At 36.2% G+C, this 62,001-nt stretch overlaps 8 protein-coding genes across 29 annotated transcripts; 3 read left to right on the top strand and 5 right to left on the bottom strand.

Moving 5' to 3' along the window:
* Positions 1-2,841: 2,841 nt before the first annotated feature.
* Positions 2,842-6,374, bottom strand: LOC112273154 (uncharacterized). 3 transcript variants are annotated; one of them, XM_073529289.2, is made up of 3 exons: positions 5,346-6,374; positions 3,916-4,851; positions 2,842-3,792 (listed from the first exon to the last, which is right to left on the bottom strand). In XM_073529289.2, exons 1-2 carry the CDS (start codon positions 6,184-6,186, stop codon positions 4,301-4,303), a joined length of 1,392 nt encoding a protein of 463 aa, XP_073385390.1. In that variant the 5' UTR covers positions 6,187-6,374; the 3' UTR covers positions 2,842-3,792; positions 3,916-4,300. The 3 variants fall into 3 exon arrangements, with proteins under 3 accessions (XP_073385390.1, XP_024357392.1, XP_073385389.1); XM_024501624.3 differs by having other exon boundaries at positions 3,916-4,947; positions 5,346-6,373; XM_073529288.2 differs by having other exon boundaries at positions 2,842-3,785; positions 3,916-4,947; positions 5,346-6,373.
* A 2,823-nt stretch (positions 6,375-9,197) lies between these two features.
* Positions 9,198-13,688, bottom strand: LOC112273064 (glyceraldehyde-3-phosphate dehydrogenase, cytosolic). Its single transcript, XM_024501409.3, has 7 exons — positions 13,548-13,688; positions 13,349-13,443; positions 11,851-12,329; positions 10,871-11,025; positions 10,624-10,742; positions 9,769-10,491; positions 9,198-9,645 (listed from the first exon to the last, which is right to left on the bottom strand). The coding sequence occupies exons 1-7, from the start codon at positions 13,686-13,688 to the stop codon at positions 9,582-9,584; spliced, it is 1,776 nt and encodes a 591-aa protein (XP_024357177.2). The 3' UTR covers positions 9,198-9,581.
* Positions 13,689-20,231: 6,543 nt separating this feature from the next.
* LOC112273655 (uncharacterized) lies at positions 20,232-22,251 on the bottom strand. The gene is made up of 2 exons (XM_024502673.3): positions 21,939-22,251; positions 20,232-21,383 (listed from the first exon to the last, which is right to left on the bottom strand). Exons 1-2 carry the CDS (start codon positions 22,011-22,013, stop codon positions 20,685-20,687), a joined length of 774 nt encoding a protein of 257 aa, XP_024358441.1. The 5' UTR covers positions 22,014-22,251; the 3' UTR covers positions 20,232-20,684.
* A 603-nt stretch (positions 22,252-22,854) lies between these two features.
* On the bottom strand, positions 22,855-29,159 carry LOC112273651 (aspartate--tRNA ligase, chloroplastic/mitochondrial). 3 transcript variants are annotated; one of them, XM_024502663.3, is made up of 16 exons: positions 28,947-29,159; positions 27,754-28,265; positions 27,480-27,623; positions 27,182-27,291; positions 26,892-27,003; positions 26,692-26,763; positions 26,166-26,257; positions 25,825-25,945; positions 25,507-25,629; positions 25,155-25,350; positions 24,595-24,782; positions 24,336-24,407; positions 23,961-24,059; positions 23,734-23,814; positions 23,474-23,531; positions 22,855-23,246 (listed from the first exon to the last, which is right to left on the bottom strand). In XM_024502663.3, exons 2-16 carry the CDS (start codon positions 28,186-28,188, stop codon positions 23,065-23,067), a joined length of 2,085 nt encoding a protein of 694 aa, XP_024358431.1. In that variant the 5' UTR covers positions 28,189-28,265; positions 28,947-29,159; the 3' UTR covers positions 22,855-23,064. The 3 variants fall into 3 exon arrangements, with proteins under 3 accessions (XP_024358431.1, XP_024358432.1, XP_024358433.1); XM_024502664.3 differs by having other exon boundaries at positions 28,795-29,087; XM_024502665.3 differs by having other exon boundaries at positions 28,837-29,082.
* A 775-nt stretch (positions 29,160-29,934) lies between these two features.
* On the top strand, positions 29,935-31,799 carry LOC112273657 (protein CURVATURE THYLAKOID 1A, chloroplastic). The gene is made up of 3 exons (XM_024502676.3): positions 29,935-30,200; positions 30,937-31,031; positions 31,187-31,799. The coding sequence occupies exons 1-3, from the start codon at positions 30,035-30,037 to the stop codon at positions 31,451-31,453; spliced, it is 528 nt and encodes a 175-aa protein (XP_024358444.1). The 5' UTR covers positions 29,935-30,034; the 3' UTR covers positions 31,454-31,799.
* Positions 31,800-32,299: 500 nt separating this feature from the next.
* LOC112273652 (uncharacterized) lies at positions 32,300-35,372 on the bottom strand. 17 transcript variants are annotated; one of them, XR_012216216.2, is made up of 7 exons: positions 35,157-35,372; positions 34,735-34,790; positions 34,270-34,525; positions 33,800-34,055; positions 33,440-33,551; positions 32,835-33,212; positions 32,300-32,602 (listed from the first exon to the last, which is right to left on the bottom strand). XR_012216216.2 is itself a non-coding variant. In XM_073529502.2 (6 exons), exons 2-6 carry the CDS (start codon positions 34,760-34,762, stop codon positions 32,932-32,934), a joined length of 933 nt encoding a protein of 310 aa, XP_073385603.1. In that variant the 5' UTR covers positions 34,763-34,804; positions 35,157-35,364; the 3' UTR covers positions 32,300-32,931. The 17 variants fall into 17 exon arrangements, 8 of the variants coding, with proteins under 8 accessions (XP_073385603.1, XP_024358434.1, XP_090101441.1 ...); XR_012216215.2 differs by having other exon boundaries at positions 34,735-34,804; positions 35,157-35,360; XR_016499016.1 differs by having other exon boundaries at positions 32,300-32,597; positions 34,735-34,804; positions 35,157-35,359.
* Positions 35,373-36,161: 789 nt separating this feature from the next.
* On the top strand, positions 36,162-39,476 carry LOC112273654 (uncharacterized). The gene is made up of 8 exons (XM_024502672.3): positions 36,162-36,422; positions 36,925-37,077; positions 37,324-37,506; positions 37,600-37,688; positions 37,825-37,889; positions 38,267-38,369; positions 38,659-38,766; positions 39,162-39,476. The coding sequence occupies exons 1-8, from the start codon at positions 36,335-36,337 to the stop codon at positions 39,288-39,290; spliced, it is 918 nt and encodes a 305-aa protein (XP_024358440.1). The 5' UTR covers positions 36,162-36,334; the 3' UTR covers positions 39,291-39,476.
* A 471-nt stretch (positions 39,477-39,947) lies between these two features.
* On the top strand, positions 39,948-41,621 carry LOC112273656 (uncharacterized). Of its 2 annotated transcripts, none has more exons than XM_090245322.1 (2): positions 39,948-40,075; positions 40,426-41,621. In XM_090245322.1, the coding sequence occupies exon 2, from the start codon at positions 40,570-40,572 to the stop codon at positions 41,215-41,217; it is 648 nt and encodes a 215-aa protein (XP_090101448.1). In that variant the 5' UTR covers positions 39,948-40,075; positions 40,426-40,569; the 3' UTR covers positions 41,218-41,621. The 2 variants fall into 2 exon arrangements, with proteins under 2 accessions (XP_090101448.1, XP_024358443.1); XM_024502675.3 differs by lacking the exon at positions 39,948-40,075 and adding an exon at positions 40,082-40,252.
* Positions 41,622-62,001: the final 20,380 nt, after the last annotated feature.

The raw sequence follows: 62,001 nt of genomic DNA, 5'->3' as shown, positions 1-62,001 counted from the left end.
ATTAAAATCATCAATAGATACAGTGATGATCTCAAAACCAATTTTATCTTATTTGATAAACAAACAAGGAATTAATAGATCACTTACAAACTTATTTGTAATTAAATAATCTTAAAGATGTTGATATTACATGTATCCAAATTGTTTTAGACTACACAGGGTTTTATGTAATTTAATACTATAATATCGACATAAAGTAATTACATTTAGAATTTTTGTTTTTAAACTAGATGAAACTTTCATATAAATTTTTGTATCAAGAGAACTATATAAATATGTAATTACCACATCTATGAGATGCATCTCAAGCCTCGTATGGACTGCCATTCCAATAATATATTGAAATATAATTGAATCCATGACTAAAAAATATGTAGATTAATAATCAATGCCAAATTGTTGGATAAATCCTTAAGCAATAAGACAAGTTTTATAGTGGATTATTTTACCCTTAGCATCTTACTTGCATACTAATATCATTTGATATCCCATAGGACAAGATGTAAGAGTGTCCACAATTGGACCAAAGACTTTTCTCTTATATAAAGAAGTATATTCTTCTTTAATGGTATTTTTCTATTTTAACTAATTAAGGAGACAAATCTCTGCTTTGATAGTTTGAGATTTAGGATCCTCTTCCTCATAAGAAAGAGCTTCTATAATCATGCATGCAAATGACTCATCTATTGTAATAGATGGTCTATCTCAAATGTTGTTTATAGCACAATATAGAATAGATAATTTTGTATTCAGTTTGATTTTATTCTTCTTAATATCAAGATTTTCTATTGCATGAGGTGAAGATATAATTTGCATGGACATATCATCATTAATTGATAGTTCTATAGATTTAGTAGGAATTTCTACAAAAACAATACGAGAATCAGTACATGTTATAGCCTTCTTCTTATATGGTTGTTTATCTTTTTAGTTTTTGATGTTATAACCTGAGGTATATTAGTTAATGGTATTGCAATCTGAACAAGTGCATTTTGAGCCTCATTAATAGAAACTCTTGTAATCCAAGAAACATCATTGAAGCCATCAAGTATTTCATATACAATCCGTTTTAGATACAAAATATTAGCAACTTCAATTTTAGCCAAAGTTGTTTTAGGATCAAGATTCATTATAAATTTTTCTAATGCTCCAAATATAAGTATTATATTTCTTTATTGATTAAATACTACTTTTCAAAGAGATGAAAATATGTTTTCTTCAAAATAATAATTTTAAAAATATGCACGTAATAACGTGCTAGTTGATGGATAAAGAATACAAATAATACTTGATGAATCAAAACCAACTTATATGCCTTCTTATTAATGAACTCCAATGATATGCCATTGAGGTTTTGGTATTGGAACCCAAGCATGGCAACCAAATACTCATAAATAAGATACATTAAGAACACAACCTGAAATAAGCTCTTGTAGTATAATAATTTCAAGAGAAGAAGGATGAATGCATATTAATGCTACAGCATGCAAAATTGCATGACTTCACATAGATACAAGTAAATTTTCTTGAAGAAGGAGTGGTCGGATAATGAGTTGTGTATGCTTTATAAATGACTCTACAAATCTATTTTAAATATATTCATATAGAATACAATATGTCAATTCAATCCCTATTATAATATAATAGTCTTTAAAAGACTTTGATGCAAATTCTTTTACATTATCTATATGAAATATTTTGATAGGACAATTAGGAAAATATACCTAGAAAAAAATAAGCATAGATATAAGATTGGAAAACACCATGTTTTAGATTGATAATAATAAAATATGAGTTTATTTGCTTAATGTATCAACAAAGAGAAAAAAATAGTAAAATGGTCCAAATATTGGATTAATAGGACCACAAATATTATCATGCAACCTTTCAAGTATTAATAATAACTCTTCTAAAAGTTTCAAAATTGAAAGCCAAGCAATCATTTTGCTTGCACACATCCATGACATAATTCTATAGAATTTATATCTACATGTTTTAAATTATGTCTAGTTATACATAAAATTATCTTCCAAAATAATGTGAAGCTTGAATATCCTAATCATCCATCTCAGAGAAAAGCATGATTCTTTGTAATAGATGATGTAAAATTAAATATAATAGGAGGTCCAATTGCAATCCAATATAAATCATTTGTTGTAGCAAAGGTTTTTTCAACAACTTTATGATTTTGTACAAGAATCAAAACCTCCTGCCTATCTAAAATGGCAATTGAGGGGTGATAACTATTGGCATGCACATCTTGGTAGCCGACCAAACTTTGAGATGTTGAGGGTGCAAACATTACATATTTACATTTTATGATGGAGCTCCCAAGCAATTTTTCTATTGTTGTTCCTTCTTAGAAATAAAATTCATTTTTTCCAACCATAATCATCAAATATCTAATTTATTAAGTTAAGGATTTTTTAATATAAAATCGTCTATCTTGCAAGATAGTATATGTTGTTGCAAAATCAATGAATATATTATTTGACTCATCATTAGAAATTTTGTCATTCATATAAGCCTCTAAATCATCAATACTAATTGAATCTATAAACAAATCTATGGTATGAACTTCACATACTTGCCAATTGCTGCTACTCCTTCTTATTTTCTCAATTCTACTACCAAACTGCTACTGATTATCTTGCCCTGCTATTTGTAATTATTATCTACCATTATTGTTGCTATTGCTATCTATAATCATCATCATGTTGCTATTGCTATCTATAATCATCATCACCTCTGCCATTTGTGGTTTATCATTTTTTGTTGTTGTCACATTCTACTACAAACCCTTGTTTTTGTAAAAAAAAAAACTCATCAAAATTTTTAACATTTTTGATTTTAAGTTCAATTTTATTATTTTATTTGACTTTACATTTCAAGGTGTATTTTACTCAACCTTTTCTACTTGATCTTGTATTTTCTTTACAAGTTTATTTATAATGAGTGCTTCAACATCCTCAACTATTTTTACTATGTTTTCAACTATCACCACTACATCCCAACATTTTCAACATCCTCAACTATTTTTACTATGTTTTCAACTATCACCACTACATCCCAACATTTTCAAGCTCTTTTATTTCTACCATTGGGAAATAATGGGCAGAACTTGAAGGCTTGGATGCTTTCCCATGTTGTATAGTTTGTTTTCTGATCACAATGACTTGGATGCTTTCCCATGTTGTATAGTTTGTTTTCTGATCACAATGACTAAGAAGGAATTATGTTGTATAGTTTGTTTTCTGATCACAATGACGAAGAAGGAATTATGTGTTTATTCTTGGTGCAATTAGTCAAAATCGTAAAAAGAAGAATAATTCTTGCGAGCTCTACTTATCATTAACCTTTGAGGAAGTTTGTACGAGCACGAAGCAGTGGAGTCTTATCCAAGGAGATCATTCAATTTTGTTGTCTCTGAGGGAATGTGGCTTGTCCTTCGTCCTCCTATCCCATGTTTTGTTTCTACTGATCTGCAATTGACCCCACTTTTTCTCACCTTCTTGCAAAGCATTTCTGCTTCGAGAGTCTCAAGATTGTTATTGCGCTGTCTGCTGAGCCATGTATCTCAGCGAGGATGGCAGAGACAAATTAGCAAATCCTCGTGCTCTGAAACTGAAGCTCTCTGGGATGATCAGTGCTAGGAAACCTTGAGAGGTGCTTGTTTAGACAATATCAATATTTCTTTTGACTTCTGCTCGAACGTGGACCTAGTATAATATCGACGCTTCTGGGAGAAGATGCCCAATGCAGAACTGAGATAGCCAGTTGTCCACCTGTCCCCTGTACAACAATTTATCATGCTGCAATACATTTACGAACACGAATATCATCTAAATTATACTTACGATTTGCCATTATTTTGTGAATAATGCTACTGATTATTAATGCCGTTTCTCGTATTACCTTGCAGGCGGATGTAGTTGTCTCTCTATCTTAGCACACTTCTCTGTAGTATGGATCGTCGTTGTTCAAGCCAGATCGCTCTGTCCACTTTGTTTTGCCGTCAGGATAGTGACATTAAATTGGAGGAACAATGGCTACCTGGTTCTTCCTCAATGATAGAATGCTCACAAAAAAAATTGAACGTTGCGTTATACGCAGATAGCCAATCACCACGAGAAATTATTTTATTTAAACCACTGAAGAATCGCTGCTTTTTAAGAGACCTGCTTGTGATGTAAACAGAAGTAGAATACTGTGCATGTAGATAATAGAAATACACAAGAGACCAGATGATTGATGGCTTTCCCAATATAACTCAACGAACCCAAGGGTAGCTCTTTGCAACTTATCGCATGGAGACCACCACCAGGAACAGCACCTTTGTCATTACGAGGACAGCTAGCTTTTCCGCAACAATAACTGGTGGCCTTTCTTTGTCTGAGCCACTCGTATTTGTATTTGCTTCTGCGTTTATAGCTGCCGTGCACTCCTTCCTCCACTGGTCCTTATCCTTCACCTCATATATTACAACGTTATCTAATAAAGGGCCGTAGCTACCTTTCGTCAAGCTTGAAAATGTGATCTTGGCGGACTTGTCTGCTGGCATCTTGAATGTGTAGTTCCTCGTCAACCATCCCAAGTTGGATTTCTCGAACCCAGAGGTATTCATGTTTTCATATTCATTTTCTAACAGGACTTTGCCACTCTCTGAACCCATGATGTTAATCTTCATCTTTCCAAACCGGAACACCGGAGACTCTTCTCCGGGCAGTAATTGCGCGTATTCCAGTATCGGGTTTGCTGCTGTGTCGAACAGCAATACGTACTCGTGGTCCTTGTCGCTGGATGAATTGGAGGGCACCCAGAACATGGTGCTGATCACGCCTTGGAGGAGACCTGCATTCAACTCGACAGTATATCGCCCTCCGTCAGTGGCAGATTGGAAAGCATATTCGTTGTCCATGAAGAACCCGTAACGTCTCCTCCCCGGCTCTGTTTTCCACAATCAGAGAAGATTTCAGATGCTTTGAAAGTCGTTTACAGCATCCAAATTTCTTCGAAATTTAACTTGAACTACAGTTTAGCAAAGTAGACAGTGATGAGAACAACAAAGTTCTAATCTGTTTACATTCATGCCATAACAGTTCTGTTTTTTTCGTAGTTTGCGGTGGGAGAACACTAAAACAGTCTTAACGTAAAACTTTCCATGTACGGTGGAAAAAATGAACTGAGTCTACATTGCAGTCTACTTAAAAACTTTGAGGTGTGATGCGAGACTTAAGCATGTGTATCTTAGTTGTGGACTTGTCTGAACTATAGGTGGTTGGAAAAACAGTGGTCCACAGCATATAGGACCAGCATTCCAGTTGGCTAGTTGGTAAAACAGTTACCCGTAACTCGAATTGTCGACCCCGTCATTGCTACCCGCACTTTCCCGGATTCCACATTCCAATGGGGACAGTAGAATTTGTCAGGAGCAGTCACCACTAAATCGTGCCCGCTTGCGAAGCCAGTGCCGGCAGGCAAGATCAGTTTTTCAAAGCTCCCGTTCTCGACTAAATTCACTATGTTAACTTGGATGTTCGCCACTAGCAAGCCGTAATAGCCTCTCACCAGGGACATCAGGTACAGGTACAAGCATTTCCCCGTCCCCAGTGTCTTGAAGGAGACCCTCATCCAGTCAAGATTGTCCATGGAGCTGTTAGGGTTTGACATGAGCACAAAGGGGCTGGGTTTGGGCACAATCTCCTTGCCCTGGTCGTCGAAGACAATTGCCTGCAGAGACTGTCTGCGGGGTCCACCGTGAGGGTTGCAGGCCAAGCTCATGGACACCACATACTCCGCATTCTCCCGCGACGTGTACATAGGCATGGAGACGATGTGCCCGCCGCCCACGCGCGAGTTCATGTGCACGATGTAAGTGGCGTTCGCAACCGCGATCGGGGGGTTGTAGATCTGCGTGTCCCAGAGCTGCACGCCCCCGTGCACGCACGTCCAGTAAGGCAATCCCGACTTCACCCCATGCGCCAACACATCCTGCATTGGGTACGACTGGAACTGGATTTTGATGTCGATGAAGTCTCCGTTCCGCAGAAGATTCGCGGCGTCGCACTCCACCCCATCGATAAGTAACAAGAGCACCACCATGACGGTCATGCAGAGCGGTGAGCACGCGCAGGGATCAACGTGGCGCTCAATACGATGAGGCAGCCGTTGTTTGCATCTCTCCATGCATCTCTCGACTACTTCATCGTCATGGCCCCATATTAATTCTTCAATCTGCTCTCAACTCTCCACTCTCACCTCCATCTCCATCGCCTCCGATGCTTGCTCGCTTGCTTGCTGAGCTCCAAATATCATCGTCTCGTCCGCGTCCTTAACTGTCAACGCTGCCTGCCCACCCTTAATGCCCTCCCTTAACTTATCGGGATTCTCACCCAGAGATTGGGTATGATACCCGGCCAAGACCTTGTTTATATCGTTTCTAGATAACCTGTAGAGACCCTGTTCTTATCAATTTCAGATAACCGGTCGAGACCATGTTTCTAGATACCCTGCCTGGGTCTCGTTCACGGTTACCTTGAACGTTTGGCTGTGAATGTTCGTTTACTTATTGCATCATACGTCTTATTATAAAACAATTTAAAACATCATAGTACATTTTCAAAACTTTTTGATGAATATGTGCTGAACATAACCACCCAATAAATATTTGGAGCACAGCAAGACACTCACCCAATAAATATATACATATGTATATATATATATATATATATATTAACAAGACATTAAGATTTGGATGATATTTGGAGCACATTTGGAACATTAAGATTTTATTTTTTATTTTCTAACAAGTTTTGATATACATATTTATATGCATATTCTAATTTTAGAAATTTCAAATCAATGTGTAAATTGATATATATATATATATATATATATATATACACATTTACAATTCACTATCAAAATATATAATAATGTATCCTAGTAAAGGCTGCAAATTTATCTATATTAAGTGTGAATTTCAAATAAAAAATATTTTTATTGATTTAAACAAAGCACCACTTCATATGTTTGAATTTTAAGCTCAGTAAAATAATTTCTTATTAACATGTAAAAACTAATGCATTTGCAAATTTTTGGATACATTTATATAGCTACTACAATAATAAATTTATTCAAAGGACTGAAATACTAATACATGAAAAAGAAAAAAAGATAGAAAGGTTTTTTAAATCCTAAAAAACCTACAACAACAACAACAACAACAAAAACAAAACAAACAAAAAAAAAACAAAAACAAAACAAAACAAACAAAATGATTTTGACACTATAGTGTGTATATATATATATATATATATATATATATGTTGTACATTTAATAGGAAACACATAGACCACAAAATTCTTGTATGTTTTATATATGGTGTTTCTAAATAAAGTCATAATATAAAATGATAAATGTATTTTTATAGACAATCATATTTGGCAGAAAAAGACATAAAATAACATGTAGTCATTAATAATAATAAGAATAAGAATAATATATTCAAAACTAAAATTTTATTTATGTGCAAAAATTATGTTTTCTAATAGATTTAACATTACTTATTAAAATTTATATATCATGGATAACACATTTTTTATGCTATGCAAACCGTGATTATTTTTTTAGCAATTAGGAATATCTTAGGTTAAAAAAAGAAGGTGAGAGGTCACAATTTTCAAAGTTTGTGATTGGTTAAAATTGAGAAGCCTTCCTTAGCTTGCTTTATATTTAGGAAAAGCAACCAAGAAGCCATGAAAGAAAAAAAAAAATGAGATGGAATGCATCTTTTTATTATATTTTATGAAGAGTGTTGCCTCCCAAAATTTATGTTAGGTCCACATGAAGAGGTGGTTTTTACAAAACTTTAAGAAGCCATGTAAGAAATTGTTTCAAGTGTTAATTAAAAAAATTAAAAACCATTTTTTTATGAATGACATAATCAATAAAAAAAAAGAAACATATAAGCCACCACATTTAGACTTCTTGTAAAAGAATAATTTAACCCATGCCGTGACCTCCGCTTCTTTTAAACCACCTCCCGAAACCAAGACAAAAGGACTACTTTTCTTTACAAAACAAGGACTTCCATGAGACTTTTAAACCATATCCTTTCAAAGCAGTCTTCTAGGTCTAAAGACTACATAAACAACCTTTAATTCAATAAAAATTGCAGATCACAACTTCTTTCTTGAAATTTTTAATGGTTCCAAAATAGAACATGATACAAAAAGAAATCTAAATCATATATATATATATATATATATATATAAAGGGGGTGTTGTTAGGTATGCTGTAGAGGAAATACAAAACTTGACAGCTTCAGCAATGGTATGGAGAACCCACAAATCCTTGAACTCACAAGCTTCGAGTTAGCAGCTTCCTATCATCAAGTTCGATGTTTATGAAACCTCCAAAGAATGTGTCAACCACCATGCTTGACGGTGACACTGAAGCTACAAAGCCTGATGTTGATACAGACTTGTTTTCCCTAAAACTTACAACTTATCAACCACTAAACAGATTTCGGGAGGATGCTATATTTTTGCTAGGTTATAGGTGACACAAGTTTCATAATTTAGCGTTCTTCTGCATCGGGCTGTGAACTTGAGATGCAAACAAGCAGATGGTCGTCGAAAACTGTGGAATAAGTTCAAATCTAGACTGATTGAAGAAGCAAGAACATTGCAGAACCCCGCTCATCACAGTTGCAGAGTTCGACATCGATAGTAGTTCCTTGGAGGTAATTGGCATGTCATCTGGATCCATTGTGGTCTGGCTCAGAGGTTCAATCACCTGGCAATCAGCGTCGCCACTGTGTTAAACATGGACCTCTTGATTAAGAATACACGGCTGATACAGGTTGAGAGAAACTCTCAGGATAAACCATGTGTAGATCAATGTCGATTTCAATTCGCTTTCTCCGAGCAGCAGCTGGGTGTATACATCGCCACCTTTGGGCTGAATCGACCTTAGATGGTGTCAAAACCTTATTTTAGTAAGATTCTAACACTCTCCACACCGATCCACTATGCAAGGGTTCGAAACTTCATGAAGATCATCTCAGGTGATGTGCATGATCCAGCTACTTCTAGAAGCAAACGCTTCTAACTCTCGTTCAGTTAAATTGTCGGCAACCACATAGCATCATTATTTAGTTCAACCTTCAATTATTAGCGTAATGCAAAAGCAATTCAGAAACCACGTTTATGATTACGAACAGTCTCAAAGTTCTGGTATCAGAAAAGAACTCTGTCATTCCACCGAGTAAGATTTCGGTGACGAGTTTGAAAGTCATCGCGTCTCAACTCTTTATGCTTCTCACGCATTCTAGGAAAGTTTGTTTCTACAAAACTAAGCTCAACATGCTCACTGAAAATCTAAGAATTGCGACATCTCTGCCCTCCATCACGGAGGTGGACACCTTCGTCTTCTCTAGCTATCTAATGATGTACAATCTAAGCAGCTTTGCTGCACTAATCTCTAGCTCCCGAAAGTCCTACCTGTCTTGGTGATATTGTGAATATATGTTTTACAAAAGAAAGGATGATCGCTGCAGGATTCCTTAGAGCGCCTGTCAAAAATGATACCGAGAATGTTGCACTGATGACATGTGCATGATGAGATCCAGCACCCGGTGGCTGCAAAACCACGGGAAAACTCTCATGGTGAGAAAGATGCGCAAAACAATATACGCAAAATCCCCAAAATAAATTTTCTAAACATCTCTTGTAAAAGAAGACTTTAGTGGAAAAAGTGATCACCTGTAACCCCACTCGTTGTCGTACCACGCAACGAGCTTCACAAAATTTTCGGCCAAAGCGAATCCTGCTTTGGAATCGAAAATGCTGGACCGGCTATCGCCGATAAACTCACACGAGGCGGGATCATTGTCATTGTAGCCCAAGATGCCCTTCATTTTCCCGTCGGCCTCTTCTCTGATTGCGGCACATATTTCTTCGTATGGGACTCGTCTATTGAGTTTAACGGTCAAATCGACAAGTGAAGCATCTGGGGTGGGAACTCGGAAGGCAATGCTGCGGACCTTCCCGTTCAAGGTCGGGATGAGGCGCCCGATTGCCTTGGACGCAGTCGTGGAGCTAGGGATGAGGTTGAACCCCGCCGCGGCACCACTTCGCCATTCCTTCAACGAAGGACCGTCCAAGGATTTCTTGGTGGCTGTGAGAGAGTGCACAGTGGTCATCAAAGCTTCTGCCACGCCGAATCTCTCGTGGAGCACCTTCATGAGGGGAGTCATGCAGTTGGTGGTGCAACCGCCCATGGACACCACATTGTGCTCGGGTCTGTATTCACGCTCGTTCACTCCCACGACAAACGTCGGCGCATCCTTGCTGAACCCTGTGATGATCACCTTCTTCGCTCCGCCTTTCAGATGAGCTGATGCTCTGTCTTTGTCAGTGTAATTCCCCGTGCACTCAACCACGTAGTCTGCTCGATGCTTACTCCACGGAATCTTAGCAAGGTCCCTGCAAATCAGTCAAATCTCATGTTATCAGCAACTTCCAGTTAACGGCGTTTCTTGATCAGCCACTGGAAGTCAAGACGAAGCAAAAGAGCTTCGCGGAAACCCTACATATGGAGCGTGATCAGGTACTTACTTCTGTCCGTAGACGGCGACCTTCTTGCCGGCAAAAGAAAGCGTGTGCGAATCCTGTGCATAGATATCAGACTTGGCGAGCTTCTGGCCATGGACCGTATCGAATGTGAACATGTAAGCCTGCAATTGCATCGCAACCATCTAATCAGAAGAGACAGATTTTCGACCGGCTTTAAGTCCAGAGCAATGCGGACTCAATTTTGGGTGCAAGCAACCGAGCATGGCATTAAAGTTCGAGGATCACGAACCATGTAATCTGTGCTAATGAAAGGGTCATTGACAGCGACCAATTCGACGTCGTCACTCTCTAGAGCGACTCTAGCAACCAAACGACCGAAGCGGCCGAAGCCGTTGATACCGATTCGAAGCTTCTCCTTTGGAGAGGCTGGTGGAGTCTTTGTTCCTGCTCACGAAGAAGGCACAAGACTCAGTTTTCAATCAACGATCACTATTACAATTCCTCGCAGCTATGTGATAGTTATAAGGAAAATGGTAAAGGTGCAATCCAATGGGCTTCTAAAACTGCCAGGGATCAGAATCAATTCCACGAGGAACCCTGAGTCTGGTATGTACAACTTCTCCTTCAGACCCATCAACAACAATAAACCCGAAGTAAACCTGCGTCCACAACACATAGATTCTGTGGAGCAATACCTCTTCCCATCTTTCGTGACTTGATTGATCCACCTTGTCGCCAAAAACGAACACACAACTGCTCACTACCCTCAATTCACAGCACTCCTTTGCGTGCCTGAATTCAAGGATCACAAGCTACAAATCGGTTTTGCTTCCGTTCGCTCAGATGGAATTGTTAAACAACTACGTATATTCTGTATTCACCGGCTATTATGGCCGGCCAAATCTACAATGGATGCGCTCAGATTCTGCACGACTCGACCTGAAGATTAAGCACACAAACGAATCAGGAAACACGTCAACCAGCTGGTCTAGCTCTACAAATCAACCAGATTTTTTTTTTTTTTTTTTTTTTTTCATTTCTTATTACTCTAGCCTGCAGTGAACTCCACGGATTCATGTGAGAATCGGAAATTAAAAAGGATCAATTCCGAGCTACTGCCTGTGATTCTCACCTCCAGAACCCCTCCTGTCTCTCCACTCAAACTACTCCCTCTTTCGATCACACAAACCAAACACGACAACTCCCAAGCTGCCACCTCATCGAAACCTCATTAAAAGCCTTTGGCGCACAGCGACATGCAACACTCACCTCGAAGAATCGACCCCGCGAAAGTTGCTTGGAAGACACAAAGGTTCACTATCGATCCACATCGATCAATCGACTGATTATAAGAAAATGATGGCAGTGAGCACGCGGTCTTATATTGCAGCCGGCTTGTGGGTGACGGGCTCGGGACCGGCCTGGCGGTGGCAATTACCGAGTCCAGCAGCCGATCAATGAACACTCGCAGCCTGCGACGGACCAGAATCATCGGAACTATCTGCCAATCATCATCTACGACAAAATTAGGAAGGTCCACGACCTTCCAGCTGCGAATAGAGCCGCAACAACTCAGCCCTTCTGTGGTGAAAACTTCGGTCCCCTTTGTCGATATGGTTCGTTGACTGAGGTCAGTCCCGACGAACGACGACGACGACAAACAGGTGGAAGGAGGGACGAATCGAAGGACGGATTCACGGAACGAGGGACGAACGACACTTCGGGTCCCTCTCGGGCGCCTTTCCGTCCTTTCCGAGCCATTTCAGTTGAGTCGCCTATTACCGTAATGGATGAACAGAATTTGGATCGTTAACAAGTCTTCTGGTCAATTTCTGTTCGCGAAGCCTGCGGTAATGTTTCTTTATATCCTTGTTGGACTACTAAGCTATTTCACTTTTCTTTTTCGTTGCTTTTGGATGCAAAGCGTTCATCCATTCTGTTTGTCGGGAAGCTCTTGTGAGCACGGTGCAGACTTCTCTGTAGGTCTCACTCCTTGTGGCTCCAATTCATTATTTTCCAGAATAATTAAGGTTAAGTCGAGTTTTTAAGTGGGACGCTAATGAGTTGAATTTAGCTCCATCTAAGTCAAATGTTCGTCAATAACTTTGGATGTGTATAACTTGGTTTACTTTCAATGCTACCAAGTTACAAATGACATGGTGACTTTTATGATAATTAGGTGATGTTCTAGATTTATTAATGTGAATGTATGATATTTAAATGTGTAAAAGTGTGTGTGTTTGTGTGTGTGTGTTTATACACATATTTACTTTCTTTTCTATCTCATTTTGAATCTAAAATTTATTTATTTTAAACTGTTGCATTCAGCTGTTATATTAAAATCAACCCAAATTGGTTAGATGTATCACAAATATCATAAAAATAGTAATATTTACAGATTCTTCTTGGTTTCTGTCTCTTTCCTTCTTTGTTTGCTTTTTCTTTTTCCTTTGTTTTTTTCTTGAAATGGTAGAGTTTTAAAAATAAAATATTAAAAAACTTTCATATTACATCAATTTCAATGTAACAGTATTTTTAATAGATTCAAGTTATTGCAATTTATAAACTAGCAAAGATTTGTGATTAAGTAATTTATGGAGGCAGTTGTCAATGTTCAGTTTAAAATACATGACTTTCCTTCTTGTGAAAAGTGAAAAATATCAAAACCACACAGAAAAAACAAAAGAACAATGAAAGAACCAATTGGCAAAGCCAAGTAACCCTAAAATCAAAACAAACCAAGGTTATTCAAATGCTTGTTCTCAACCAGTCATGACCTGCAACGAACAGCAGGGGTTCAGTCCAACAAATCAAGTTTCGAGAACCTCCATGAATGTAAACCTCCCACGTAGCTGTAAAGCACTGAAAAGAAACATGAAGTAGACAGTAAACCTCTAATCCTAACCCTAATCCCAGCCCTATTAATAGCCCTAATTGTAAATTTTGGGACCCAGAAGTTGCTGTACGTTGGTTTCTATGGAGATGGGTGTGATGGGTATTGGGCTCTGTGCCAGAGAGCACACATGATAACCTTGAGTGCTGTCTGCAAACTGTGGGCGCATGGGGTAGGTGATATGCTTCTGAGGTTTTATTGAGATAAACACCATGGCTCTCCCTCACTCTCTCATTCTCACACGGCACTGATAAGCTGGTTATCCTTCTGCAGTGCAAATATAGCTTTACTTACTTTTTCAACTGTACCTGGGTTCAATCAGTTTTTATTCGTTAGATGTATCAGTTGTGGAAAGGACTTTAAAGAGGCATGTTATATATTCCCACTGATGGGAATGTAGAGCCAGGGCTGGGAAACTTCCCTGCTTGGAGGTGAACTGTTTTTGGTCTCCCTGTAACCAACTACAAATATTATCCGATTAAATTTATTCTTCCAAAACAAATCTTACAGAATCTGGATGCATCCCTGTTTTTTATATTGTTCTATGTTTCGTTATTTCAATTGAAAGATCAATGAATATATTAATTCATTCATTGATACAAAGTTCAAGGTTTTCTTCATACAATAAATATATCATGATATTGGGTTGAACTTCCAAACTAATAATGACCATGATTTTATACTTACCATTTCATTCTATCTAAAAATATATCTTATATTTATTTTAATTTTTAAACAACTACATTAACTCATATGTATATATATATATATATATATATATATACACACACACACACAAAAAAAAAAAAAAAAAAAAAAAACATTATCAATTTCTTCTCAAACAAGACTTTATATATACAGGCCATGAACTTAATCATTCAAAGTTGTTAATTCATAAGAAAATTGTTGAACTTTGTTGCAATTGACAAACAACAAAACCATTGAACTTTCAATTTGTCTGAGTTCACATAACTTACAAATTTGTTTCATGGTAACCCTGATACCACAATGAATACAGAAGTTGATACTCACCAATTGGCTATTATAATGACCCATTTCATTTTTTTCTTAAAACACCATTGGATTATACAAAGCACCAAAATATCTACAATGTACAATCCCAAACAAGTGTCATAAAGATGCGCGTGTTCCTATTCCAATGACAAAATGGACTTTTTCCAGATCCAAACCCTAATTTGGCCCCACACTGTCTACACCAGCGATGCTGGTCATAGTGAGCCCACCCTCATCATCAGAGCCAGGAAACCCTAATCCGACTTCGAAACCCTAATTCTTCGACTGAACTTGCTCTCACCCGTCGGAGAAGAGCCACGGGCAGGCGGTCACTACGAACCTGAGACGAGTCAAAAAAATTGATCTGGATGCAATTGCGTGCGACTTTCACGCGCCTGACAGAACGTCATTTGGAAGCTTCACTGCCTTCCCTAATGAAGCCTCGGTGAACTTCTATCGAAATGTGGTCCACTTTGAGGGGATTGAGGCAATTCGGGGGTACGGATAACTTTGACAGTCTGCCAGCGACATCTCTTTCCCCTTCAGCCCGCCCTTCCCACTAGTAGCTGGAATATTCATGTATTGCCAGGAGCCGAGGAAGTTGATTCTCTACAAGCCAAAGACTTTATCTCGCTCTCTCTGTCTCTCTCTCGCCCTCTGTTTTGTGGGGGACCTGCGCACATACTTATCGGGAAAGAATCCGAAGGGTGTTGCGTCAATGGGACACCGAGATTCCTCGGATTCACGCCTTCGGAGCATCTGTCTCCAAGTTCTGTGCTCGCCAGGGCAGTCCATGTCCCTTGGAGTGGTGATCCACAAAGCGTGAGCTTCATTAACTCCAACGCCTATTTCCAGACCACGATACAATCACTGTGCGTGAGATCCGCGCTCAGGCGTCTAGTTTTATTTCTGAGATTGCGACACGAGATAGTCAGCCACGGGAACCCTTTTCGCTTCTCGTCTTCCACCCTCCACAGCTTCGGCACATTTGCATTGAGCATCACCCAGCTCAGAAAAAAAATACAATAGAATAAAAAATAAAAATAAAAAACAGGAACCGTTCGTTCCCAGCAGACAATCCCGGTGCCCATTTGCTCAGTCCCAGCAGCTTATCCACAAGCAGAGCAGAGCTGAGCTGAGCAAGCGGGGACGGAAACACACACAGATTCCCGAACAACATCAACATCATCGTCATCATCGTCATCATCGTCATCGTGGTGAAGCTCGAAATTGGCAGCAGCATCGCGTGGTTTCCTGCGAGGATTTCCAGGCCCACTCGCTTTGTCACCTCAAGCAACTCTCCGTCTTGGGTGCCGAGAAGCATATCCCATAAAGAATCCCTCTGGTGGGCCGGGGCTGGCCTTGGTTGCCAAAAACTCACACTAGTTGCTACATACATACATACATAGATTGTTGTAGTAACAAGGAATAAGGCATCTATTACCATGTGAGTGTCCAAGTATTTTGCTAGTGTTCCAAATCATGCAATTGTGGCCTCATGAATAGAAACAAGGAGTACCTTAATTATGCCAATCTCTGTTGGCAAACATAATAGGAGGAGGAGTTCATTTCAAGGTACATCCTTCTTCATACATATTTTTTTGTCATTATTTTGCTTGTTTTATGGCCAATAGATTGTGGGGTAACAATATCAAGAACATTAGAAATTACTTGTTGGAGCAAGGATGTTTGAGGAGAAATTTGTTGAATGAGAAGCACTTACAAAATGAAAATAATAATAATAATGTATTGTGTGTTTGTTATGGTATTTTACAAATTTCTTATTTGGAAAGTAACAAAAGATGTATTATACAAAGAAAACTAGGTTTTCTTACTCTTGTCAATTTCTTGGCATTTAATGAAAGTGTATAATAATAATGATAATAATAGATATATTTGATGTTTTGCATGTGGGATGTATCTTTATTTCACCTACTGATTGATTATAAAATTATAAAATTATTTTTAAATATATATTAATTAAACAAATCTTCTTATATAAAATTTAACAAAAATCAAATTATGTGTATAATTATTTGTCAAAAAAACAGGAAAGAAAAGAAAAGAAGTTATTTTGGCATTAATATAACTGAACTTAATACATAAGTAAATATATTAATCTAAAAATTGAATTGAATAATAAAAAAAATGTTATATGAACAAATAATATACTGATTCTTGAAGAGGATAAAACTGTAGTGTTTTAGAATTTTTTTTTCCTTCTTCTATTTAAAAACAAATTTCAAAATAAATAAATAAATGATTTAGAGAATAGATAAGCTTATATATAATAATAATATTATTAATAAATTAAAATAAATCGCTATTATGTATATTATTTTACAACTATTAAATCTTAAAGTTAAAATTTCCAGAGATATATTTCGATGAGTTTTTAATTGATTTCATTCATATTATTTTATTAATATGTTATGGAACTTAGTATTTTAGTAAAAAAAATCATTAAAAAAATCTATTATATGTGAAATTTAATGAAGTTAATAAAACTTAATAGACATTCTAATTTTATTTCTTAAAACAATAATTGCAATATTTTAGAATATTTTGGCATTCAAAAACATCTTATCTAAAATCCTTCCCATTGTAATATGAACATTATTTTTCAACTAGTTCGAATGATTTTTGTAATTTTAATATGATACTTGACCCTCTATTAATAATTCTTTTAATTTCACAATGTTTTCAATATTGATGATAGTAGCTAGTTGTAAAGTATAACTAATTAAAAAATAAATAAATACATAACTATGTTTATTTAATAGTTTTAAGAAATATATTTTAAAACTGTGTAAATACTAATAATTATAAAGAGAGATATTTATAAATAAATAATAAGCAATAATCTTTTTAAGAATCTATGTACAAAATAAATATTTAAAATTAAATAAAATACAAAGAGAGTGCACAATCTTCATAATGTATCTAAGGTATAAACAAAACCATAGGCTTGAGATCACCAAAAAATGTCTTAATCTTAATTTTTCTTTTAAAAGAATTATAAACACCTGTAAGTCTTGATTCTTTCAAATACAAGGTGTCTAGTATTTTTTGGACCTGGTACTAATCATATTTGAGAATATTTAATAAAGATACATAGGGTACAAAGAATAATTAGGTGCTTAAATATTTACAAAAAAAAACGTTTCTTAAAACATTAGATTTATGTTACTTTGATAATAACTTCAACTTTACAAGAAATTAATATTTCTAAAAATAAAAAATATTTTCTTATATATTACTAATTCCAATAGTGAGGGTTTTAAAATAGTTTTAAAAATACAGTACTTAAATAAAGAATGGCAATTATGTCACACAAAATCTTTAGTCTTGTCTCAATGTGAAAACTAAAAATAATTACAACAAATTTCGTGGTCGAACCAAATATGTTGTCGACCAAGGACATCAAAACACTTGTTCAATCACTGATTTCTTATTCACTTCCCTTTTTTTTTTTTTTCTGGTTTATAGAAGTTTACTAAATCACATCGTCCTTGGCTGAAGCACAAAAGTGAAGCAACAATGTAGGGAAACCTAAAGGAGGTCATTCTTCAAGGCAGCGATGCTTGCCTGTGCGCAGTTTCTTTTCAGTTGTGAATATTTCACATAAAGGAATATATATATATATATATATATTTATATGCTGAACAACATGATGAACAACATGATGAACTGACAGTGTAATAAACCTGAGGTCCCAAACATGGCATCGCACTTGCTGTGGGGACGATGAGCTCACAGTGAGTGAATGTGTGTGTGTATGAGCCATGCACCGAGGATGTTGTTTGTTGCGGCTCGGTGGAGCATCCATCCGATGAGCGTCCAGACAAGCGGGCCAGTTTGCAACAATCGGTGAAAAACCAACATGGAATCTGATTCCAGTCTTGCCAGCAAACTCCTCTGGGCCGTCCACGGAGAGGTGCTGGTTTCTAGAAACGGGACTAATGCAGCCTTTGGAAAGTAGTGATGGGGTTGTGAAGCTCAGATCACTAGCACATGAGTGGTTTCGGTAAAAGTTTTTGTCGATCCCGAGGCACAGAGAAGTTTTTTGTTAAAATTTTAAAATTTTGATTCTTTTTTTGTTTTTACTTGTTCCAGCAACCTGACTCTTATTCACTCTGCAGTGAGGAGGAAGGAGACGTTCGATATGGTCTACTTGTCCAAATTCGCCGCTGACCAGCACCTTTCGTTGCTCTCCACAGGAAGAGATTGTTTCACTGAGTTCGATGCGTCGTGATGCCATGTGGTTGACAGAATAAACGTCCCTTGGTAACTTGAGTGTGGCGCCAGACACCTGAGGTGCAAGAGGAGATATGGTGATAAGTGACTGTTGAGCACAATCGTTGGGTGGGGATGGAGAGGAGGGAGTGAGCTCAGAGGCAGCTTTCGTGGAGCTCCACAGGAAAAAGATATTCTTACCGCGAGTGAAATGCTGCCATGGTGGCCAAGGCCACTGTTATCATACCAAATCGCAAGAGGGGAATCTGTTTTTTTAAAGATATTTTATCTTGGCACTTCTATTGGATGTTGTGGATCTTGCTCTGCACCGCCTACTTGAAGCTTTTCAGCTACTAGAATTCGGCAAATTGAATTCATTTTCACTTTTGCAATGAATCATTCACTCAAAGGCTTTTGGTGCAATCGTAGGGAACCGTGTCGAAAAAGATTCTGGAAATGTAGCAGTCAGCTTCGGAATGGTGATGGATGGAAATTGCCAGCGCTGCGATGCGGTTTGGAATTCCTAGAGTCAAGCGAGGGAAAGCACCCACCATCTTCGCAGGAATTCACGGGGCGGCTAAAGATTCCATTCATGAGAGGGATCGGAAGTAACCGCAGGTAAAATAATGCAAGGTTGAAAAGGAAATCCTGAACAGCTTCCAAGATGAATGCTCCGAAAGGGGTGCAAAATCCAGACATCAGTTGATCAAGAATGACCCACGGCTTCTATTCTGAATTCATCATCCAGGCTGAAAATGATAATTAGTTCTCACTCTGACGAGATTCACCTCATGAGCACAACACCCAGGATTGCTGCACAGTGCACACAAGTCGGCTGGACCCAAGCCATGTGGGGAACAAGCAAAAAGCACTTGTGCGGGGAGCGGGGACTTATTCTCAGTTGAGTGAACTGAATCTCACAAGTCCTTCATCTAGAATAAACTTTTCCTCTTTCTGCAGGACCAGTTCAAGCCTTTAGTTTGATTGTACGCTTTGCTGCGACCGTGTCCAGAGATCAAACTCTCCATCTCGTTCCGCTTGACATCCACCCCCATGAGGTAACGATTTGGAGCAGAAGTTTTTCATCATGACATGGAGCTGAGTCTCAACAGTTGTTATGCATGTATACTAAGTCTTCTGGGCATGGAGACTGCCATGTGGAGAATGAAGTACGGCGTCCGCCTTAGCCGCTCCTCGAGGAGGGATCGTTTACTGCAAATTTCGATGCATAGGCTCTGTAAGACGGGTGCGCAGCGTCATTCGTCTTCCAAGCGCTAGCTTAGCAGCAACGCAATGCGTTCAACCCCTTTCATGAGACCACTGTGGTCTGTGATGTGACATAAGGCAATCGTGGTAAACTACAAGATTCTACATGGGTAGCATTACTTTGTACACCCTGAAGTCGACACAAAGAAAGAAGGTAGATTCGCTACACTGTAGGTTGGAGAAGCATCGCGGTACAGCGCATCTGAGTTCCATATCAAATTCAACTATTCAAAGCTCAATGTAACAAAACTGTGGACGTCTGGTACTACGGTCCAGGTCACACTGTTGAATTAGTACTTAGGAAGCACTGAAAGCTTCCAGCAGCGAAAGACGTCAGTCTCTACATGAAATTGTTCAATTGGGTGTCCGTAGGAAAGTAAAAAACAGAGAAGATTACCATCCACAGCTAAGCTCTTACGACGAGTAGATGTACAACCTCTGCATGATCTCATGGTCTAAACCAAAGGGCTCTGTGCTACACTTGGTCTCCCGGCAGTCCACATAGTGAGATGTTCTGAGACTGCTTCAAATCTCGCAACTTGTTACATATCTGCAATCATATCTTCCTGGAAGCAAACCCAAATCTAAAAGCTGTTGCTCATGTGTCGATGTAATTAGACGCTCTGTGTGTTTACAACACAATATGCCACCAGATGTATAATGTACGCACTATCCAAAGAGACATAGCTAGGAATCAGACATTCGGCGCTGAACCATCTTCACTTTCCTGTACATCCGAATTATCCTGGAAGCCATCAGGAACCACATCCTGATGAAAAACATCTGGGTGTTCAAAACGAATGTCTACCATGCGAAAATTGCCTTCCACTTCCTCATAGTCGAACGTCCTGAGTTCGGTATTTACAAGCTCATGACTGAACTCCTGATATTGAGGTCTCACCCTCCTTACAGGCACTGTCACAGAGTAAACTGTGCCCAAATCAGGATCCGAGGAGACATTTAGCTGCACTTTGTCCTCAGATTCGATCTCCACAAAATCAGAAAGAGCCCCAACAATGTTCGTCACAATCCTCCTCTTGGCGTCGTCATTCACAGAGCATCTATCTGAGATGAGAATCATTTTAAGTCTCTGTTTAGCAATAGACGCATTTGAGGAAGGATTTGACTTGGCTGGGAAAAGAATAGCCCATGCACGCGCCAACCGCTCGAGGAAACTCTCCTTCTCCTCACCCGGAAAACCCTCTGCATTGTTTGGGTAATTGGATCTCGATAGCTGCTCCTCATCAAAATGTGCCCGGCATGGTGGTAGCCTTCTGTTGTGCGGACTATCCCACCTGTCTAAATTTGCATTAGGTACTTGACTGATTTTCAACCTGCTTCCTACACGATGCTTGTCTGGAGATGGAAGAAAATGGCAGAGATTCTTGTTCACCTGTACATACAAACCCTAAAATTGTTTACAACGAAATTCCAGTACAACGTCGAGACAGCAACAAAATGCATTAATACTCTACATTAATTTGTCCGATCAAATTACTAGAGAGTGTTTTAAAAGGTACTGCTACTTGTAACTTGGTAACTCTCATAAACAAAATGACTCAGAATTCGGAGGTGAAGAGCTTAGTACTGCGATGCTACTGGCAGATAGTTGGCGTCGTTACAATTCGAGCTAGATTCACTTAAGGGCAAAATTAAGCTGTAACTGTAAGGAGAATATCATTGCAAAATCAATGAAGGGAATAACAACATAAATTGCAACATCCAACATCAGGTATTGTTCCACAGCTAAATGTCACCGTAATCCATGGAACCAATTCCCAAATTCTAATTCATCAATCAAATAAAAAACCTAATCACAAACGATACATCAGTAACAAACGAATTCTATCAAATTCAGAAATATCATCACCATTAACAACCGCAGACACCGAGACTCCATATACCACATCCAAAACCGCGACCACAAAGAATCAATAACACAACACACCTTCCAGGATTCCAGAGGCAGAGAAACCACAGCCGGACAGTGCACGCGCAACGATCTCACTGCAACAACGCACATCCTGTCACCGATGGCGCACTTACGCTGCGGCGTAGAGGTAGAGTTTCAACAAAACCACCAAACCCAATGAAGCCAACGAATCCCAAGAAACTCAGCTTGCCTCTCTGCCTAAACTCGGCACCGCACGGCCACCTAAACAATCGAAAAAAAAGAACCCTCGGAGCTTCCTCGATAACAACGGATAGAAACAATTACAACGGCAGTTGCGCACAAAGTCCTATCCCCATCATCTGCTTCTGAAAAATTTCTCGGGGGCAAGGGGAGGCTTGGAGGCCGAGTATAGGGCTCAGAATGTCGGAAGCCTCAACTGTTTTCGTGCGACTCTGTTCTGTTCGTCTCCTTCGGCGTCTCCATCCGTGCCTGGCACTCTCGGGTTGATTCTGGTTTGTGAAACATGATATTTCTCCTACACGCATTAATGGCTGAAATTCACGAATGCCGAGTTTGCATTGGAGCAGTGTGATTTTTCTTATTAAAAATCTAGCGTTAAATAACCAGTAAAACATAACGTAGTTGAAAGCCTGTACAGCTATCCTTTGAGAATCCTAAATTAAAAAGTCACATATTCATGCCTTCAGCACTGGGCTGTCTCAAATTAACGAGTTGTAAAGTTGAAGAAACTCAGGAATTGTCGTTTTGTAGAGCACCACGTTGACATGCAACGTCGAGTCGAGCAAAATCACTGACATCAGATTCTATTACTTTGATAAATGCACCATTCATTTCGATGTAGCCAGTCAATATACACACAGACGTACTGACACACACGCTAACCCACAATATTTCATAACCGTCGCTAAATAGAATGTAGTTTACCCTTCAGAGGTTGAATAAGACTCGCTTTTCGGCAAACGGAGCACTTTCAAAAAAGCATTTGTTACAAGGCCGTCTAAGTGGAAGTCTACACATGCGACTTGAAAAGGACATGGATCACTCCTATTACAATGTAAGCACCATCAAATTGCTTAAGAAAAATAATTGGAGGTTGTCTGGCGGTATTGAAATGATTGGTGAGCATGATATTGAAGAGAGTGGATAGATGTGATACATATCACGTATTGATTACAGTAGACCTAAGAGAAAGTTGGCTTAATTGTGAAGAATCGACAGATGATGGGGCGTTTGTTAGCAAACACCGAGCTGTAGTAGATTTGGGAAATGCAATGACGTCCCTAATTGAGGTCTCGCCAGCCAGTAACATGACCAGCCGGTCCAATCCATAGGCGATGCCTCCTGCACGTTGACATCACACGAGACGAAAAGTTTAACTACAAAATTGAGAGAGAGAGCAAATCAAGGCACTTGCAAACACGGTTTTGTTCGTTCAGACTAAAATTTTCTCCACACTTTTCATTCGAAATGATAGTTCATTGTTCCTGTCGAATGCTTCAGGCAAGTAAGGTTTACAATAAAAATTCAAAATTAGAAGACCACAATAGAGTGCAAGTATTAGGCAATACCGTGAGGTGGAGCACCGAGATCTAGCGCTTCTAAAAGAAACCCAAATTTTTCTTCTGCCTGTTCACACATAGATCAGATTGCAAAGCTTGGGGTAATGTGAACGATCGATTAGTGGAGCAATTACAAAGAGAAACCTGTGAATATTGCTTCCGACAGAACAAGCGAGCCCCAGATGCGACATTAAACCCATTTTCATATTTCTATCCAATGATTTGCAAAGAAGAATTTCCAAGAGATAAGTTAGGATTCAGGAGTGTACTTCTTCAGGAGTCAGGCCAATGGCACTTAGCACTTTTTCTTGAACAGATCTTTTATATATTCTCAGACTTCCACCTCCAATCTGACACAAGAAAGAAGTAAATAAGTGAACATTAAATACAGGATTCAATGCCAACCGTTGAGATACGCTTCAGACTTTTTAGTACCAAAAGAGCAAACCTATTTAAACAGGATTTAATGCAAACTTTCAAGGTAAATAGAATTCACCTCAACACCATTGTAAACGAGATCATAAGCCAAAGCTCTAGCATTTTTAAGATCTCCCATATCATCTGGATGAGGAGCGGTAAAGGGATGGTGGAGCGCCTGCGACATAAAAATCAGCATTGTGACATTAGATCTGGATAAAAGATGTTACTGTTCAGGCACATGCTCACACAAGGAATTGAGTAATGATATGCATACAATTTCTTTCTGGTCTGATAATCGACTGGGAATGATCCAGATGCTTGGTAAATCAGATAAAAAGCTTCAGGACATGTAGCTCACAAAGACAAAAGGTAGAGCATTATCGTCCGAAAATCAACGTTCTACGAAGAAACTTTGTGAATCTATTTGGTCCACAGTGCAAGTAAAGCTCACCTCAAGCCTTTGTTCATCTTCATTCCATTCAAACATGGGAAAATCCGTAACCCAGAGTATAGCATGCGCACTCTGATACATCAACCACAGATCGCACAATTGTAAGTGAGTACTGAAACTGAAACATATAGCTCTGCATGATGCAAGCCTGCAGATGTCCCGAATTAAAAGAAGAATATGCAGAACTCAAAAATGGATAAAAATGTCCCAAATCTACAGGTAGAAACACGGTGAGTCCCGATAATAGGAAGTAAAGCACCTTGTCAACGATGTCCAAGTTGTCAGCAAGATAAGTACGAAGGGCATCAAGAGTTCTATGCACAGATGAATCTGGGCCAGCTGCGAATACGATGAGATCTCCTGCATTAGAAGCACAAAGCGATACTAGTTCCTGCTTCTTCTCCGGGCTTAAGCTTCCAACAAGAGCAGGAGGCCCCTCAAGTTCACCTGCATGGCAACTTGTACGTCAATACGTCTACTACCGATATGATTCTGACCTCAAAATTCACAGAGAAAAGTACCTGGACACTGTCGAATTCTTAATTCCGTAATGTTCATCAGCTAGCATCGTTAAAAATCATAAATAGAGACATGTATGAAACAGATGTTCACAGGGAAAGAAGCAGATGTTCATAGAGGTTAATGGGCAAAGAGGGAGATACACATTTACGACATAATGAAGTGTAACCAAACGGATCGAGAAGACTATAATTACTCAGTATGACGTAAGTGATTCTTCTGTGGTGTTGGTAGGACTGATGACCCTGCTGCAGGTTTAATAGGAAAAATAAGGCATAAAGGAATTGTGATAAACTCTACCGCCTGCCAAGACCTTCACATAAGGTAAGCCTTTAGCTCCCGACTTAATAGCTTGTTGATATACATCTCCTTTCTTTAACCTTGTAGCTGATATTTTTGAAGAACCCCCTGGAATACTGATTGCCTTAACTAAGCCACCCTCTTCCACAGCGCTTGAAAATGGTGCAAAACTCGATCCCGCAAACAGTTCCGAAACCTTTCAAAATAAAACAACGAGAATAAATACATAGGTACAGTTATGGCATGTGAAGTTACAACTATCTCTAGGAATCATCATAGACTCGTGATAACAAGATCAACCACTGACATTACTCTTGTAGAAAGAAATCAGAAGGTGATATTAAAATTATACCTTAACAAGCTCTAGTCCATAACGAAGATCAGGCTTATCACTGCCATAACGTGACATTGCCTCAGCATAAGTAACCCTTCGGAAAGGATTAGGAAGATCGACCCCTATTATTTGCTTGAACACCTGTAAGACACCGAAACAAAAAAACGAGTTCAACTCAATAATTATTACCATAAGTATAAAATAAGGGATCGGGTATTGCTCAAGGTAAAAAGAAAGCCCACAAAGAATCTCTTGTAGAATTGAGAAATATTTTAGAGTAGATGAACAGAAACTAAAATGTAGGAAGAGCAGCATAAGATATGTTTGAAAGCACACATGTCTCATGAGCCCCTCATTGAGCTCCAGCATATCCTCAAGAGGTGTAAAAGAAAGCTCCAAATCTAGCTGTGTAAACTCTGGTTGCCTATCCGCCCTTAAGTCTTCATCTCGAAAGCACCTGGATGGTTCCAAAACAAGTCATGGTGCTTTCTCACAATCTCGCCTGTTCAGTAGGCTATTTAGTTGGTAGCGGATAATGTTAGATATTCTCTACCGAGGAAATACCTACATCGTGTGAAAATTTGCTAAAACTCAGCAAGCAGCTCTTAAAACTATAAAATGCTCTTACGTAAATAAGCCATACGCATCCAGAAAATGTATACCAGAGAAAAAGTTACCTGGCTAGTTGATAGTATCTGTTGAACCCTGAAACCATGAGCATCTGCTTGAAGAGCTGTGGACTTTGAGGCAAAGCATAAAAATCTCCTGGCTGCCACAACCACCAACACAACTCAACTTTCTTTTGAAACAAGTATCATTCAACCACAAATCTAGCTGTATACACGCAAAAAAGCAAAGATATAAACAATCAAGTACGGCTCATTAATTACTATGCAGATTTATACCAGGGACGACATCCAATTTATTCAATCACGTAGAAGGACCAAAAAATTTAGTATGTGATTAAATTATATAAGCAGAACCACATTAAATATCCTCAAGGTATTATCAAAGTCAACCTCAATCCACCATAGCTCACATTAGTGGAGAAAACTTGGATACAAGCATTCACAAAGGTCTACAACGTGATGTAAGACGAACTTCATAATATTTTGAGTGAGGATAGGTGAACCGTGTTCATTCACATTATTCTAAAGTATCATTAAGAATGCAAGGACAAAAACAAAAGAAGTATCTAATTACCTGTACACGAGATGGAACAAGGTAATCGCGTGCACCTTCTGGAGTTGACTTTGTCAATATTGGAGTCTCTATCTGAAGACAGAAAATTCGCAGACAAGATGAGAGTCTGGATTCTTACAAGCCACTCCTACTATAGTATTCGATATCTGTTTGCAAAATCCTCATGTCACTGGTTATCGGTTTTGATTATGGTAAATAACCTCAATAAAGTCGTGAACATCTTCCAAGTGCCTGCGCATGAGCTTGATAATGTTGTGACGTATTCGCAAATTAGTGTTCATTTGAGCCCTCCTTAAATCAAGGTGTCGATACCTGCGATTATATCATCCATCAGGTTCGTGTACAAGAGCCTAATATAGCTCAAAACGATTCCGTACAAGATCTATGCAGTCAGATCAAAACTCCCAAAATTAATGCAGTCTCTGCATTACCACTGTAACAATGTAGACCTGAAAAATTCGGAGAAAGACTTAACACAACCTAATCATACCTAAGACGAACTTCTTCAGAAGGCATTTCTTTATTGTCGTCAGCAAGTGTCACCAAAAATGGCAAAGCCAATCCCACTTTGTTCAGAACCTGTAGACTCTCCGCAATGATCTGAATACATGTCAAACAATAATTCTGCATAAGCTTAAGCAATATGCGAAATAACTCAATCACGCATTCCGGACACATTCTGCAGTGCAGGGAAAACATGGACAACAAGCTGATTCCATAATGGAAGCAGTTGAATTGCCAATCAACAAACACCAGCAACAAGCTAATCCGAGTAGTAAACAAACTACCTCAATAGATCCAGTCGCCATACGAGCATTTGCAACTTCCTTAGGTCTGAGCTGCACAGTACCCTCAACTGCTACCACGTACTCAACACGCACGTGTTGGGCGGTTTCATGACAATCAGGGAAGTTGTCCGGATCTGATTTGACCTGCCATTTCCAGAAGGTGCAAACGTTCAAAGGGAGAGGAAATGATAGGACTTTGAGAACCACTCTCATGAGATCTTCGAAATGATGTTCACAAACGTGTACAATTAGAAGGACCACCGCATTCTCGTACCTGCACAATTCCGGAGTGGTCCCGCAAATTAACAAACGCAATAGCCCCGTGGCTCCGCTGCGATGCAACCCATCCGCATACCCGCACCCTTGTTCCTACATCCTTTTCAGTCAGCTTCCCGCACTCGTGAGAGCGCCTCGAGAAATCTAATACCTCGTTAGCAAGGTCAAACCCAGCACCTTTGGTCACCGGCTTCGTCACTGCATCCTGGACCGAACTCACCACAGGCAAAGCGTACGACGGCTTGGAGCACAGAGATGTGGTAGAATGCAGAGTTCTCGACCACCTTGGTCTTGGGGACAGACGATTGTAGTGGTGCTTGCGGAAAAGGGTGCCAAAAGGGGAGCGCAGCAGGATGGAGGCGTGGCAACGGGGGGCTCCCAGTCGCACTGCCATAGCCATAGCAGTGCGCAAGCTCTCTGGTGCTATGGCCATGATATTTCAAGGTTTAGGGTTTAAGGTTATCCACTCAGATCACTCGGATGCAATCAACTGCGCATTACATTGAAAACCTGTACACACGAGATAACACTCCTCAGTATCCTCGCATTCCCTCAAACAAAAAATTGAACCCTGATTCTGTGATACCTACAGAAGCCTTGCATTGAAAATTTGAAGACTCCAAAACCCCTTCGCTAGTACGCACCCATCCTCCGTGCCAGTAGTAACCCTATTCCAATTTGTATATCAGCCATCAGTAAGATTGATGACCTCCGTTAACAGATCATTGATTTAATCAAAAAAACTCTGCAGAATTCTTCACTAACCCCTGAATCTAAGCTGCAACTTAAGCGCCAACTTGCTTAATAAAATCGAAACCCAAAATTTTCAAGTTCGATTTCAGACATGAGGAAATGTCGGCTCAGTGGCACTGACATAAATTTTGCTACTGCCAACTCTAAAAGAGCTCAATCTCAAATTGGAAGCAACTCAATACAGTCCCATACACCCAATAACCTTTTTTTTTTCTTTTTTTGTGATTAACTGAAACTAGACATTACCCCTACAGGTATCACTCAGTTTTGAGAGAGATTAACATACTCCTTCCCGATTCCTTAACACAAGAACATCTGCCTCAGGTACCATTTGAATTGCACGACAGCGTCATCGCCCAAAGGCTCGTTGGATTCGTCAAAAAACGCCATTCTGCCGCTTATTCGATGACCTAAACTGAGGTGATTCACGGTACGAACCAGAAATTGCAGTGAACTGAGTCTCATGGAACCAAGAAGCTCCAGCTGCTTGGTGCGCAATCTTCAGCCCCACGCACTGAGCACCACCCTACAATTCCCCGCTCCTCGCCTTGCTCAACCACACGGAGAAGCTTGGGAACATCAGTTTGAAATGACTGTTGGATGAATAATTTTATCTCCAAACGAATTGAATCCCCCTTCGGAACAGACGAACTGGAAGGGTATAAGCACCTTCATCAACCGGAATATATCGACAAGGTTAGGGATACCAGGTGGTCAGGTACCCGTATTGGTAAACGATTTCAACCCATGGCATTCTCACAACCCCACGACTTCCAATCCGTAGAAAATCAGCGTTCACAGAGGAGCCTTAGCGCCAATTTAGGTGCATTTTCATGTTAACTCACACAAGTCTGTGTATTACGGGTTGCATTGTTTCCTGAACATGGATTGATAACAACAAGAACGGTACTGAGTGCGTGTGTGTGTAATTGTACATATACATGTGTGTGTTTATACATAAAAGTTGATTGATGAGGCTAACAGTAGCAAAATTGCCTCAGAAGATAGTGCAGGAGCTAGTTCTCTCAACTTAATATTGAGCAACTTCATGGGATTTCATGTGATTGTGTGCGCCCAGACCACAATTCTAGAAGGCAGCGGTAAGGAAAAACCTAAATAGCCAGGGTGGGCCGGGGACGTTCGCTGAACAAAGTTTCGTTGGGGACCACACACTGGCCTAAGCAACGGAAAACACGAGAAAAATGAAAGCGAACAGGATATCATTCTCATAATTCTCCACCAGAATAATGATTCTGCGGACGCTGGTACCTTATCCAAGGACATTGGACCTGGACGGCCACGGTTGGCTGAGATCCGCCATGCCAGATTTCCCTCCTGGCTCCAACGTCAAAGTTGGTCTGTCTTCCTAGCATCACGGCGCACCAACTGCCAGGGAGCTTGATACAATCTGGTATTCTACCGCGACTGGCGAGAGATTGATCTGTGAAATTGTCGTGCGAACCTTGCTGCTCGCATCAATCAGAGCGGCATTTGATCTGGTCTGGTGAAATCTCAGTCTAGTTGAGATGGCGTCCGTCGCAGCGTTGTCGACCTCCGTGGCTGCTGCCGCCGCATCCACCAGCGCTGTGGCCTCGTCCACGACGAGGTCGACCCAGAGAGTGTCGGCGTCGTTGTCACTCAGGAGGAGCCTCGTGCATGGCAACAAGGTGGTGTTGACCGCAAGGAAAGCAGGTGAGTTGCAATGTCTTCATTGAGAGAAGTAAAACGTGGTAAAACTCCAATTGGGTAGAGTTATTTCGCGTGTTGGAGTTATGGTGGCGGTTGCTTTGTTGAATTTTGGCTGAATCATGTCGAGTGTTTGAAGCTCCAATGTGCTGTAACCCGAACTTCACCGTGTCGCATTTTAGGATACGTGGTGGGGGGAGCTTTAGACTTGCTACCATTGTCTGTACAGTGAGGTTTGGAGCTCCCTAGAACCGTCACGAGTAGTTTGTCGTTCGGTACTGCGAAAGAGTTCGCGACTGTAAGTCGTTGAACCCTGTTGTATGACATGAAGCGGAAAACGTGTTGTAGGGTATCGTTCTTCTCATTACTTTCAGCCGCGATAGCCGTATGTTATCCACTCACCGCTCAATGGTTTGAGCGATATGTGAGGATGATGCTACTGTCCGTCCACTGCCTTTTAGGATGCTCGGATTCGACTTATATGTAACCCGTCTTTATTCGAAGGATTTCGCTCTAATCCTGTCGATTTCTTGGGTTCATTAACAAAATTCTGCGATATCAACAGGAATATGCTTGCTCGAGTCGACTACTCTCCCTTATCTGTTCTTCTAAATACGTCTTCAAGGTAGTTCAGCGACGTGTGCGTTTAGTATCTAATATTTTGAAATGATTCAACAGAGATACTCGTCAAGTGCTCTCCGATGGGCTCGATCTGACAAATCGTGACATGTTAATCCTGCAGAGTCCAAGAAGTTCAATCCTCTGCGCGTCAGGGCTACCGCCGACAGCGACAGCTCTGCTCAAATCCAAGAATTCGTCGAAGACCTCAAGGCCAAGGTCAGTTCCTCTCCCCATCTTCAATGTTAATAAGCTTAGGTCTTTCAGGGTTCATTCAGATTCTATTTATCAAACTTAGACCCCAAACAGAATTCTGTATGGTGAAATGAATGTTGTCGTTTATTAACAAGCTTTGTGCTGTAATGACTGAACAGTGGGACCAGACTGAGAACAAAACCACCGTCGTAGTTTACGCCGGAGGTGCCCTTGTGGCTTTATGGTTCTCCTCCACCATCGTAGGAGCCATCAACTCCGTCCCACTGCTGCCCAAGATCATGGAACTCATTGGGCTCGGCTACACTGGATGGTTTGTGTACCGATACTTGCTGTTCAAATCTAGCCGTAAGGAACTCGTTGAAGACATTGAGGAGCTGAAGAGTAAGATCTCAGGTGCTGCTGACGAAGTTGCGAGCGGCAAGTAAATGGCGTTGCACTCACTCCATGCTATGCAGCGTGCCACAATTCCTTTTGTGAATGTATGTACTCGTCGATTGGCACGAGCTCTGAAATACAGGATCTGAGCCGCCTATTTTTTGACTTGCATGATGAACTCTCTCTTCGTAGAATTGGTTGGTGATCGAAACTTTGCATGCAACCAGGCACGCACGGTCTAGGGATCTAATCAGAGTTGAACAGTGTAGCAGAGTTTTGTGTTGACGAGCACCTCGTGAGTGTATTAGCATTAAGATGTGTGAACTTTGTGGTTTTCACTGCAAGTTTCCTCGATCATGGAATATCCACTTTAATCTGGCATGGCAATTTATATTACTCTCGGGTTAGTGCTACGTATTCATAGCTACGTGTTGGTATGCGACGAACGCAGTCGCCAGAAAAGTCACCATTGCTCATGTTTTAATATCTCGAAAGTCGGTGTTGAAATTTCACCTGATCGTTGAAGGCCCCTCACAGTCAATGAACTCTATAAGAATGCAACTCCCGATGCTTACGAAAATCTATCGAAGATGGAACAGTCACAATTCGAACGTAGCAACCGTTACAAATTACCTGCATCTCCTGCAGCCACAATCATTGAACCTGCCTTGGAAGTGAACATTATAGTCCAATATCCCGTGTGAGACCAGGAAACTTGTCGGTTCGATGGACGTTCTACCCGAATGAGCAACAGCATGCACAAAGATTATGCGAACGAAAGTGACAACTGACAACAGTAGCTCGGCAACTGGTTATAACCTTGGAACTATTTGAACATGCAACAGTTACGGCTCCCCAACGTTGTTATAGGACTTCCATTCAATCAATAACACGTCTACAGAGAAGTTGCTTGAACTTTACAGTACAAACAAGCCACCATTAACAAGATATCTTAATAAAACTATTTTCGAGTGATACAATATTCAAAACTCCTACTAGCCACAGGCCCAACCTACTACAAGTAGAGGCAGTCTAATCTCATTAATTATCCTTCCAACTTGTCGACAAATTTGCTTGCTACCCAACTGCAAGCCTTTCTGAACAGAAAATAAAACTTTGATATAAAAACTATAAAGCATCCATTCGGCCTTAACAATATGGGCCCGGGACATTTTCCTCAATAATGCACGACGTCTGGCCTACAAACAACCATGTACATGTGTGAACCAACCCTTCTCAAAATCCTCTACTGCTAAATCCAAACCAGAAGCCTTCAGCACAGGGTCCAAGCCAAAGCAATCTTTCCTGGATAAAACCTAGTCTCTGTGTCTCCGTAACGAGGACACAACAAGCATACAACCGTGTCCTTTACAATTTACGAAATAAAAACTGAAACACAACATCTGTTTTCACTGCAGATTTGGACATTACCATATAAAACCCAGCGGACGTAGCACCCGACATAGAAATCTTCTTCTTTGCAGTCGCGCAATCCACTCCATACTGGTCATTTCAGCTCCTGAGTGTTTCATGCAAATGGCGTTGGATTTCGTTTAAACACAACCAGCGCAAGAACAAGAATTGTTAGTACCATGCACGCCTTAACAGGCAAGTCAGTTGGATCACTATCTTTGTCGCCGAAGATCTTCCGATCCACAAATCCAAAGACGCCGTTCACAAGGTCTACCATGGTGTCCATCATCTCCCATACAACATTCCTTATGCAATTGAATGCAACCAGAAAAGGATTCACACGCTGTGATTGTGTTGGGATGCTCGAACTCGAAATCTCCTCGTATCCTTCATAACCTATATCAAATGCTAAGGTAAACTCAGTGTAATCTTCTAACGTGTCTAACTGAGGCAAGACTATACACATACTTACACGTCAAAACATGAGAAATCATCTGATGCAGCTTTGGGCTGACAAAAAAATTCAGAAAACAACACGCTACAAGGCTGATGTGCTTCAACAACAGAGTCGATGCATCCAGGCTGACCAAAGTCGAACATAAAATCACGAAACTAACACAAACCTCTATTGTGAGATACAGTCATTGGGCGTGCTCGCATGAGTTCCTGAACCTTCTCGTTTTTCACGAATGCGTCCCAAATAGCTGGATCTTTGGCCAGCGATACCACTGCTGCCTGGATCACACCAACGCGCGGGTTACTTCCCGAAACTAAATAAATAGTAGTAGAAAATTCCTGACAATTACGACAGCTTGATATGCCCACAATTATTTCAGCGATAATTTTTCCACATGGAAAACTTAATTAAACAAGAAAAATGGCCAGACATATCTAAATTCGTCTCGTCTGGAGGAATAACTGAGTAAACTTCAGATGGGATATGCCCATCACGGAAACTGCAAATTAAGCCACAGAGAACGTACCTGAACGTCAGGATCGGTTTGCATTAGATCGATGCATCGAGCTACAACATGGCTTCCTCCCGGTGCTAAAAGGGATAGAGCGTGACTATGCTCAGCTGACGAGCTGACCAACTGATTCGAAGTTGTTGTGGTCAGCTCCTGCACATCAAAAGATCGCTGTGTAGCAGTTGTCATACTCACGGAGCCCACCTCTGCACACGGGGCATCATTGATAGAGGGACCAGGGCTCCTGGGAGAAGTTATCATGGGAGATTCCCTGTGCACAAAGATTATGAGCTAAACGTTGCATGGAGATACAAAATGTAAAACGGTGAGCTTAAAAATGCCAATCAGATTGCACATACAAAACTACCTCTCTCGTAACAAACACCAGAGTGCGGCACGATTCGATTGATACCCCAGTGCTACGATTTGACAAAAAGAATGCCTATTTGGCAAAGAATCGTTGGAAGAAAAAGGGTAGCACTCACGTTTGAACAAAGGTTGCTTTTAATTCTCGTGCGGCTGCATCAGCCTCCTCCTGAGAAGGCACACCACCAAATGGAGTTAAGTGATCCGCTACAATTACTGGAGTATCTTCCTGACAGAAGTCGTATTCGTCATCGAATATCGATGGAGATGGCTTTGACAGCCGAGATGCATCCCGGTGTCTTGCTGCAGCAGTTGGGTCGACATGCGCAACAGCAGGTGATGACACAGACGCGACAGCAGTTGCCGCCGCTGTCCCTGAAAACATCAAAGTTTCATCACAAGTTTCATAAAGACAATCAGTCAGAAATAGGCACCAAATTATTCTAATACAGTTGCAATTTTTTAGTACAAACCAAAACTAACACTACATCCTGTTAGCAGTTTACGTGCAAAAGACTCGACACCAGAAGATCTCAGAAAAGAACATTTTGAATTAAGAATTCAGCTCCTTCTTGATATCACACCTGCGACCTTTGATATACTGCGCAACATCTTCAAGCCTTCCTCTTAATCCAATGATCTGCGACCAAGATCCTAACAACAATACGATCAGGAGGCAATCCACCACGACCAACACAAACCCTACTGGAACTGTGACATACTCAATGCTACACTAATTAAGCCCAAACTGCAAATTTCTCCCTCAAATATTCAACTCCCACCAAACATTAAAAATAAAATAAAATAAAAAACCCGCAACTTAACACAATGTCCTTGTCACGAAAACCCAAATTAACGTCACCGTCAATCACCTCTCACACTACAATTGCTACAGACTACAAAACTCCAACCAAACTCACTCAATTCCAAGCAATAAACCTGAACCCTACGCAACCCAAAGGCAACGCTCGATCAGGGGAACTCAGGAATGATTGCTGATGCTTACGTGAACAAGTAACGAAAGGGGGATTCTAAGAATTGGGTTCAAGGTAAAACAGTGAACTTGATTCGATCCACAAACAAACCCAGAGTGATTGACGGATGATGGACGCGGAGAAGAGGGAGCTCCGCTTGGGTGGCAGGCTGGCTGGCTACGGCGGTGGAGCCATTTCCAAGAATGGGCGTCGGTGCATGGCTCGTGTAGGTCGCTGCCGGTAAACTGACTGGTCATTCTTCTTCAGTCGTCGTTCAATTCGGATATTTCTAACGTAGGGGTACCTTAAACCGTGTCAGGGCCTTGAACCAACAAGTAGACCTTGTCAGAAAACTAGCTTGTACAAACCCAAAACCGCTTTGAAGAATGTAGAAAGATTCCGAATAGATTCCAAGTCCACCAATGATCGGCAGATTTTACAAGGACGAAGGCGGTGGTTTTGTGCAATGGAGGTGGTGGTTTAGCCTGTTTTCACGGACGGTTTTGTTAATTTTTATCAATTCAACCACTGCGGCGATTCAATTTTTTTCTCTGCAGCACACCAAAACCTTATTTCTCAACCCAATTTTTTTTTTTTTTTTTTTTTTTTTTTGTCCAAAATAACACCCTCCGAGAAAGCTGAAAAACCTTAAGATTACGGTTTAAGATATTCCTACAAGTAGAGTTGTGTGTTTGTGAGTGTGTGCGAGAGAATAGCACTGAGTCATCCGTTTGAATGCAATGAGGCTACCTGGTTCAGTGAACTCAACAGTGAAGATTTTTCGTCACCGCATCCTCTTGAAAATTGCGGTCACACTAAATCCCACAATTTGCTGACGTGGGACAGTTCCCAAAATAGATGCTTTCACCTTTGTGAGTCCCAGTAAGGATCCCTTGGGAAACAATCTTTCAATCGGGGACGTTCGCATATGGACGGCGGATGTGGCGAGCGGGCCTCGTCACTGTGGGAAAGTATCTCACACAGGATTGGGAGTATTTAATCTTTTGTGGGTGTTCCATGAATTTGGTGCTCGGTGTCGCAGCATTTGCTGAGTCAAATCGAAGGAGCTTTCCGTTGCGGGTTCTGAAAACTCGGAAGCGTTGTTTAGCAGAGACCAAATTCCGGATTATCGAGGAGAAGTCACGATCCTTGAGTTGGGTTTGTGACTCTGTTTTGTGGGCATTTCAGTTGCGAATGCGAGCACCTAGCGATGGAGACCCGAGTGAAAGCATTGTATATATACCCTGTGAAGTCGTGCCGAGGAATTGCCGTTCCTCATGCATCCATTACCCCTACAGGTATCACTCAGTTTAGATATCTTTTTCATTTCCATCTGTGTTATATGTTGTTTTTATTTTTCGCCTTCTGTGAGGATAATTTGCAGCAGGTAATGATGGTGTAGTAAGCATTGAAGTGATGAGGAGTGTCTGGGGCGGCCCTTATCCTTCATTCTGTATGGGGTCGAGGGTTTCGAGCTGCCAGTTAAAGTCCGTCGGATCGGTGAGGTGATCGCCGGTCTGTTATTGTTTCTACTGTGACTGTTTTTCATATCCGAAGGAGTAACGTGTCATCTCGCTGTCACATTTGTTGCTGATCGTAGGATAGCTTGTTCTTTATGCTTTCACTCTTTCTTTGCCTCTCATTCATGGGTTCTCCACTGGATAATTGAGAAGTGCTGGTGAAGATGACCCTATTTTGATATGCGCGTAGTGATTCAGATGGTAGAATCTTTTGTGGGTTGAAAGCTTGTGTCTGTCTGCACGTGTGGTGCTTAATCCTCCTGATTTCTGTTGGTTACAGGATTTAAGTGGGACAGGCAATGGCTGATAGTGAATGCCAATGGGCTTCTCTTGACTCAGAGAGCAGTGAAGAAGCTGGCGTTGGTTGAGGCCATTCTACCTGAAGAGGCTCTAGACTCTCGCTGGGGGTCTATTTCTCCAGATGCAGCTCTTTGTGAGTTTTCCCCCGCTTATGCTTCCTAAATTTCTGACGGCTCAAACTTTATGCTGGAGTAATTTCTCTTCTAATTCGATCATATCGATGTTTGCTATCATAACTTCATGTTCTGGTTAGGAATTACTGCTTTTGCGTTTTATCTCTTGTTTGAAGTGCTCTTGTGCTTTGATTACATATTCATTTCAAACAGATGCTGTTGTGAGGTGTACCAGTAACATTGTGACACTCTGTTCATTTTGCAAGGCTTGAAAGCCCCAGGCATGGAGCCTCTGTATGTTCCACTTGTTCCTCAATACCCTCTGAAAAAAGTAGAGAATATCACATGCTGGGAATGGTCAGGAACTGCATTGTCCGAGGGTGACGAAGCAGCTCAGTGGTTTACCAAGTACTTGGGAAAGCCTTCAAGTCTCGTGCGTTTTGACAACGGTACGAGTCTTTTAGATCTCATGTTTATATCTAATCCTCAGTATACGTTATGTATGTGTTGAGTAATCTGAAGATGTTTGATGACTTTTACAGAAAATGTTACAAGGCCAACAGATCCGGATTTTGCTGTGGGTCATAAGGTTGCATTCAGCGATGGTTTTCCGTTCCTTCTTATATCGCAGGTATATGTTATCCCTCTTATTTTCAAACCATCCACCTTTGTATGAATAACAAAGTAATTACATAATGAGTTAGCTTAGTTCTATACTATTAGAAACTTTGTTTTATTCCTCACGAAGTTACTCTGTTTTGACTCAGGCTTCGTTGGATGCTCTCAATAAGAAACTATCAGTGAGTATTCCGATAGATCGCTTCCGCCCAAAGTACGACAACATCCTCTCCTGACCTTCCCGTGAGTTGAACCATTTTGTGACGAAATTTGCTATTTCTCCTTCATTAACTTGATTTATTAAATGAATCTCGTTTATATTCCAGTGTTTTAGAATTAGCACTCGTTGCTTTTGAAAGTATTGAAGAAACTTGGTTGATAACTTGTCCTCTGAGCTTGCCAACAAGCATGTTAAAAAAATGTTTTCTCTATTGTAAACATTTGGTGCAGTAATGTGATGAATGGTCTAACTTTTCTTGTGGTCCAACTGCTATTACTAATCTTGCCTTGAGCGCTTCTAATGTGTGTCTTATTTGCGTTTCCCTCACGTGTCCATCATGTCTAGTTGATGATCTGACTCGTGTCTGGCAGCATCTTTGTGGACGGTTGTGAGGCTTTTGCCGAAGATGAGTGGGGGGATTTCAAAATTGGCGATTTTCACTTTCATGGGGTGAAGCTATGTGGCCGTTGCACGGTACAGTCATAGAACACAAGCAGCTATGCTTAATTATTTTATTAATTTGACGATCTGTGCCTATGCAAGCCTGCGGTGAAGTTCAGTTATAAAAATCCATCAACTCTAATCTCCTTTGATTTTCATGAAGTGCATTTGCCCAGATGCTTTCATGACGATTATATACGTGATGGCTAAAGCACTTTATGTTTGAATTGTTGACGCCAGTTTCCCTGTATGGTTTGAAGCATTACGAGGAAGTCAAAATCATTGTAGTTCAGTTGTACAAACTTGTTGGAAATTCATACAGGTACCAACTATTAATCAGCAAACAGGTGAAGCGTCGAAGGAGCCTACTCTGACCTTAAGATCTTTCCGCAAAGGCTCGCTTCTACACATCCCTACTATGGAAAACGAGGTAATTATACCTGGCTTCGTGGCTTGTGAATAATATACAAGCATTTGATAGATTAAGCTGTAGTACTTGCTGTATTGTTCCCTGTATTTATTGTGGTTTCTCGTACCTAAAGACATGCCCACCTGCTCACAAGCATACAAGCCTAGAAAATCGATGAAACTGCAGGTTCATCTAAGGGACTTGGAATTTCCAATTTAGTGAGGATCTGCTATAGTCTCAAGGAAGCATGCTCATATTCCTCTAGATTTGAGTTAACTTGTTGCATGCTCTGATAATCATTTTCTACTTTCACAACTTTCGTAATGTATTCGATTGTAGGCAAGTTCAAGCATATTGTGCTGATTATTTTCACAGGCGTGATCAATTGGCTCATTCCGTTTCTTGTTTGGTGGTAGGTATTCTTCGGCCAGAACGTGACGTGTGAAGATGCCGGCTTGCCTGTGTATGGAACTGCTCCTGCGCTGAAGATCGGTGATGTGGTAAAGATTTTGAAAACTGTTTCTATCCTAGAGATCATGTCATAAATCAGACATGTGGTTGTTTCATTTTATTATTTCTCTTAGCATTTTTCTTTGTAAGTGACATCATGGGATGGGATCATTATTCCTGTAACAAATAGTGTTTTTGTGCTTAAGTTTTAACGACGAAAGTTAAGTGATGTTTCTGTATGAACACATTTCATGCAATGTGGAAAACATTAATACCTTAAATAGTGTCCCGGTGTGTAATGTCTCTCGATGAACTATAGCAATGCGGCCATTACTTCATCAATGTCTTTACTATTTTTTATCACGTGTATCAATTATAGGTGCATCATCGCCATCTAAAAACTTCTCTCAAAAACCATACTACTCTCCTGCAGTAGAAGCGAACCTGTGCATGTTAAAGCAACTCATGTTTCAATCAACCTTTTGTTTACCCAGTCCTTTCATCATCAAAGTGCATCGATTTTCGTTGCATCAATACCCATTCCTAAGTTTTACAACATATCTTCCATTCGTCAAATCCACCCCCCATGAACAATCAACCTAAAATTTAAAACTGATCCAGCGTCGAAACATGAACCGTGACCACGATCAATTATCAGACTGACCACCAGACCAACCACCTCCAACAAGATCCAACTCCCTTATAAAGGCTTTCGGTGGAATCCTCTGCTGCAACTCCAGGTGGAGCTTCGTGTGCTGCACAAGGTCGTAAGAAATCCGAATCCCATTCATTGCGACCAACCCACTTCTAACTGTTCTCTGCACTCTCGTCGACAGCCTCGCCCTCATAATCACACTTCTGTAGTGGCATGGTTAACCTGGTCTGTTCTCATTCGATTGCCGCAATTCCCATTTGCTTTCTGACATAATAAGTTCCTCTCATAGTTTTCACTATCTCACAAATGCATGGTGATGATACTCATGGTGACGAAGCTTTCTGTGGAATTTTGAGACTACACTACGTAAACGACTGGGAGATCTGATTCTGAGGGAACAAGGTTTCTGCTCAGTAGCTGCATTCCATTTTTGTGGCCGTTGTTAAGCACTAGTGAGAACTTGGCCGGCTCGATTTCCCTGCATCACACGGTTCTTACAATTGAGGTGGGGTCGTTCGTGTCGCACGTTCCATGGTTGCTCTCATCGGTTGGGTTTGTCCTCTGATGTTTTACAGGGTTACATCTGCAGGTAAGATGTCACACATTTAGTGCATTGTACTTGGAAAACACTGCACGTAACAATCGGAAAGCTTGTAAGGAGGTTCAAGTGCGAGGTTAAGCTTGTGAGAGGAGAAGAGAGTACAGCAATTGTAGTGCCAATGGGAGCGAAGCAAGGATTTCACAAGATGGCGATGAGTCCTGAGCCAATCGGAGCAAAGGCGCCACAGAAGGGGCAATTTTACAAGCGCAAGAGGCTTAAGATATGCTGTGGAGTGTGTTTGACGATTCTGGTGTGCTTTGGGATTGTAGCCGTTGCTCTGAGCCAAACCATTTTCAAGTTTCGCGACCCCACAGTCTCGATAAGCGACATCAAGCTGCTGAATATTTCGGTCCGTTTCGACTTGGCTGCCTTGACGGCGCTCTTGAGTATCTCCATGTCGGCCGACGTGCACGTGAACAACCCAAACCATTACGACTTCAGGTACAATCAAATCACCATGCTGCTGGTATACCACAACGACCAAGTGGGACTTGTGGAGCTCGGCGCTGGCACCATCGCCTCTCGCAAGACTGTCGACATTCCTGCTGTCATCACAGTCGAGGCTGTCAAGCTTCTCCTGAATGGGTTGGAGGATGTAACAAGCGGAGTTGCGAGCTTGAGTCTACATGCTGTAATTCCGGGGCGCATGAACTTGGCCCACATCTGCAAGAGGAACGTAATCGCGGTCTTGGACTGCACCATTGACATCTTCCTGGGCAACCAGACATTGAAGCAGAACAAATGTGATCAAAAAATTAAGCTGTGAATCGATTTCGCTCTTGTAAGAACGTGTCTATACTCATGCTTCAATGTCGGCTCGTCCTCCCCAAACTCAACGTTGTTACGTTGTCTAAACATCGCAATGTCGAGTTGTCGAGAGGAGGCCTGGCATGAATTCCGCTTTATTAGTCAAACGCGAGGATTCCTCAGAGTTCTCAGTTTCCATCAAGCTCTCATTAGCTTCTCCATGCATCAAGTTCTAGGTCTCTCGTTCTTTTGAATAGAGAAAAAGATGCATCCATGCAGCCATGAATTACACAGTCTATGTTTGATAAGTTTGCTTGTAATAGAGTCTCTGTGACATGAAATTGACATAGAAAAACATGTAGGGGACTGGATTGGACATCTCTGGAGGCAGGATTTTCTATAATATACAAAATACTTCTCCAATACCTTCTTCCCAACAGTCCTCACCAGACCACCCTTGGGTTGTGTACATATATTTATGTAGCAATTCAAACGCTCTCCTCCCGCAGGTAATAAGAAACAAGTAACACAGTATTGATTAAAACTTGCTCGCCACAACCTCAGAAAGACAATCCATCGGTGATTTAAGACTTCGTGCTTGATCAATTCCGAAACATTGCACCATGTTTTTCCACTGGAAGCCCCATCACAGCAACTTATCCAACACACACCAGTCTCTCACTTGCTGCACTTTGAATGCCAACCTTACCAAGTCATGCGCAACCCATCGTCCATCAAGTCCATTCATAAAATGCATTGAACAGCTTTCTGCATTTCCATTTAGGTTTATGGAAGTCTTAAACAATTTCTACCAAAAACAGACACTTTATGCATTGAACAGCTTTCTGCATTTCCATTTAGGTTTACGGAAGTCTTACAAAATCTCTACCAAAAACAGACACTTTAAAACCTGGATTGAGCTACTGCTATGAACTCAAACAGCACCAATTTCCAGAATGCAGCAGTTGCAGTTCCATATAACAATCAAAGCTCACTACACATCTGATGATGAGAGCGGTGGAGTGGGTGATACAAATCCAAATGGGGGCATCAGAGGAGTGAGTTTCTCCGGAGGAAGAAGACTGTGAGAAAGCGTTCGGCGAACATTGTTGTGCCGGAGATTAGGGTTAACTTGAAATTACAACCCAATTAGGGTATACTTGGCATGGCATAGTTCAGATTCGGTAACCGAAGATACGAAGTTTTTTTTTTCAATCTCAAGTAGAGGGGAACCGTTATATTCCTCCAATACCAAGAAGTTCTAACTTTGGGTATATCGTTGTGGGTCCTTCATTCCTCCATGTGGTTTGGCATACTCTACAACTATCTCTTTTATGTAAGTCCATCAATTTTATGTATTTTTAAAGTAGTTTTATATGTTTAATTAATGTATAAGTAGGTTTACAAAATAATCAATTAATCAGTATTTATTATTAATATTTTGATGTATTAGCATTGGAATATCTTCATTTTGGATGATAATCCTTATAAATCATATCTTATGATGTTTACAAGCAAAATTCACAAATTTATTTTACTAAATGAAATTATTATCTAAATTGATTCATTATTGAGCTATTATCCAAATTTCAAAAAAAATACTTCATAATTTGGTATTTTTACTAGTTAAATAAAACTTTAGATTTAAAATAATTTAATATTTTTTCATGTTATTATACTAATCAATTTAATTTAACTTATTTTATTATTTGAAATATATTAAATATACTAAGAAATTATTTTTTAAAAAATAGATAATTTAAGATTAAAAATATTTAACTCCAATATAATATTCAATCTAATAACAAAAGGATTCTATTTCAATATTATAAATATAAAAAAATACCTCAATTTTTTATTTATTATTTAAATTTTAAAATTTTATTTTTGAATGTAAATTAAACGATAAAGACTTAGTCAAAAGATTTGAATATATATTAAAATTTTATAAATCTTTCCAATAAAACTAAAAGATAAAAGATACAACAATAATCACATCAATTTCATAAAAATACAAGTAAATTATAAAATAGAAGAAATATAAAAATAATTATAAAATCTCAAATATGAAAATTTCATAAAATATTTAAAACCCTAAAATCCAAGCTTATGTTAAGTTTTCAAGATCATTAAGAAAAACATTTAAGAAGAAAATATACATATGGATTAGAAAAATTAATAGAATTTAAAATTTATTCATTAGTTTATGTCTTATTGTTGAAATGATCAATGTAAAGAAATTTGAACTTGACTTAGTAAGAAAATATTAAAAAATAATGAAGTGCATATGTAGAAAGGTAGAACAAAAAAACTATAAGACTAAAATATTTAATTAATAAAATAAAGACTACAAGAAAAAAAAAACATATTATGGTTTCTATCATATATATATATATATATATATACACAAAAAAGTATAAAAATACTTATCTCTTTATAATTAATTAGTATGTGAAATTTCTAATATAAGATTATAATAGAAGTTATAATTTTACTAACAAATTTTATACTATTTTAATAAAAAAATAAAAATATTATATAATAAAATTTATTTTAAATTTTAAAAATTATATGTATTATAGTAAAAAAATCAAAATTTGATTTTTGTATGTATGAAGGATAAAAGATGACATTCTATCTAAGTCTTATGCATGTATCAATAAGTATAAAAATATAAAATATGAATAATGACTAATTATTATTCAAACTTTTGAAGTTATTTGCAAGCATGGAATATGATCTTATGAGACTAAATTCAATATATACAATCATAAAAAAAAAAACAAAGATTAATTTACTCCTATAGTTGTTCAAGATGTAAAAATGGATGATAGTGCATTAGATATTCAACATTCTTTTGTCACTATTGAGTTGGCCTGGGTTATGATAGATGTATCTTCATCTTCCTTCATTAGTAGGAATATATTTTTTCTACTTACTATTCTTATTCTTTATACCGTGCCTTTGAACTATATTTGCAACTCTTTGATTATGGATGTTGATGTTACTTGAGTCTTTGAGAGCATGGTGTTGTCGGCTTGCAATTCTTTTATTCAAATTTCGGTGATATTCTTCAAGGCTTCAAAGATCACTTGTTTCTGTCATACCACTTGAATTTCGTTATGCAACTCTTGTAACTTACTCTCTACAATGATACAATCGTACTTGATTTTGTAGCAAATATATTTTTACTTCCATTAAGTGTACCATCCATGATTTTTCATTCTATTTCAAACAACTTATAAAATCCATAAGTCAAATTAAAAGAGGATAATTTGCAACTTCTAATATCAAACAAAAATTTCTATAAAGAAGGATAATTTTCTCTCTTTAAGGAAAAAATCAATGTTAAAAAACTAAGTAATTTGTTTAAAGGTGAGTAATTCAAAACCTTCAAAACATACTAATAGAAGTGGGATAATCCACTCACTTCTAAAATAAGACAAAAATAATGAGTTAATACTCTTGTCAAACTATCAAGGACATGAATCTTAAAGGAAGAAATTTTCAATACACTCTTGTGTTACTTAAAAGAATTAGAAATCATTCAAAGATGATATAATATTAAATTAGAATGGCTATTACAAAAGACAAGAAGATTAGAATGTCTTAAAATAAGACTAATGACTAGAAAGGCATTCACAAGAGTGAAGAAGGCTTCACTCTTACCTCCATATATACTATCTAACTAAAAGCTATATGGCAATATTCTATAGGACCTTCAAAACATGTTGACTTTAGAAGATACATATCTTAACTTGTAAAGCAATTTTTTTACATATGCACTACATAGTTAACTTGTTCCATAAGCTATCAATACATAGTTAAATTATTGACTAAGTTTCTAACCTATTAATCAACTATAAATACATGTAAAGTCAAAGTAGTATCTATGAAGCTTTTAGGAGGTTTTTTAAAAAAATATTATAAAATAAATCTATTTTTATGTACTTCTATTTAAGTATATAAGTAAATATTAGAGTAAATATATTTATCCATAATAATATCTTAGATATTAATGGATGTTGAATTCATTCAATTATAATTGATTCATCTATATTTATAATATTATGTTAAGCTTGTAATATTTATGGATTGTATTTTGGATGTAGTCTTCTTATTGCTATGACCTCATGATTTTTCTATTAGCCAATGAGACCAACTTCTGCATTATGTAGCCTAAGATTTTGTGTTACAACCAAATTTTTTGGCTACTATTTTTTAAACCATTTTGCTTAGATTTATGGTTCTATAAGTCAATCACAATAGTATAGACATCACCTTCGGCATGAGGTTTCTTTTGTTTAGATTCTTTATTGTCATACTCTTGTATATACTTACTCTTAGTATCTTCTTTGTTTTTTCTTTGGATGTCTTTAATCAATCTCTTGGATGATATATGTCTAAACTTGGCAATATAATATCAATACTTGATTGTATACATTGAAAAATAAATAAATAAATAAATAAATAAATAAATCAATCAATCAATAGTAGTACAAGAATGTTGGTCTTTTTCAAGAAATCTCAATTCCTATGTAATAGGTGTTGTTGATGATTGTGCCCTAGTTGATTGTCTTTCCATCTTTTGCTAGAAGATTAACATCTATTATGATGTTCAAAATAATGTTGACTTATTTATAAAAAAATATCAAAAAAAAAACATGCTACAAATGTGTATATATTTTTTAATGTTGCATCAGATCTTCATATTATGTATATTATATATACCAACTACATGGATTTTATTACTAATAATATTGCCATGATTGGAATTTAGCTGCTTATAACTAGATTTATAGCTAGTGACTCCATAGAAGTTAAATTCAAATATCACCTTGAAATAGGTGATATTCTATATGATCACTTAACCCACAATTATGCCAAAGCACTAGTTGTTTGAGGTTTATACCATGCCATGCTTTGTACAAATTCTTTGTACAAATTTTCATTCAAGGCAAAAGAGAGCTAACAATAGTAATTTCCTAAACCTATATTATTGGTCCACTCATTGCCTTAAATGTCAATATATGTGTATATCTCACATGTATGGAAGAATTATTCATAGGAGTGGGGTGCTATTACTTTAGAAGAAGGAAACATTAGAAAGAGAAACAAAAAAAATAAGAAGGCAAAAGAACAAGAAGATGTGAGCTTAAGATAATAAGACAAATGGATTTTGAGATGAAAAATTGTTATTGCAAGGTATTTGTATAAAGATCCATACTAATGTGAAGGCTTTCAAATGCCATCATATTGGCCACCATTTTTATCATTGATAAAAAGGGTTGCTTTATAATTATATTTTTTAAATGATGAGGTAGTAATATAGATAACTACAATCTTAAAGAAATATATTAGATTCAATTTAGAATTGGGATTGTGTGATGATTCTAAGTTCTCATTGTTCTTGAAGATTTGATTAAAATCTTTGAAGGAAATAGTCTGTGACCATGTAGGACTTGAGCTTGTAAATTTGTATTCAAAAAGCTTATTTGTGTTTAAAATAATATGATATAGATTGTAATTGTCTTCATTGATCAATAGAATTATATTATTGGGCAATGCAAGTTGAATTCTATACAGTCCATGCCATAGTGCATCAAATTTGGTATTACAAATTTTCAGGTCTTTGGAGTATCAAATGACCATATTACCTCGATTAAATTAACAAGGTTTGTATGTCTTTTGATAAGTGGCTCATATTTTTTTCAAACTATGCATGATTTTGGTCAAAGTATCATTACATAATTTGTCTATTCTTTTAAGATCTTTCATATTTTTTATGAATATTTTAATAGTTGAATCTTTCAAAGGTATCAGTTTATCAAATATAGACATAGTGTATCTTATGGACAGTAGGAGCTAAATACCAAATATAATTTCAAATAAAGAATAAACCATTACGATTTTGTAAACTATGCAATGAGCTCAATAGGCAATCAATAAATATTCATCCTGGTTAGTCTTATTCTCATGTATAAAGCAACATAACATATTTATAATCGTTTTATAAGCTGATTTGGTAAGGCCATTACTTTGAAGATAGTAGGTTGTGGATATGCAATGCTTAATGATAAATGTGTCTATAAGTTATTAAATTATCTTATTTATAAAATATATACCTTAATTTGAAATTATTTGAATTGAGCATCCAAATCAAATAATGGCATTTTCATAAAAATATTTGGTAGTAATTGAAGCTATATTGGTTTTTAGTATATGTGCTTTGTACTATTTGATAATATAATATGTCACCACAAATATATATTTATTTTATTTTCATGTAAGAGGTTTAATGGATTCAATAAAGTCCAACTTCAAATAGATGAATGGTGGTAGTAGAAATATGGTCTATAATTAGACTTACTTTATTTGTACAAATCTTAATTTGACTATTTGATATAAATGACAAAATAAGATGTCTTTATGGAGTATAGGCTACTTATATTATATAGTAAAAAGTTTTTTAATAGTGGGGTTAGTTGCCCAATGTCCTCTTATGGGACTATTATGTAATATTTGCATCAATTCATATTATTAGGCAGTTAAGACATATAATAAGGTAATACAACCCATCCAAATTTTTTACAATTTACCATCAATGTATGTATATGATAATACTTGATGTATAAAATTAAGACAATGTAATCTTGTGAATATGGATAAGATTTATCTACTAATCAAATATGTGATAATATCATATGTTTAATCATTTGTAAGTAATAATATACCTACAACAACATTACATAAGTATGAGTTTAAAAATAATTTGTTGATATCTAAATCTGATGTAGTATTGCAAGTTCTTAAGATGTAATTGGCAATTATATTTCATTTCACAAAGATATCAACAACTTCAAAGTCATATTCCATGAACAACATTATCTATCATGTTTTGTATTTGGTAATTATAAATTGACTTATTACGTGAAATAACATGTTGCCATGTTGTGGTTCAGCTACCATGTGAAAATAATGTGTTTATATATATAATACACAATATACTAGACAATATAGTCAGAGCTATGTTAGTGGATTTTTATTGGTTGTAGGATGAGGATAGGTTACTATTCTAAAAAGATATTGTTTAAAAGGACTTTTATAAGAATTTATATAACTTTATTTTCTTTTGATAGTGACTTTTGAAGTTGATCTTATTAGTAGTAACTTTTAAACATTTAGAGTCACCCTTGTTAGACATTGGTGATCCTTGAAGTTTTATTTTGATTCTTTTATTTTGTATTTAGGGCATGTATTATATAAATCTTATAAAAAAAGGATTGGAAAAGGGTCTTGGTAGCAAAAAAGAGAAGTTAGAACATCTATATGGATGAATGGAGATGGATGATGAAAATCTCCATTCCTATTGGTTAAAAATCATAACCAATGGGCTTCAAGGAGGCTGCCTAAGGCCATGTTAGGAATTAGGGTTAGTTTTTTGAAAGCATTCAAATATCAAAGGCTATGGTCAACAAGTTCAGGTTTTTAGCTATGGATTTGATACAAATTTTGAATCGATTGGAGTTTTTATGAAGGAGATATAGGTACTCAAAGTCAAGGTGTCGGTTTGGTATCTATTGTCACTCTTTTGGATATAATGCACGTGTATAGAAAGCAATAAAGAATTGGTGACTGAGATTGAAGAGAGTAATTTTTCAACTATACTTTATGTATATTGGTCGATAAATTCTAAACTAGAATGAAGGAGATATTAGAAGTTGAAATTAGTACTTAGAATCTAAGGAGTAATAAGTGACTCAAATTGCTAGTGGTTGTGTTTTGAGCTATATCTTATGCAATTTGAAAAAATTTTGGCTAAAAATTTCTAAAAATGTGTATTTTCATATTACTAAACTTTATACATAAGATTTGTGGTATTTGGATTTTGGATTTTTGAGAAATGAAGAAAATAGTACTCAAGTGCTTGTGGATTAGGATTTTAGAATACCTGCTAAGAGTTTTAAGATGCCAAACAATCAGTAGCGAATTTATAATTGAATTTTTTTGAAGTAAAGCTTAAGAATAAATTCTATAATATCTATGAATTTGGAAAAAATTGAACAATTGGATTAAGAGATATGAATTTTTGAAGGGATTTTATTATAATTTGAAAATTTTATATAAAATAAAGGAATTTTTGGAAGTTAAGACTTTATATATGTTGAAGATAGATATATGGAACTATGGTTAAATTTTGATATAAAGATGAGCTTTTGAAAGGAAATTATGGATTTTCTTTAGAATTATTAAAAATCTAATTTATCAACAAATGGTTAATTATGATTTATTATAGCCAAGAATTTTAGAAAATTTCTAGATATTTTAGAAAGCATTTTGTAAAAACCTACTTAAATATAAAATATTTTACAAAATCTTTTTGATATTGTAGTATTTATTTGTCTTCTATTTTAAAGGTTATATAACTTATTGGAGCTTGGCCAATAAGTTAAAATTAAACTGTCTATAACTAGATATCTAGTGTATTCTTAGATAGAAAACAATGCAATAAGAAAATGTGATAATCAACAAAAACTAAAATCTATTTGCAAGAAAATAGTATTTGTATTTTTTAATGATATAGACCATTGCCAAGGCTTTATACTTTGTGGTCAAATAATTTTTTTTTGTCATATTTAACCTTTAACTTACATATGATAAGAATTGATCCTCTTTAATCATGTGGTTTTGTACAATCATTACTCCAATAGTAATATTAGATGTATTGATATATATCTAAAATAGAAGTTGTTAGTTGGGTGCTAATAATATTGGATGGTTTGCATATAAGTATTTGACTTCTTCAAAAGCTTTAGCACTTATTACATTCCCATGAAGTTTGTACTTATACTTGTGTTTATTGAGTTTGAATATCAATGAGATCAAGTGTATCAAATATTTGATAAAAGTCTTATTAAAATTAGCAATCTTAAACACACTTTGTATTTTTTTTTTATTGTGAGATTTAAGCATCTTCTATATTCTTTGATTTTTTTGAAGTCTAACAACTTATTCAAATGCTAGACAATATATCCAAGTATGAACCTAGAAAAGAATAAAAACATGCATTTATTCATGTTGAGGGGAATGTCATATCTTTCACGAAATTCAAAGTTTTGTCACAAATGTTAGATATGTTTTTTTTAGATTCATAGATGATTCTATCATTGAGATATATTTGAAATATTTTTTTGAAATATAGTTTAAATGCAAATTCTATCATATGCTAGTATGTCATTTGTACATTTTATTGATTAAATGGTATTTATTAGAATTAAAATGGTATTTATTTGAATTAAAATGGTTCTTATTTTGAATAAAAACTAGTTTTATTTTTATTCTTTAGCATCATGGCTAACTAGTAGTGTTCCAAAAAAAATTCAATGAAGCTATATATCTCATAACTTACTATCTTATCAATGATTTCTTTCATATTTGAGAAGGAGTAATGATCATTTTTAGTGGCAACGTTTAATTTGAAAAAATCCATATAAATTCTTAAAGCTCCTATTATTTTTGGATTGATTACTATAGATGACAACTATAAAATAAAAGCTATAAGCAAAATAAATTTGGCTTATAAGAGTTTGTCGAATTAATGCTTCACAGTTTGTATATAGTTGAGATTCATTTATTATTATTTCTATTGAATTGAGGTAGCATTTGAGATAAGATTGATCTGATCCTTAACTATCTTTGTAAGTATTTTCTTTAATTTCTTATGTGCCTAAATAAATGTGCCTCAATATTCATAAAATAATACAATTGTGGCAATTTTTATGTCAATAGATGCATTAGCATTTATTTTGATATCTTTGGATTTCAAAGGTGTCTTGAACTTAACAATTTATATTTTTTCTTCTAAATTATGCAACCATCATGTAATCATTTGTCTTTTTAATTTGATATATACTAGCTACTCATTATTGATGGATCACTTTTGGAACTTAATAATGAATTTTGTAGATACATCCAATTATTTATTGTTTGTTATACTCACAAGATTTACTTCCATAATAAAAACCAAATAGAGTTCAAATATGTAAACTAATTCTTTCTAATCTAGAGTCAATCTAGATGTCTAATCATTGCTTGTGATTTGTTGAAATATCAAGGATTTTTTTCAAGTTATGAAGTTATTAATATAAATATGTATATAATGATATTGACAATGAATAGCAATTTTGATGCTTAACTAATTATGAGACATGTTCATATCTTACAACTACGATCTTTTCAAGATGATTAAAAAATAGCTCTCATCGTGCATGTTAATTATTGAAAATGTAACTAGTATATAAATTTATTAAATTATGATGATTATGTTCCATAATATCTCAAGGAACTTCATTCAAGTGTTGTTTGCCATGTGAAGTATAAATAAAGCTACTTTAAAGTGAAAAATTCTAAAAAACTTGTAGATATTATTTACCATGATATTAATACTATATCCTTTATTTATAAGTTAATTGATATTTTTTAATATAAATCTTGATAACTACAACCTTGATATCTATGACTATAGTATTTAAATTTGTGATTACTGACAGTGATGGTTTAGAGCGTGCATTATGTTTTACATATATTAGTATCTCTACATTCAGTTAAATACTTGAGTGAACAAAATTACAACTGCAATATTGTTGAATATATCTCCAATTGTAATTTCGTTAGTATTGATATTGATTGGCTTTGTAGCCTTATTTATGCATAGCTCTTATTATATTTGTTTGTAAATCTTGTCAAGTCACTCTTAATATTTTGTAGTATACAAAAGACAATTTTTTTTCTCTTTTTTTACATACTTTAGGTTGGCACTAATTTTCTTGAGTACTTACCATGGCATATTTGGCTTTTATCATTGAAATTATTGATAAGTATGATTCTTTGGTATTCATTATGGTTATTCTTTCATGACTTAGATTTTTCTAATTCTGATATTTTGTCCATTGTTGTCTTATATGAATACAGTTTTTAATTCAATAATTTCTTGTACATTTAAAATACAAGCCTATTTATAGAAATTATTTGCTTAATCTTTTATTGTATTGTACATAGAATGTATCAAATTTGATTTCTTCTTCCAAATCTGTACTTACAATAGTTGACTTTTTTAAAGTATTATTCAGACAATTATTTGTATTTGAGGAATTCCATGAGTAGTCTCTTGAGTGCATTTTGTAGCAATATTTATGTTGCTAATATTCTACTTAGGTTCTTTTGTTTGGATTTTCATATAAATAAAAAAATGCGTCCAATTTCAAAGAAGGCTTTAAGCATTTCTTCTATGCTTTTGGGTTGCATATACATTATATTTTTATCTAATATTAGATAGTAAATCATGTTTAAACTGTAAGATCTAGATGGAATTACTAAAAATAGTATTGAATTCTTTTATAAGATTTATAAATTGGTCTAAATAATCTTCTATTGTCTCGTAATTGGCTCACCTAATTTTTAATAATCCTAGTAAAATATCATCATTGACTTTCATGCACTCAAATCTTTTTACAAAGCTTATTTCAAACTCCTCTCAAGATGCCTATAGATAAACAATAAGAACCATATAATATTTACTTCTTGTAATGTAATTCTAAATATTTATTTTAATATTTTTAATAATAAGACCTTATTAATTTTTACTATGATTTATTATATTTTAATGTGTTTATATCAAGGACATGAATTTCAAAGAAAGAAAATTTCAATATACTCTTATGTTACTTAAAAAGACTAAAAAATCATTCAAAGATGATAATATATTGAACTAGAATTTCTATTATTAAAGACAAGAAGACTAAAAAGTCTTGAAAGAAGACTAAAGATTAAAAAGATATTGATAAGAGTGAAGAAGTTTTCATTCTTTCTTCTATATATATTATCTAACCAAAAGCTATGTTGCAACATTCTATAAGACTTCTAATATGTGTCTAATTTACAAGACACATGTCTTAACTTACAAAGCCATACCTACACAAATGCCCAAAAGGCCTTGACCAATCTTATTTATATTTTATTCTATCACCTTGAACTTTCTAAAATATTCCTAGATGATGGATTCCACTTCGATAATTGCCTTAAATTCTTTCTAAAAGGTTCCATGATAGGCCTTATATAAATAACCATCCTAAGCTCGTTTTAGACTATTTCAAGATGGATTCTATATAATCTACTAATCTAGCCTCAATTCTAAAAACTTCCATAGTTTCAACTATCTATCTCTATATGTCAACAATATAATTATCTTATTTATATCCAATTATAATTAATCATGTTTAACTAATACAAAATATCTTTGTTTCACTCTCGAAAGTATCTTAAAATTATCTATTAACAATGGATGAAGTTCTATGCAAGTTTCTACGTTGTGTTGTGGATAAAATAACCTTTCTAAAGAACTTTATACTAAAGTTGTGGATGTCTATTGCCACAACAAAGGTAACAATGCTTCACAATACTATCCACTTTAAATTCTTGTTAATCATTAATTTTAATTGATGGTGGTGGTGGTAGTTGATATCGACCTGGAAAGTGCTTTGGCTCAATATGAAATTCCTTTAGTTACAAAATATCAAAGATTGGATAGAGCCAAATATGTGACAAAAGTGTGAGTCATCAAATTGACTCACTTGTTGTTTTAGGATAAAAATATGCATTTAGAATGCTTAAAATCACAATATATAGTGAGTAGTATAGAAATCCTTTGAGAACTAGAAAATTAGAATGTTAGTGGTGGAGATGGAATCTTAGTAAGTCTTGGAGGTAATTATCTTTGTTGATTTAGTATTTTTATTCGTTGTTGAGTATTAAGGATTATTTATTAAGACCAATATTTATATTGGTATTTTATCTATATTTACTATTTATAAAAACTATAAATTTTAGTAGTTAGAAGAAGCATGAAAAAGAACCTCATGTCATTTTAATTATTGATAAAAAAAAATTATAGTAGATTTAAATTGATGTTTATTATTATTAAAAATAAAAAGATAGGAAAATATAGCCTTAAATAGATATTAGCATTATAGAAATATTATAGGATTTTTCAGAATTTATTTAGAATTTATTTATAATTTTTTAGGAATTTTAAGAGTAATATTTAAGATCTTGGTAAAAATAAATTTTACTACTTCGGAAGCCATTGTGAAGAAAGAGAGTAAGATTTGAAGGCTACTTTAAGTTCATGGTGAGGTCAAAAATATAAAAAAATGAGTTTTACTAGTAGAAAATAGGAGGACCAATAGCTAGTCTAGTCCTTGTAGGAAGGAAGGTATACAAGTCCTATATGGATTGTAGCACCTTGGGTATAGGTAGGAAGATAAGACTAAGGCCTCAAGGCCTCTTTAGACACCAAATATACACTACATGTGAGCCTTGGTGAGGCTCGAACCCTTGACCTATAAGCAAGTTATCCTTGAAGTAAAACATTTTCACTTAACTTTTATTTATTTACTTGTTATTTTTAAACCTTTATAACTTATTCATAGTATCTTGGATTTACATATTTCTTACATCATTGAAAAACTTAAAAAAATGAATTCCTAAAAATATATATTTTATTTTTATTTTTTACTTTTTACTGGGTGAAAAATCTGTAAATAGACTATGATCGAGTTTTGAAGTGTATATTTGTTTGTATATATTCCTTTCACTTATTTGTATTATTTCTTCTTTTGTTCTTATTTATTGCATCTTCCACTTCATACTACCCATTACAACAACTTTTAATTGAGGCCATCTTGTAATTTAGGTCGAGGGGTGAAATTTACACTTACAAGAAGCTCAAAGTAATATGCAACATCAAAAATCACTGCAAAAATATAGAAAGGTCCAAGCTACCAAGATGCTACTTTATAGATTTGGATTGATGTAGCAAGTGGTAAGTTGATATTGGAGAGTAGCATTTAATCACCCTTCCAAAAGGTCTTATATTATCGGTGAATATTTGCATACTGCTTTTGTTAATTTTATGCGATAAGGAGGTGATGCCGTGGTCCTTGTATGGTCATTGTAAGTTGTAAAAATTCCTCTATTGTCAATTATTAGTATTGATGGGAGGATAGAGAGTTGTTTGTATAATCAAGTATTGACCAATATTAAGAAAAAATAGTGAATGATTGATACTTCCTTAAATATTATCATTGTAAGCAAACTCCAAAGACATCAAATATTCATCTCAATTATTATAATGAACTACCACAAATGCTTGCACCATATCTTTTAAGGTCTAATTTGCATGTTCTATTTGTCTATCTATTTAGAAATAGAATACTTTAGATATATCAAGTTGTGTGCCTAGTAGCTTAAATAGGGCTAAATAAAGTTACATTAAGAGTCGATCCACAAAGTCGGCAATCACGGTGTAATTATAAGACATCTGTAATAAATATATAATAAGATCCATAGTCACATGCTTCTATCATGTTGTAGGTAGTGGAATTGGGTGTAATAGTCCAAAAGATGCTACTTTGCATGCTTTACTATATTGACATGACTTGTAGAAGTACACAAAAGCTTAAACATCATGATCCAACCTTACTCAAAACCATATCTTTAAGATTTGTTTCAGAGTCTTTGCTTGCCTTAGATGTTTATATATTGAGATATCATATTCCTCTTGAAGTATGTGCATTTGGAGTATAGCATTGTTAGATACATAAATTAGCTTTTTAAAATAGAACAAGTAATTATTAAGATTATAATCTTAATATTGTATATTGCCTACCTTTAATCAATCACTAATCATCTTAAAATAATCATCTTAATGCATAGCTTTTCTCCATTTTTTGTCTTTAGTTAAGTTTGAAATGATACCACTAATGATAGTGATTTTTACCTTTTCTTCTAATTTGGCTTTCAAGTTTGGTCTTTGCAATAAATTATCTAATTTAGTATATTATCACCCTTCTTTATATTCAAGCTGGATATCAAAAGCTGCAACAATTTTTCCTAACAATGATGTTGTAATTTCATATTTTTTAGATACAAATTATATAATTAGAGTTGATGGTTGATCCAAAAAACCATTGGATTTGTCAATAGATAGTGTCGCCACACCTTTATGGTATCTATATTTGTTAATTACTTTCAATCATATATAGAGTAATTACATTCTATCTTTTTAAGCTTACGTGATTTATACACCATAGATTAAAGGCTTCTATCAAAATCTTGTTAAAAGACCACTCTAATAGCTAAATAGGAAGCATCAATGTCAAGTGTACAATGAAGGTTGGAATCATATGGTTGTAATATTAGAGTAGTAATGAGTGCTTCCTTCAACCTATCAAAGGTACTTTTTTGCTCCAATTTCCATTCAAATGAGGCATCTTTCTTCAATAAGTTTATCAATGAAGGAAGAATGTGTGCAAATTACTAAATAAAATGATAATAATATCCAATAAGGCCTAAAAATGAACAAACTTTAGAAGCATCTTTGGAGGTTGATCAATCTTCCACTACTTTTATCTTATCCTATTCCATGTACATGCCTTCAAAGGACACCACATGCCTTAAAAAATAACTTTTGACTTTCAAAATTTATATTTTAATTGCTTGTAATAGAAGCAACTATCTTATAGCTAGCACAACACTTTTCATAGGTGTTGCTCATGCTTTATAGGCATTTTCCTATATACAAGGATATCATCAATGAAGACTATTACATACTTATCCAAAAGGTTCCAAAATAATTTATTCATGTGATCTATGAAAGAAACTAGAGCATTGATGAGGCCGAAAGATAAAACAAGCCATTTAAAATATCCATAGTATATATAAAATGTTGTCTTTTCTATATCTTTTCTTGCAATAGGTGTGTGCTAATAGCCACTCCAAAGATCCAATTCGCTAAAGATGGTTGTATTTCAAAATTGAAGATGATTATCTATTCATAGAAGTAGATATGCATTCTTAATAGTTCACTCAATAAGGCCTAAATAGTCAATAGAAAGCCAAAGTCTACTATCCTTCTTGGATACAAAGAGTACATGTATTTTCTATAGTGATGTGTTTTCTTCAATGGGATCCTTATCCAAGAGTTCATCCATTGTCTTCTACAATTCTTTAAGTTCATTTAATACTAGGTGATAAATTGATTGATTTATTGATTTGGTTGAAGAGAATAGTTCTATTTGAAAGAAGGCACCTCAATTAAAATGCATGCCACTAGGTAGGTTGGTTGGAAAGACATTTCAAAATTCTTATATGAATTGATTTGCCTAATCTACATCTTTGACTATCTTTTCTACCATTGATGCAAGATTTGGAACCACCATATATATCAATTACTTATGTTGTATTTTCTTCTTCACAAAAGTCATCTCTATAAGTGAGTCTTTAGTTGCATATTATTTTTTTTCTTCACTCAATACAAAGGTACAAAGAATTATCTTGTCTCTACCATCTTTGAAGAAGATTGTTGTTGTTATCCAATCAACTTATTTATTTTTTATTTTTAGGTATGGTATACCAAAGATAATATCATATCTTAGTTTTTCTATCTTAAACCTCTCTCTTAAGACATATATATTAGACAATCTCAAGTTTTTTCCTTCACATATCTCACTTAATATGATCTCTTGATCATCTACAAGGTATATACTTTCTTCTTTGATTTTAATACAAAGTTGGTCTATAATTTTAATCAAGATGTGATTTTTTGTAGAACCACAATCCAAAAGCATTCAATATGATTGTCTTCTTAGTAGTCTTGTTAGATATACCAATCGACTCTTTTTATAGTTATCAAAGGCTATGTCATTTGTGTCTAAGAGATAGTAGTTATTCCAAGTACTGGCCCTTGGTACCTTTATTGAGCAACCTTATTTTCCTACTCTATCTCATTATTAACTTCATGAATTTTGAGATTATAAATCCACCTTATTGTGTTAGTGCTTGAATTTTGAAGTTTTTGACAATCTTCGATCTAATGGCTTGATTCTTAGCAATAAAAACATAATTCTTTTTGTACCAATATTTGTCATCTTTGTGGTGTCAATGATCCTTGTAAGGCATCAATTTCCATTAGCATTGGTTGTCATGCCATAGTATTAGATATCCGCATAAGACTTCATTTTATAGGTCGTATTCTATAAATTCTAAAATCTATAGCATTGACTTTTTCTACAATCCTAATTGCATCTTCAAATGTTTGTGGATCTCTTAGTTCCACTTCTCCCTAGAACCTAGGTTTTAAACCTTGTAGAAATTGATCCATCATCTCTACCTTTGAAACATTATTATTTGTAGATATAAGAACTTCAATTGAAAGACATAATATTATACCAACCTAGATTGTATAAGTTTTATCAATTGATTGTGTGCTATCTTTTCTATATTGATTGGCCAAAATTGATTCGTAAACTCGGTCTCAAACTCCTCCCAATCACAAAATCCACCTTAAACTCCATAGATTTGAACTTGATGTTACTACCAAATTCTTGCCACATCTCTCAAATAATTGATTGCATACATAATTCCTTCAGTGGTATTTTTTTCAAATAATTAGAGGTATTGTTGCATATTGAAGAGCCATTGCTATATACCTTCTTACCTTAAAGTCTCAAAATATGTACTAAGCTTATTTAATTTTAGCCTAATAGATGCCAACTTCTTTCTCAAAAGGACTTTTATTTGCCCTTGCAAAGTAGTTATCTAGCCTAAAAGATGATATATTTGAACTTCCATCTGGGATTGCTCTGCCATGTCTCCTATACTATAATTTTCCACTGGATTCTACTATTGTAATGCCTTCTTACCTTTTGGTTGACTTTTTATAAGTAGCTTGTCGTAGCCTCAATACAATACCTAATATGGGCATAACAATTGACCTTCAATTAGATGATAACTATTGACATACTACTAAAGAACAGTCTAAGACTCACTTTGATATCAATGAAATAAGAGAAGTCTATTTCAAGAATCTAAGATCTTTCTAATCTACAACTTAAAACTAAATCACAAAATAAGACAAAATGGACCAGAACTAAAATTGAATAGAACTAAACATAATAAGATACAAAAGATAAAACTTAGCAAATGGAAATAGAACAGAATAGAAGTAAATAGAAAAATACAAAACCAAACTTAACTAAGATAAAAGGTCTGAAGCCATACTTGACTAGATGCCAAATAGACCTTGGCTAGTCCTATTTTTACTTTGTTCTACCATCTCGAACTTTCTAGAATGTTCTTAGATGATGGACCTCACTTAAATAACTATCTTAAATTCTTTTTAGATTATTCCATAATAGGTTATACATAATCTAGTAACCTAATTTCAATTCTAGAAACTTCCATGGTTCGAACTATCTATTCTTATTTATCAACTATATAATTATCTTATCTATACCTTGTTATAAAAAAAATTTGAAGCTATACCTAATTAACTGCTCTAAATGGCATGAGTCAATCCTATTTATACTTTACTTAGTTATTATAGAACTTTTTAAAATATTCCTAATAATAGATCTTACCATGATAACTACTCTAAGTCTTTTTAGAAGATTCTCTAGTAGGTCCCATATAAACCACTATCCTAACTTCAATTCTAGAAGCTTCTCAAAAATGACTCCAACTACATATTTTTATGTTCAAATAATACAACCATCCTATCCATGCCTTGTTACAGCTTATCTTCTTCTAATAATATGAAACATCCTTGTTTAGCTCCTAATAGTATTTCCAAATGGTTTCTTGATAATAAGTGAGGTTTTGTGTAGATTGTCACGTTGTATCATAGATAGGATAACCTTTCTAGAGAACTTTGTACTGAAATTCTAGACATCTATTGCCATGGCAAAAGTAGTGATGTTCCAAAATATTGTCTATTTTATAGTCATATTAGTCATCAATCTCAACCAATGGTAGTGATGGTGCTTGGTGTTGGTTCAAAAAGTATCTTGGTTCAATATGAATTTCCTTGAATTATAAAATATAGAAAATCAAGTAGATCCAAATATGTAGAAAAAGCTCAAGGCAATATGCAACATTAAAAATTATTGTGGAAATACGGAAAGATCTAAAGTATTGAGATACTAGCTTATGGACTTGAGTTGATGTAGCAAGTAAAAGATTGGCATTGGAGAATAATACCTGATCACCCTTTTGGAAGGTCTTGTGTTGCCAATAATTATCCGCATATTGCTTTTGTCAATTTTATGTAATAAAAAGATGGTGTTGTACATCTTAGAAGGTTGTTATAAGCCATTGTATAAATTTATTCATTGTTCAATTGTTGGTATCATTGGAACAACAAAGGATTGTTGATATAATCAGATATTGATTAATATTAGATAAGAATGGCAAATGATAGATATTTGCTTGAATAATATCATTATAAGTAAATTCTAAGGATGTCAAATATTCATCCTAGTCATTATGGTGAATTGTATCAAATTCTTGTAGCATATCTTCTAGGATCTGATTTGTATGCTTTATTTATTTATGTTTTAAAAATAGAAGGTAATAGACATAATAAATTGTGTATCTAGTACCTTGAATAAAACTTGCCAAAAATTCTTCCTAAAGTATGGATCCTAATCTGAAAATGATGTCATGAGATAATCCATGGTGACAAAAGACAAAGTGAAAGAAGACTTGCGTAAGTAGTAGAACATCAATATTAAAGTATATTGTAGCTAAGTAAAGTTGCTTCAAAAATTGGTCTACAAAGACAGCAATTGCAATGTGATTATAAAGCGTCTATTAAAAGTTATCAAAGATATAAATCTTGAAGAAAAAAAATCCTCAATACACTCTTATGTCACTGAAAAGAACTAAAAAGTCACTGAAAGATGATATAATATTGAATTACAATGGCTATTGCCAAAAATAAGAAAACTAGAAAGTCTTTAAATAAGTCTAAGAATTAGAAAGATATTGAAAAGAATCAAGAAGGCTTCACTCTTGCCTCGACATATACTCTTAACTAGAAGCTACGTAACAATGTCCTATATGACCTCTAAAATATGTTGACTTTAGAAGACACGTATCTTAACTTGCAAGACAAGTTTTCTACATGTGTGCCACAATGTTAGCTTGTTCTACAAGTTACTAATACATGGTTAACTTTTTGACCAAGTTTTTAATCTATAAATCAATTACAAACACATATAAAGTCAAAGTAGCATCTATGAAGCTTCTAAGAAGCTACTTTAGAAAGTATTATAGAATTAATCTATTTTTATTTACTTTTATTTACTTCTATTTAATCATATAGGTATTTATTAAAATACCTATATATATCCATGATACAAATACATAATAAAATCCATAATCACTTGCTCTTAACATACAATAGATAGTAAAATTAGCTGCATTAGTCTAGGAGATGCTATGTTGTGTGCCTTATTACATTGGCATGACTCACTAAAGTGCACAAAAGTTTGAACATCATGATTCAAACCTATCCAAAATTATGTCCTTGAGATCCTTTTTAGAATCTTTTCTTGCCGTAGGTGTCTAGATATTGGAATGTCATGTCTTTTTTGAAGTATGCACATTCAAAGTATAGCATTATTAGGTACATAAATTTGCTTCTTGAAATAGAGTAAGCCATTATTAAGACTATAATCTTGATACTATATATCACCCACCTTTAGCCAATTACAAATTATCTTAAAATAAGCATCTCAAATCATAGATTCTTTATATTTTGCCTCTTTGATTAAGTTTGAGTTGACACTACTAATAGTAGTGACTTTTGTCTTGTGTCTTAATTTGATCTTTAAGTTTGGTCTCTATAATAAGTTGTCTAGCATAATATATTATCATCCTTGCTTATACAATAATTGAATGTCAA

Source organism: Physcomitrium patens, chromosome 20, assembly GCF_059467195.1.
Source record: "Physcomitrium patens ecotype Gransden chromosome 20, ASM5946719v1, whole genome shotgun sequence".
Classification (NCBI taxonomy): domain Eukaryota; kingdom Viridiplantae; phylum Streptophyta; class Bryopsida; order Funariales; family Funariaceae; genus Physcomitrium; species Physcomitrium patens.
The sequence above is the reverse complement of the archived record's forward strand: the minus strand, read 5'-3'. Positions and strand labels throughout refer to the sequence as shown.

Excerpts from the sequence above, each read along its gene's own strand:
- LOC112273154 (XM_024501624.3), bottom strand. The coding sequence starts at position 6,186 with ATGGAGAGATGCAAACAACGGCTGCCTCATCGTATTGAGCGCCACGTT. Across the intron at positions 4,948-5,345 it reads GTCGACAATTCGAGTTACGG|AGCCGGGGAGGAGACGTTAC; the intron begins GTAACTGTTTTA and ends TGTGGAAAACAG.
- LOC112273064 (XM_024501409.3), bottom strand. The coding sequence starts at position 13,688 with ATGGTGTTTATCTCAATAAAACCTCAGAAGCATATCACCTACCCCATG. Across the intron at positions 13,444-13,547 it reads CCATCTCCATAGAAACCAAC|TGCTTTACAGCTACGTGGGA; the intron begins GTACAGCAACTT and ends GTTTCTTTTCAG. Across the intron at positions 9,646-9,768 it reads GACAACGAGTGGGGTTACAG|CCACCGGGTGCTGGATCTCA; the intron begins GTGATCACTTTT and ends GTGGTTTTGCAG.
- LOC112273655 (XM_024502673.3), bottom strand. The coding sequence starts at position 22,013 with ATGTGCGTTGTTGCAGTGAGATCGTTGCGCGTGCACTGTCCGGCTGTG. Across the intron at positions 21,384-21,938 it reads TGCCTCTGGAATCCTGGAAG|GTGAACAAGAATCTCTGCCA; the intron begins GTGTGTTGTGTT and ends TTGTATGTACAG.
- LOC112273651 (XM_024502663.3), bottom strand. The coding sequence starts at position 28,188 with ATGGCCATAGCACCAGAGAGCTTGCGCACTGCTATGGCTATGGCAGTG. Across the intron at positions 26,764-26,891 it reads ATGTTCACGACTTTATTGAG|ATAGAGACTCCAATATTGAC; the intron begins GTTATTTACCAT and ends TTCTGTCTTCAG. Across the intron at positions 26,258-26,691 it reads TTGTTCCATCTCGTGTACAG|CCAGGAGATTTTTATGCTTT; the intron begins GTAATTAGATAC and ends TGGTTGTGGCAG.
- LOC112273657 (XM_024502676.3), top strand. The coding sequence starts at position 30,035 with ATGGCGTCCGTCGCAGCGTTGTCGACCTCCGTGGCTGCTGCCGCCGCA. Across the intron at positions 30,201-30,936 it reads GTTGACCGCAAGGAAAGCAG|AGTCCAAGAAGTTCAATCCT; the intron begins GTGAGTTGCAAT and ends TTAATCCTGCAG. Across the intron at positions 31,032-31,186 it reads TCGAAGACCTCAAGGCCAAG|TGGGACCAGACTGAGAACAA; the intron begins GTCAGTTCCTCT and ends ATGACTGAACAG.
- LOC112273652 (XM_024502666.3), bottom strand. The coding sequence starts at position 34,762 with ATGTTGCGCAGTATATCAAAGGTCGCAG. Across the intron at positions 34,526-34,734 it reads CAGTATATCAAAGGTCGCAG|GGACAGCGGCGGCAACTGCT; the intron begins GTGTGATATCAA and ends TGATGTTTTCAG. Across the intron at positions 33,225-33,439 it reads GACTGTATCTCACAATAGAG|CATTTGATATAGGTTATGAA; the intron begins GTTTGTGTTAGT and ends AGTTTACCTTAG.
- LOC112273654 (XM_024502672.3), top strand. The coding sequence starts at position 36,335 with ATGGAGACCCGAGTGAAAGCATTGTATATATACCCTGTGAAGTCGTGC. Across the intron at positions 37,689-37,824 it reads CGTTCCTTCTTATATCGCAG|GCTTCGTTGGATGCTCTCAA; the intron begins GTATATGTTATC and ends GTTTTGACTCAG. Across the intron at positions 38,370-38,658 it reads AGCTATGTGGCCGTTGCACG|GTACCAACTATTAATCAGCA; the intron begins GTACAGTCATAG and ends AAATTCATACAG.
- LOC112273656 (XM_090245322.1), top strand. The coding sequence starts at position 40,570 with ATGGGAGCGAAGCAAGGATTTCACAAGATGGCGATGAGTCCTGAGCCA.